General features: G+C 41.0%; 4 protein-coding genes across 4 annotated transcripts; 1 reads left to right on the top strand and 3 right to left on the bottom strand.

Annotated features, from left to right (window-relative positions):
- Nucleotides 1-13353: 13353 nt before the first annotated feature.
- On the bottom strand, nt 13354-14316 carry LOC122201232 (olfactory receptor 52B4-like). The gene has a single exon (XM_042907149.1). It carries the CDS (start codon nt 14314-14316, stop codon nt 13354-13356), a length of 963 nt encoding a protein of 320 aa, XP_042763083.1.
- Nucleotides 14317-28558: 14242 nt separating this feature from the next.
- Nucleotides 28559-43406, bottom strand: TRIM6 (tripartite motif containing 6). Its single transcript, XM_042907247.1, has 8 exons — nt 43331-43406; nt 35550-36038; nt 34982-35077; nt 34054-34284; nt 31546-31568; nt 30121-30221; nt 29807-29833; nt 28559-29584 (listed from the first exon to the last, which is right to left on the bottom strand). Exons 2-8 carry the CDS (start codon nt 35970-35972, stop codon nt 29022-29024), a joined length of 1464 nt encoding a protein of 487 aa, XP_042763181.1. The 5' UTR covers nt 35973-36038; nt 43331-43406; the 3' UTR covers nt 28559-29021.
- An 11156-nt stretch (nt 43407-54562) lies between these two features.
- LOC122200065 (olfactory receptor 52B6) lies at nt 54563-55748 on the bottom strand. Its single transcript, XM_042905484.1, has one exon. It carries the CDS (start codon nt 55722-55724, stop codon nt 54744-54746), a length of 981 nt encoding a protein of 326 aa, XP_042761418.1. The 5' UTR covers nt 55725-55748; the 3' UTR covers nt 54563-54743.
- Nucleotides 55749-66798: 11050 nt separating this feature from the next.
- LOC122200198 (olfactory receptor 52H1-like) lies at nt 66799-67749 on the top strand. The gene has a single exon (XM_042905675.1). It carries the CDS (start codon nt 66802-66804, stop codon nt 67747-67749), a length of 948 nt encoding a protein of 315 aa, XP_042761609.1. The 5' UTR covers nt 66799-66801.
- The last annotated feature ends 2681 nt before the right edge of the window (nt 67750-70430 follow it).

The following is a 70430-nucleotide window of genomic DNA, read 5'->3' as shown; positions in this document are numbered from 1 at the left end:
AAAGCTTATTAGTATAGAATTATGTTTTTTTTTTTACTATTTTTAATTATCTGTAATGAACTACTTTCATCCACAATTTCATTAGTTTGGGCTACCTTTTGCCTTGTTAGTTTGTGTAAAATGATCACCTAATTCTTTCTACTGAAATTTAGTTTCATATATTTTATATGTTAATATACTCTTTCAAAAGCAAATTTCCCTGGGTGAGGGAAAAATGATCACCTAATTCTTTCTACTGAAATTTAGTTTCATATATTTTATATGTTAATATACTCTTTCAAAAGCAAATTTCCCTGGGTGAGGGAAGATGGAGGTTTGCAGACAGGAAGGGGCTGGGCAGCTCTCTAAAACTGGAACCCTCGGGGCGCCTTCGTGACTCAGTCAGTTAAGCGGCTGACTTCAGCTCAGGTCATGATCTCTCGGTTTATGAGTTCGAGCCCTGCGTCAGGCTCTGTGCTGACAGCTCCGATCCTGGAGCCTGCTTCGGATTCTGTGTCTCCCTCTTTCTTTCCCCCTCCCCAACTCGTGCTCTGTCTCTCTGTCTCTCTGTCTCTCTCTCTCTCTCTCTCTCTCTCTTTTTCTCTCTCAAAAGTAAATAAACGTTAAAAAAAAAGCTTTTTAAAACTGGAATCCTTGACCCAGCTTTACAGAACACCCTGTGCTGTTGCATTTGCCTCCAGTTGTGGTCCTTTGAGAGCGAATGATTCAGAAGGGAAGGGGCAGGAGATAGGACACTGCTGATACCAACCAGCACAGCACAGTGCAGACTCACAGACTCCTGGGCCCCAGCTCCACGGACGCAGCTCCAGCCCATCTCCAGAAGACATTTCAGAACATTTGTATTCATCAGTGCCAAGTGGCACATTCACCGAATGAAGAGTAAAATCCGAGGTCTCTGAGAATATGTGAGGGACCACAGATACCACCTGCAAAATGTGATGTTTGCTTCAGCTTTCTTACAACACAATAGAAAGGTATTCAGGGGTGACTGACAGCTCAGAGCCTGGAGCCTGCTTCAGATTCTGTGTCTCCATCTCTCTCTGCCCCTCCCCTGCTGGCACTGTATCAAACTCTCTCTCAAAAATAAATCAACATTAAAAAAAAGGTACTCGTATCCCACATTAAATAGAAATATTCTAAAATTGTCTGAGTGTGTTCAAGATGACCACGTGACACAATAGCATTTCTGGTAGAAAGATAATTAACACTTATTTATGTACTATGAGGTGTCCCCCCACCCCCCAACCAAACAACTTGAAGACAATTATGACCATGCTTCTTAAGTCTCCAATATTCTCAAGAATAACTTAAAACATTTAGGAGATAGTACCTCACCTGTAGGGTCTCAGCTACAAAGCAACCCTGAGGAGAAAAACAATTCCTCTTTCCTACCCGAGGGGGACTAGATGAGTCACTTGCACCGGGTGGTGCACAGCCTGAGAGAGGCACTGCAGAGGGGGGAAGGTTGAAGGTGCTGAGATTAACAAAAACAAAATAGATCTGGGGTGCAGTCAGGATCAAGAGATTGCCCAGCATCATCTTCAGATGAAATGGAAAATCTCTAGAATCTCACACAATTGAGTGCAGATCCTATGTTTATTCCAGTGAGGGTCTCAGTTTCCCAGGGTTGAAAAACTTCTGATCGCCATTTGGTGATGGCTCTGTATACTGCTGCTTGCTCCTTGTCCATGAACAGTCTTGCAAACTGAAGGTTCCTTATGCCCTGAGATTCTCCTGAGCCCACTCAAACTTTCCATGGTGGATACCACATCCCTAATTATGACCCAGCATAGTCCTAAGGCCCCAGAAATAAAAGATGGCCTTATAACCACATATACTTTCAGAGATGATGGGAAAGAGAAAGCCGTAGGATGGATTCCTGGATGGTGAGAATCCACACTTGATGCCCACTGGATTGTGTATTTTGAATTCAGATTGCTTCTCTGGTCTTTTCTTCAAAATGGAAATTTTAGAAGCAGCTCACAGCAGAGGGCGCCATTTCTTGGGCCAGGATGCTCTGTGAAAAGATCATGGCCCTTAGCCTGGAGATTTCTTTGTTGGGGTTTGCTAACAAGCCCCCCCCTTCCCCCCCCCCCCCCAACCACTTTCTCATCTTGAACTCGGGACTAGGAATTTCAGAGGATGAAAGACCTGAATATCCCTGGAGAGTTGCCTGTCAATAATTCAAGAGAGTGTAGGATGTCCCTAGTGAGCCAGAGCCTCATTGTTGCAATATACTGACTGGTATGCAGGGGTCTAACAGAAATAGACAGAAGCTGATTTCTGCCAGTTTCCATGGATGAGTGCTGGAGATAAGGGTGTGTGTCCACACCCAGAAAGGCTGGATATATCTGATTTGATATCCCTTCCCTCATCAAAGGTCACCAGGAGATGGAGGGGTTGAAGACTCCCTGGCAAAGAAGGGACCAGAGCAGAAACTGCTTGGCCAAACAGCCCATTAATTCTATTTGTCTCATTTTAGGTGTCGGTAAAAGGATAGTTGTCAATGAAAATGCCCAAGACCTGGGGATATTACCAAGTATGGCAACACCATTTGACCTTCTCTGTCACTGGAGACTCAGAACAGGCCTTTCTTCATTCCTGACAGGAAAGAGTGAGGCTCATCAGGAGAGGAGAAACACTGACCCACTTACACCACTGCTGAGGGCACCCGTGCGTCCCAGCACTCCGGAGTCTTCCTCTGTCACTGTAAGTCCTAATGTGAACAAGCCAACTGAAAAATGGAGACTTGGCTGGGCAAAGAAAGGAACAAGTTTCTAGTGAAACATAATTACTGAGAATTAGAAAAGAATATCGGACACTTGCAGTTTTAGTTCCAACATGTAAAGAATTTAAAAGCCATTACTTCCAACTTTACAGTAAGAAAAAAACCAAACAGAATGACTAAAATCCAAAAGACAAGAAATAACAAGTGTTGGTGAGGATGTGGAGAAAAAGGAACCCTCGTGTACTGTTGGTGGGAATGCAAAGAGGTACAGCCACTGTGGAAAATAGTATGGTGGTTCCTCAAAAATTTTTTTAAAAAAGGGGGTGCCTGGATGGTTCAGTCAGTTAGGCATCCAACTCTTGATCTCAGAGTTGTGAGTTCAAGCCCTATGTTGGGTTCTGCACTGACTGCGAAGCCTACTTAAAAAAGTAATAATAAAACTAGGACTACCATATGATATAATAATTCCAGTACTGGGTATTTACTCAAACAATATGAAAACACTAATTCAAAAAAAAATGTATGTACCTCTGTGTTTTTCGTAGCATTATTTACAATAGCCAAGATATCGAAGCAACCTAAGTATTCATCAATAAGTAAATGAATAAGAAAATGCCATTTGCAACAAAATGGATGGACTTAGAGTGTATTATGCTAAGTGAAGTAAGTCAGACTGAGGAAGACAAATACCATGATTTCATTCACATGTGGAATCTAAAAGAGCAAAATAAAACAAAACAAATGAACAAACAAAAAGCAGAATCAGACCTATAAATAGAATAAGCTGGTGGTGACCAGAGAGAAGGGGGGAGGGATGATGAAGGGGAGGGGGAGATACAGTTCTCCCGATATGGAATGAATAAGTCATGGGAATAAAAGGCACATCACAGGGAATATGGTCAATGATGTTATAATAAGTTTGTATGGTGACACATGGTAGCTGTACTTGTGAGCATAGCATATACCATATAGAGAAGTTGAATCACTATGTTGTACAGCGGGCACTAAAGAAACATTGGGTGTCAACTATACTAAAAAAAAAAGAAGAAGAAGAAGAAGAAAAAGGAAGGAAGAGAAAGAAAGAAGAAAAAGAAAAAGAAAGAAGAAAGAAAGAAAGAAAGAAAGAAAGAAAGAAAGAAAGAAAGAAAAAAGCTGAACAAACAACATCAATGTCTTTTCCTGGGTGCCACAGAGAACTGAGGCCATAGGATAAACCACCACCCTCGAATCTAGAGTCAGAAGATAGGTAAATGCAGACAATAACAGCCTCCATCTACTTACCTAGAGAAGTTGCATGAGTCATCAACTAATAGGTGCATTAAAATGGTAATTTTATTTTTTAGTAATTTTTTTCGTTTATTTATTTAGAAAGAGACAGAGACAGCATGAGTGGAAGAGGGGCAGAGAGAGAGAGAGAGAAGGTCAGCACAAGAACCCAATGTGGGGCTCGAACTTGGAACCATGAGATCATGACCTGAGCCGAAACTGAGAGTGGGACACTTACCAACTGAGCCACCCAGGTGCCCCTAAAATGGTAATTTTAATGAATTGCTAGAGGCCAAGCCTGGATAGCTTGAGAGTGAGAAATTCCTGGGAGAAACCAAGTTAGGGGACTACCTCACACAGTCTGGGAATTTATTTCCAAGAAAACCAAATCAGGTCCACTAATGAAGAGCCAAGGGGGAAAAAGAAAATCTTGTCTTTTCTCTGGCAAAGGGAAGGTGAAAGAACCATTATGAAATATGTCTAAAGAATTCCCCACAATAAAATGAAATGCAAGGGAAAAAGGAATGAAAAGGGGGGAGAAAAGAAAATATCCAAAGAATTGTGGGTCAATTTCCTAATATGTAATATATGTTTAACTGGAATACCAAGAGAAAAAAAAGAGAATGGACCAGGATCACAAAAAGTATTCAAAGTAAAAATGGCTAAGAATTTTCCAAAAAAAACCCCAAAAAACAAAAAAACAGCCACATCAAATAAGAGATCTAAGAAGCTGAGATAACGTCAAATAGGACAATTTTGTGTTAATTCTACACCTAGAAAATGAATATCACATCATTTTTTAACTATTATGTTCAGTTTGCTTAAAAAGGCAGCAAGAAATAAGATATAAGGAAGTTTTTGTTTGAGAATAAAGTTTGTTTGTTTAGTTTTTTTTTACAATGATGAATTCTTTTATAATCAGATCAAATTTTAAAATTATCTATGATTAGGGCACCTGGGTGGCTCAGTCAGTTAAGTGGCTGACTTCGGCTCCGGTCATGATCTCACAGTTTTTGAGTTTGAGCCCCGTGTAGGGCTCTGTGCTGACAGCTCAGAGCCTGGAGCCTGCTTCAGATTCTGTGTCTCCCTCTCTCACTGCCCCTCCCCGACTCACACTCTGTCTCTCTCTCTCAAAAATAAATAAACATTAAAAATTTTTTTTCATTATCTGTGATTTTCTAATCAACTTACTCTATTTCTTGAAATAAAGCCAAGGTAACAATGTTTAAAATAAACCAAACTGCATTCTAAAAAGGATTCATTTCAAAGCATAAAGAAAGGAAGCCAGGATAAAATCAATCAACAGCTATAGATTTAGATAAATAGATCACCTCAGTTATGAGCTATGTTTCACACTGCAACATGCCTTTTTTCACACCCACGTGACAAATACCCCTCTCACAAACTGCATAGCCAGGAGGACTGTACTGTAAGCCTAGATTTAAGGTCAGTTCAGAGATTCCAGAAGAGATAGGATTAATAATGAATGTGGGTACTGTGGGCAGGCTGGAGAGGCAAGACAGTGAAGGAGACATGCATGGTCTCAGTCATGTCTGGGCACTGCTCTCCCTCCACTGGGGCCCCTCACACAAACCCACACAAATACAAGAAACCACCCACCCTCCACATGCCATCAGAAGATATATATCTAAAACTCCATCTACTTTTTTTCGTTCTCATTCTAACACTATTTTCCACACTGGCATCACCTCTTTTCTGCCCTATGGCCTCCTGATGATTTTCCTGATTAACACACTCTACATACCCAACATACATTCTTTACAGAACAACCAAAATTATCTTCTGCAATGGAAATATGATCACGCCATGTTTGAAAACAAAACATTTCCTTGGGTGTCCGTTGCTTTTAGGTTTACAATTTAATTCAATTTTTTTAATATTTATTTTTGAGAGAGAGAGAGAGAACACGCTCTTGTGCACACACATGGATGGGGGAGGAACAGAAAGAGGGAGACCAAGGATCTGAAGCAGGCTCCACACTGTCAGCACAGAGGCTGATGTGGGGCTCCAACTCAGGAACCACGAGATCATGACCTGAGCCAAAGTCGGACGCTTAACCCACTGAGCCACCCTGGCGCCCCTTAAACTTAAGTTATTAACAATGTCTACCTGGCACTTAGTGAGGGGATCACAGAGAGTTTCTGGTCTTAGTTAAAGCCGATCATTGTATTCCATTCCTGCTGCCCTTCTTACAGTACCTCACCAGAGTCAAGCTCCTTCTCATGTCATGTGGTTTTGTCTCCTGAACTCTCTGCCCCTCCTAATTTACTTAACCAAGTCCAACTAATCCTTCATATCTGTCATTAAAGTCTCCTTCTTCAGGTAGGTATCTTTGACCATGGGACCCAACAAGGTCCATTATCACAAGTGTTATTCAAATGCTTATTTATATCTTTATTTGTAGTGTCTGTTTTCTCAAGTCAGCAAACTCTGAGTTTGCATATTCCTCTCATATCCTAAAAAATATGTGGAGATTGAAACGAAAAAGTACCATTTTCAAATACATCTAAAGAAAAAAGTGCTTACATATAAAGTTAGCAAAATATGCATTAGATCTGTATGCTGACCATTAGAAAATGCTGTAGAAATAAGCCAAAGAAGACGTAAATAAATGGAGAGGCATACTAGGTTCATGAATCAGAAGACTCAGCATAATAAAAAGATCATATATCAATCTTTCCAAATTTTATCTATATATCTAATGAAATTCCTATCAAAATCCCAGCAACATTTTTGGTAGTCATAGACCCACTTATTCTAAAATCTATAAGGAGAAGCAAAGGACCTGAAATATATAGAACAATTTTAAAGAAGAATGATGTGTGAGAAATCACTCTACTTGAAGTTAAAGCTAACTATTTAGCCATAATAATCAACAATAGTGTGTCAGTGGCAGAGGATAAATGCAGAGATCACTGGAACAGAATAGTAAACCCCAAAACAGGCCTACATAAATATGTCCACCGGATTTTGGACAATTAATTATACAGAAGTAATTTAATGGGGGAAGAACAGCTTTTGTCAACAAATGGTGCTGGAGCAATGAACAATCATAGGCCAAAAAGAAGGGAAGGGAAGGGGAGGGAAAGGAAAAGAAGGGAAGGGTAGGGAAGAAGGGAGGAAGGGAGGAAGAAAGAAAGAGGGAAAGAGAAAGAAAGAAAGAAAGAAAGAAAGAAAGAAAGAAAGAAAGAGAAAGAAAGAAAGAAAGAAAGAAAGAGAAAGAAAGAAAGAAAGAAAGAAAGAAAGAAAGAAACAAAGAAAGAAAGAAAGGAGGAAGAAAGGAAGGAAAGAAGAAAAATGGGGAGAGAAAGGGAGGGAGGAAGGAAGGAAGGAAAGAAAGTTAACTCAAAATTGATCATAGATTTAAATATAGAATGAATACTCATAAAACATTTGGAAGAAACAGAAGAAAATCTCTCCAAAATCTGGAGCAAGATGAAGAGTTTTAAGATGACACCAAAAGCACAACCTGTAAAAGGAAAAAATCAATAAACTGGGCTTATCAACTTAAAAACTTTAAAAAGTTTTAAAAATTAAAACTTTTTACTCGGAGAAAGTCCCATTAAGAGAATGAAGACAAGCTATGGGCTGGGAAAATTTATTTGCAAACCACACATCTGCCAAAGGCCTTACGTTTACAATATGTAAAGAATCCTTAAAACTTAGCGGTAAAAACACAACGAATTCAACTAGGAAACAGGCAAATTACACAAACTTATATTTCATTGAGAAATATGTCACAGGAGAAATGTGACAAACAAGCACATGGAAAATGCACATCATTAGCAATTAGAGAAATGCACATTAAAACCACAATGGCATAGCTATCAGAGTGACTGAAATAAAAAATACCGATGACAAAAAAAAAAAAAAAAAAAACTAGGACACCAAATGTTGGTGAGGATACAAAGAAACTAGATCACTCACGTGTACCGGTAGAGCCACTCAGGAATACAGACTTCTGGCTTCTTATGAAATTAAATATTCATTTAGCGTGCAACCCAGAATTGCACACTGAAGCATTAATCTCAGAGAAATGAAAACTTACATCTACACAAACACCTATGCATGAGTGTTCATAGCAGCTTAATTCATAGCCCCAAACTGGAAACAACTGAATCGTCATTTAACATATGAATGTTTAAAAACACTATGGTACATCCCTTGTACATCCATGGTAGAATAACAGGGAATTCTACACAATAAAAAGAAATAAACTATTGATACACAGAACTATGTGGATGAATACCAAGCAAATTATGTTGAGTGAAATAAACCCAGTCTCTAAAGGTTATGGGCTGTATGATTCCATTTACGTATCATTCATAACAAAATTTTAGAGATGAACACCCAATTAGTGATTGCCAGGGGCTAGGTATGGAAGGAGAGGGATGTGGATAAGGCAACAAAAGGTATCATAAGTGGTGATGAATAATTCTGTATCATAACTATGGTGGAGGTTCTGTGAATCTAACGTCATAGAATTATTTACAACTACAGGCATATATGCTCACACACACTCACACACACACAAAGAACTATACACACACAAGCACACATACAAATCGTACACATAAAACTGATAAAGTCTATTAAGTTCTGTGGTTTGTACCAATGTCAACCTTACAGTTCTGATATTGTGTTAACTAACATGGGGTGTTACCATTTGGGAAAACAGGTTGATAGAGAGAAACATGAACTTCCAGTACATAGTTATTATGCAACTTTCTGTGAATATATAATTATTTTTAATTTTTTTTAATGTTTATTTATTTTTGAGAAAGAAAGAAAGAGCATGAGCGAGAGAGGGGCAAAGAGAGAGGGAGGCACAGAATCCAAAGCAGTTTTCAGACTCTCAGCTGTCAGTACAGAGCCTGTCGAGGGCCTGAAACCCATGAACCATGAGATCATAACCTGAGCCAAAGTCTGATGCCCAACCGACTGAGCCACCCCGGTGTCCCTAATTAATTCAAAATTAACAGATGTTTTGTAGGGGCACCTGGGTGGCTCAGTTGGCTAAGTGTTCAATTCTTGATTTCAGCTCAGGTAATGATCCCAGGGTTGTGGGATGGAGCCCTGCATTGGGCTCCATGCTAAGCATGGAGCTTGCTTGGGATTCTCTCTCTCTCCCTCTGCCCTTCTCCTCTGCTTGCATGCACTCTCTCTCTCTCTCAAATTAAATTAATTAATTAGCTAATTTAAAAAAGATGTTTTGCAGTTGTTAAATGTGAAAAAAGGTATCTTAAGATGAATGAAAATAAAAAGCAATAATTATAATAGCAAATATACATAAGTATATGTTTAACGACATTCTAAGCATATTACATATAGTAACTCATTTAATCCTCATAAGAACTCTATAATGTTTATAAAGTAATGCTAATTTAGAGATGAGAAAATGAAAGTAATGAAATTAATATGAATAATACTCAAATCCTTGCTTATAGTCAATTTTCTATGATTAAGCAATGTAACAAGACAGAAAAGATATACATATAGCTATTAATGTATTTAAATGTTAAATATTTAAATCAGTTTATAAAAACAATAAAAATAAAAATTTATCTAGACATATTGGATAAATACTTAAAAATGAGACTGAAAACATGTATTGTTATAATACAATTTAAAATTAATGAAAAGAGATAAGGAGAACCCAGAGTTTTGAGAGTTAAATGGCAAAACCAAAAATAACTAAAATCATCTGGGGGATTTAGTAGTCAAGAGCACAACCTGACAAATAAAAATAAAATGGATTTGTCTTTGCCTCTGACATTTTCCTTGGTAGAGTTTCTGTTTCCCCATCTGTAATACCTATTTTATGAAGTGCAAGTGAAGGTGATGTGAAGTAATGTATATAAAATGTTTTGCATGGGACCTGTAAAGTAAGTACACAAATGATTGTTACTATTACTTTATAAGATGAAATATGGTCATCTAATATATGTTTAACCTCAATGTCAATTAAAAATATAAGTAAAAATTGCAATATACAGCAACTTCTTACTCAACATGTCTCCAGAGGCAAGGGAAAAAAAGCAAAAATGAACTACGGGACCTCATCAAAATAAAAAGCTTCTGCACAGCTAACGAAACAATTAGCAAAACTAAAAGGCAACTGACAGAATCGGAGAAGATATTTGCAAATGACATATCAGATAAGGGGTTAGTGTCCAAAATCTATAAAGAATGTATCAACCTCAACATCCAAAAAACAAATAATCCAGTGAAGAAATGGGAAAAAGACATGAATAGACACTTCTCCAAGAAAGACATCCAGATGGCCAACCGACACATGAAAAAATGCTCCACATCACTCTTCATCAGGGAAATACAAATCAAAACCACAATGAAATACCACCTTACACCTATCGGAATGGCTAACATTAACCATCGGGCAACAACAGATGTTGGTGAGGATGCAGAGAAAGAGGAACTCTTTTGCATTGTTGGTGGGAATGCAAGCTGGTGCAGCCACTCTGGAAAACAGTATGGAGGTTCCTCACAAAACTAAAAATAGAACTACTCTACGACCCAGCAATTGCACTTCTAGGCATTTATTTACGGGATACAGGTGTGCTGTTTCGAAGGGACACATGCACCCCATGTTTATAGCAGCACTATCAACAATAGCCAAAGTATGGAAAGAACCCAAATGTCCATCCATGGATGAATGGGTAAAGAAGATGTGGTATATATATACATACATATATGTATACACAATACACAATGGAGTATTCCCTGGCAATCAAAAAGAATGAAATCTTGCCATTTGCAACTTCGTGGATGGAACTGGAGGGTATTGTGCTAAGTGAAATTAGTCAGAGAAAGACAAAAATCATATGACTTCACTCATATGAGGACTTTAAGAGACAAAACAGATGAACATAAGGGAAGGGAAACAATAATATAAAAACAGGAAGGGGGACAAAACAGAAGAGACTCATAAATATGGAGAACAAACTGAGGGTTACAGGATGGGTTGTGGGAGGGGGGATGGGCTAAATGGGTAAGGGGAACTAAGGAATCTACTCCTGAAATCATTGTTGCACTATATGCTAACTAATTTGGATGTAAATTTAAAAAAAAAAATAAAACAAGCTAAAATAAAAAAAATTGCAGTATAATATTTTTGTCCTTTTAAATGGCAAAAAAAAAAAAATAAGGAAAACTGTGCAACTCCATTATTAGTGCAGAGATAAATTATCCTCATCCTTTCTGAGGACATTTTTATAAGATTCATTAAAAAAATCTATAAAATCTGCAATAGCATATCTAGGACTCCATCCTGAAAATAAAAAATTGAAATACCCAGAGTAAGATGTATGTTCAGGGAAGTCTTATTTATATAGTTAAAAATGGAAAGCTCCAAATGTCCAATAATATTTAAAATGTATGAAAATATATATGCAAAGAACAACGAAGGTAAAGCAATACACCAAACTGTTACCAGTGGTTTCCTCCTGACTAGGGATTTTCTTTATATTTTTGTTGTTTTCCAATTGTCTTACATTGAGTATTTACATCTTATATTAAAAGACAATATGTAAAACTTTGATTTGTGAGCATAACTCGTTCTGGAAACATGCTTGTAATCCAAAGCACTTGTATACCAAGGCAAATTTCAAGAACCCTTGGCTCCGTTGTGATCATGTGACATTGGGCGTCACGTACTACTCCAATTGCAAGACATTGCTCATTTATCCAGTTAAAATTTATTAGAAATGTTTACTCGTCTTGCAGAACACTCGTAGAACAAGTTACTCGCAATCCAAGGTTTTACTGTTACTTACAAATAATTTATCTAAACATATCTGGTCTGTAAACTTAAGTGGCAAATAGAAGTGAGCCTTAAATTTGTAAATATATAGTCATAATGCTATGCAAAAAGGGCTTAAAATAATAATGCTTCATTAAATATAGTAACACTCTGCAGTAAACTACTTCATAGGCATAGTAATTGATTGTATAAATGCATATGTATTAGAAACGATGCCAACAAGTACTGCCAGAAAACTAGTTATACATAGTGGAAAAGAAACATATATAGTACAATCAATATTCTGTTTATGTATCGTATGATACTATTTTCCAGGTAGATAAAGGAGTAGATCAAGCTTTAGATACAGATGGAGATAAAATACAAACACAGACTCAGATACAGGAGTACATGCAGATATAGAAGTATATAGATATGGATAGATAGCCATAGAAGACAAATTTTTAACAATAAAATTATTCAGGGGCTGTAAAGTTTATGGGTTTATGAGTTCCATTTCATGTTTGTCTTTTTTCTTAATTTCTAATATTTTCTACAAGAAACATAGATTTTTAAAAAGATACATATTTTAAAATGAAATATGGACAACACACTATCTTGCTCAGGAAGGAAGTATCAATTAAAGAGCATACTGGGCAGGAGATGTGGTTGGAGAAAGGACCACAGAAGAGAAGAGATGAGAGGTGGGCATGGAAGGAGGAATAGGAGTTTCCCACAAGCTGATGGAGGTTATCCCAAGGCAGATCAGGGACATGGAGAGCATGGCATGATCTGGGGAAGGTGAGGCATTAATGGCCCAGTGTGTCTGATGCTCGGGTTGCTTGGAGGTGACATGGCAGTGCTGCTATAAAGGAAGTCAGAAATCAGGTCATTAAAGGCCTTGAATGCCCTGCTGAGGAGGGGATCATTGAAGAACATAGCCTGACGTTGAGATAGGAGGGTCCCTGTTCCCAGCACACACCACCCCCCAGAAACTACAGGAGAGACCATTTTCAATCCCCTCAGTCTCCTCAGGGGTTTTTCTGCCAAATACAAAACACAATTCATTTATTTTCTCTTATTACAGACATGCATGCTGATCGGATATAAATTATAATGTAATAGGAATAACTGCAAAACACAGGGATCACTGATTCCAAGAATATCATTAGCCAGAATGAAGGCCATTAAGGAGTAGAGGTTTGTATGTGATTGTCTATAAACATCAGGAGATGTCTCAGAGCTTGAGAAACTCAGTGAGAAATAGCTGAGCAAAATCCCAGGCCAGAGCACGGCTCTCACTTCATCCATTTCTAAAGATCATCCTAGAGTCATTAAGGACATATGACTTCTGAAAATCAATGCATCCTGTCCCAGGGTCTTTGCAGGAGTGGGCTTGCTCAGTCCAACATGGTGCTGAGCTCAGTTGTTTTGACAATGAAGGAGTGAGTCCTCCAACCTCCCTGGTGGTCTTGCTCCATAGACAGAACCCACTGAGCTTTCTCCTGGTGTTTCAGCTTATCTCTCCCACCCACCACTTCCACAGACCACTTCACATATGGCTAGAGATTCCGAAAACTCAGTTCTTCAACCAAAGTGATTTCTGCTTTGTAAACAACATGTGAACCACCTGCTCTCTGATTTGCTTGGTCTTAATCCCGTAAATGATGGGATTCAGCATAGGTGGGGCAAGCATGCAGATGTTGGCCAACAAGATGTGGGTATGAGGAGGAATGTGGCGTCCAAACCGCTGAGTAAGTGTTGTGAAGATCGCGGGGCTGTAAAAGAGGACAATGATGCAGACATGGGAGCCACATGTGTTAAGAGCTTTGTGGTGAGCATCTCGGGAAGGGATGTGGAAGACAGCACGGAGAATCAGCACATAGGAAACAAAAATTAGCACCACATCTAAAACCACTGTTAACATTAGGATGGAAAATCCATACCAGATGTTCACACGAATGTCATTACAAGCATATTTGGCCAAGCCAATGTGTTCACAAAAGGTGTGTGGAACAATATTATTTTGGCAGAAAGTCAATCTTTTCAAAAGAAATACTATGGGGAAAAGTGTACAGAAACTTCTCAGAATTATAGTCACGCCAATTTTTCCAATCAGTGCACGTGTAAGAATCGTGGTGTATCTCAGTGGGTAGCATATGGCAATGTAGCGGTCAAACGCCATCACCAGCAAGATCCCTGACTCAGACATGAAAGTGCAGTGGATGATGAAGAACTGAGTGATGCAGCGATCCAGGGATATCTCCCCAGCACGGAACCAGAAGATGGCCAAGGCCTGAGGTACTGTGCACGTGGAGAGGACAACATCTGCTCCGGCCAGCATGCAGAGGAAGAGGTACATGGGTTCATGGAGGCTACGCTTTGTGAGGATAATGCAGGTGAGCAGGCTGTTCCCAAGGAGGGTGATGACATAGGAAACGAAGAAGGGGATGGAAATCCACACATGCTGGTCCTCTAGCCCGGGGATGCCCAGCAAGCGGAAGATTGTATGGCTAACAGCAGTGTGGTTTATGGTTGTCATGCTTGGAGCAGATGACCTGGGATCTCACTTTCTGTTCACAAAGAGATGAAAGAATTATTCTAATATTCCTTGTGAATATTAAGACTTTTGTCATATCTCACACTCTTCATCTTCTCAGAACATGCAAATAGGAAATACGCAAGGATGAAGGATATGGTCTGCACCACAGTGAGTGACAGTCAATTATCCTTACCTCCAACTAACCAAAGTCAGAGACATTACTGTCTGTATTTCACTTTAAAAGAGGATTATGCATAAATAGAGAAACTCATTATTCATGACTGGGAAGAGTGTAAAAAGATACTTGAAACTGACTAATTTAGTAGACAAGAGGCAGCATAAGAAAAGGCGAGCATACCAATCAATGCACAGTATGTTCATGAAACACTTCCAGCGTAGGGTGACAGGTGCATAGGGACTTGCACAAGCAGTGAAGAACCTGATCACAACTTCATACTTAGACCTCACCCTTCACACAGGACACAGCCATCAGATGTCTTAAAGCTATTAGTGTTGAATGATAACCCGTGAAGGTTTATTGGAATAGTAATTGAAGAGAATGGATGCTAAAATGTAAGTTGGGTTCCAGGAATAGAATGGATCTGAATGTAATACAGCCACAGAGGAATTAAACTAATATTTATTAAGCATTGTTTTATGCCAGGAATTGCAGTATGCACATTATACGTGGCATTTTGTATGCTCTTCATGTAGGGAGCAGACATCCACTCTAGGGAGTGGATATTGTCTCCATTTCACACCTAAAGAGGGACTCAGAGAATATGAAATTCTTGTCCAATTTCCCAATCAATAATTGATAGAAATGAGTTTGAAATTTCTCCGACTTCAGTGCATACAGTTTGCTCATTTGTGAAGAGAATCAAGAGAACTTCAAGAGGTAACAGGGCTTGTGTGTCTCATGTTCATACCTTGGGGAGCTAAGCCTAGAAATGACTGAAAGTGGAAAAAGAAAGGCATTATTTCTGGGGATGGGGAGTCGTAGTACTTGACATTTCTAAGATTCTTCTGATAGAAACTAACATGTAATTTTACCATTTGTTTCCTAATACACCTTCCTTCATTCATTAGCTTAATCATTCAGCAAGCTTATTTGGAGCATGGGCTGTTTTTCAGACATCATGTCCTGTGCTTGAGTCCTAACTGGGCTTATAGATTGAGAGAATTGTGGGTAGGTAAGCAGATGAGAGCAGTAAAATGTTACAGGTGTAATGGGCTCAGAGGGCACCTCCTGAGAAGACAGCCATGTCTAATCCCGTTTTCACCAGAATGAAGAAGAAATGGAACCAATAATAAAATACCTTCATCCTGGGGTTTCTGAAAATGTTAAATGACAAGGTATCTTAAAATATCTAGCTCAGGGGCTAAGATAAATCTTATGCTCACTAACAGTATTTCTTCCACTCCAGCTCCCTCTTTTGGTGCTGCGATTTTTCTTTCTGGGGAGGAAAATCGGCTCCTGGTTTTTCACACCTGCCGAGATGCCCTGGCCCCTTTCCCAAAATTCCCTCCAACATCTGGCTTGGGGCAGGTGACCCGTCTGCTGCCATTCTCAAGGCTCTTTTCATGGTTTTCCAGTAGGGGTCCATAGTCTAAGTAAATGTGTTTTCTGTTTTCTCATCTCTCGTAGAACTATGAGGCACCTGCCATTAACTGGATTGCTTCTCCTGATTTGCCACCCTACAGGAACTTCCATCTGGCCCATACATTCTCAGCTACCCTCCCAGACCTCACTTTCCACAGCTGCTAGAACCAATCAGATTTGTGCTTCTGGTCTTTACCATTCTTTGTCCAGATGTATCAATAGCCTCCAAGAGGCCCGTCACCTCCGGCCTTTTGGGGACAGAACACCAGCCCAGTCCTTACGTGGATCTCGGAACCTCTCCACCCCCAGATGTCTAATTCACTCACCAGCCTTAGGCTGAGTCTCCAGGAACAGAGGCCATGAGATCCATAATAAAAATTGGCTGGTGGGTCAGGAGTTGGGCTGTTTATCCTCTCTTGTGGAACTCTGGAGGGAAGTATTTATACCAGGGCTCCGGGGACAGAGCAGGTCTCCACCAGCCTCACCTTCTTCCCAAATGGGCTGGGTCTCTAAAATCATTTCCCATTACCCTCCCTTCCCCCTGACCCTCTTACTCTCTTGCTTCTCTCAAGATGCTCTGATAAGAAAGCCTTTTCTACCTAATCTAGTCTTGCTAGAGGCTTATTTAATGAATGTTGACTCATTTTCAAAGGGAATATTAAATACTCACAATTACTATGTACCAATGATTTCTATTTGTAGTTTTTTTCCTCACAAAAAGACTTAGGTTGAAGTTATATTCATTCCCTGGATTTTAATAAGTTGGAAATTTTAGAATCATGAATAATGATGTTTAAGTATTGCCCAAGAGTATATGAGCATTTATAAACTGTTAACATGCTTAACAGTTAGTGGAAGAGGTGTGAGTCTTAATTACCTTAAACATTTGTATTTTATTTGCCTGCTCCCTTTGGCGGCTGTTAAGATTTTTCACTTTATCTCTTTTTTACTTTATCTCTTTAGTGTACACAGACACAGTTTATTGATTTGTATTCTCTTTGAGGGTCAATGAGCTTTTGTAATCTGTAAATTTATGACTTTCATATAATTTGGAAAATTCCAGTAATTATTACTTCCAAAATTATTTTCTACCTCAGTCTCTCATCTCAATTTTGGGATCCCAACTACATATGTTAGACCTTCTGGCATTGTTCCATCAGCACCTGAGGGGCTCTTCATTTTTTTTTTTTTTCTTTTCCTCTCACATCTTTAGTTGGAAAATTCTACTGATAAATCTTATGGTTAATTATGAGAAGTACAACTATCAAGGTCAAAGAATAAATGTATTCATAGATTTGTTAGGTATTAAAAGTTCCCTCATGGTGGTTGTACCATTGCCATCTGTCATTCTGATTGTTTATCAAGTGTGGCCATTTGCAAGAATGGCTGCCAATAATTCTTCCCTTGGCTGCACACACAAAGCAATTCCCCCAATCATGAGGTGTAGTCTATTCTCTGACCCATCGAATCTGGGATCACCTTATGACTTGCATTGGCCAATAAAATAGACTTGAAATGAGGTGTGCATTCCAAGGCATATGGACCTGGCAACTTCCATTTTGCCCTCTTGGAGGCCAGCAGCCATTTAAAAAGCTGAGGATAGACAAATGAATCAGAGAACATGTGGAGAGAGATCACACAGAGGACAAGAGAAGCATACCAGCTGACAACCATAAAGGTAAGGGTTTTGCTTTAAAAAAAAATTTGTTTTAATGTTTATTTATTTTTGAGAGAGTGAGAGCACAAGTCAGGGAGGGGAAGATAGAGAGGGAGTCAGAGACTCGAACTCAGAACTGGGAGATCATGATCTGAGCTGAAACCAAGAGTTGGACGCTTAACCAACTGAGCCACCCAGGTGCCCCTAGTTGCTTCTTTATAGCATAAACATGAACTGTTCTTGGCATACAGTAGGCACATGATAAATATTTATCGAATGAAATATGACAGAATGAATAAACTTTGAGCAATAGAAATACGTGACTTCAGTTGCTGGGTGTCATTTAAGGTGCTTGGATACCCTGAAATCTGGTGATTCCCCAATCAGGGAGAGTTTGGCAGAGTTTCAGAATGTTTTATGGGTGTTGGATGATGCCAGGGAATGGGATTTGGGAGCCTCTCACTATTCAATTCGTCGAGGAATTTATCAAGAATTCCCACCTCGGGGCGCCTGGGTGGCTCAGTCGGTTAAGCATCCGACTTCGGCTCAGGTCATGATCTCGCAGTTCGTGAGTTTGAGCCCCGCATCAGGCTCTGTGCTGACGGCTCAGAGCCTGGAGCCTGCTTCAGATTCTGTGTCTCCCTCTCTCTCTGCCCCTTCCCTGCTCATTCTCTGTCTCTCTCAGTCTCAAAAATAAATAAACATTAAAAAAAATTAAAAAAAAAATGAAAATTGCTTAAAAAAAAAAAAAAATTCCCACCTCAGCCTGGTACCTCAGGCGGTGAGGCATTTCACTGCAGGCTACATTTACAGCAATATTTCCCATTTCATTTTTTGTAACTGCTCCTCAGACACAGTGCATAATTCATCCTTCACCCCTCGTTTGTCATGCCATGCACTTCTACTACCTCTGCATCCTTACACTCATTGACTTTTTGCCAAAAATATCCGGTTTGATTTTTTTTGAGTCATATAAAATCATGAAATTTTTACTTTAATTTTTTTTAAGTTTATTCATTCATTTCTACAGAGACAGTGAGCGCGAGTGGGGAAGGAGCAGAGAAAAAGGGAGAGAGAAACCCAAGCAGACCCTGCACTCTCAGCACAGAGCCTGAGGCAGGGCTCAAACTTACAAAAACGTGAGATCGGGACCTGAGCCGAAACCAAAAGTCAAATGTTTAACCAAATGTTTAACCGACTGAGCCACCCAGGTGCCCCCTGAAACTGTCACTTTAAAATAATAGTAATGAAATGCAAAAAAAAGGACAACTGTTGCTAGTGAGGTTTAATTTACTTTTTCTTTGCTCTTTTATATATATCTTTTTACATTCATAACCATACTATATCTTTTATAGAGATTTATAATAGTTATTATATTTCAAACATACGATTTTATGGATGCAAAAGACATCAATTTATGACAGAATCATATTTTACCCATCCATTTCATAACTGTTTTTAAATTTTTAATAAATTTTCATTGTGATAAATGTATATAACATAAAGGTTACCATCTTGATCATTTTTAAATGTACTGTTCAGTAGTATTAAGCATGTTCACACTGTTGTGCAATCGATCTCCAGAACTTTCCATCTGCAAAACTGAAACTCTATAGTCATTAAACAACTACTCATTCCCTGCTTCCCCCCAGCCACTGGCAAACATAATTCTTTTTGTCTCTATCAGTTTGAGTACTCTCAATATCTCATATAAGTGGGATCATACACTATCTGTCTTATGACTGGCTTATTTTATTTGTCAAAACGTCCTCAGGTTTCATCCATTTTGTAGCATGTGTCAGAATTTCCTTCCTTTTGAAGGCTGAATAATCTATTATATGTAGAAACAACTCATTTACAGGTTCTCAGACCCAATTCCAACATGGGGGAGGTCCTCCACAGAACACAAAGCAATTCTAGGCAACGACCAGGGTGTCCAAGAATTAACTTCATTCTGACACCACCTTCCCAGAGATAGCATCAGATTCCGCAGATTACGTGTTCAGTCCTACAAGACTACCTACCCCTGCCCCCATCTGAGACACCAGGTGCAAGTCCCAGGCAGTTACCTGGGCTTCTGACTTGTACAACCACAACCTCCTCCTTAGGTTCTTTTAAACTCAGGAAAACATTTACATTTGTCAGCTGAAGGATGGAATCAGCATCCTCATGGAAGAGATGCGTAGGATGAGGTATGGAGAAAAAGCGAGGAAATTCCAAGCTCTCTGAGTGCACCACTTTGCCCCAAACACCTGCTGTTCACCCAGTCTTTTTGGGTTTTTATAGAAGCTTCATTCAAAGTCATGATTGACTAAGTCATCGGCTATTGGCTGATTCAACCTCTAGCCCCTCAGGATGTCAGGGGTGGGACTGAAAGTTCCTACCCTCTAATCACAAGTTAGTCTTCCTGGCTACCAGCTTCTTGGGTGGTGTCCAAAAGTCACCTTCATTAACATAACTAAAGACACCTTTATTACACTTAATCACAGGAAATTCCAAGGGTTTTAGGAGCTGTGAGTCAGGAACCTGGAAAGAAGACCAAATACATATGAGGAATATATTTTGGTTGTCTGGATGACCAAATACATACGTTTCTAATAAATCACAATATTGCAACCACATCACGTTTGTCCATTCATCCATTGGTTACTATTTAAGTTGCTTCCACCTTTCGCCCATTACCCACAATGCTGCTATGAACACAGTTATACAAATATCTCTTTGAGACCCTACTTTTAATTCTTTCGGATATATACCCAGAGTGGATTTGCTGGATCATGTGGTAATTCTATTGTTAATTTTTTTTTAAAGAACCACCATACTGTTTTTCATAACACCTGCACCTACCAGCACTGCACAAGGGTTACATTTTGTCCAACACTTAAAATTTCCTGTGGAGATATTTTGTTGTTTTTTTTGTTTGTTTGTTTATTTTGTTTTTTTTTTTTTAATAGCAGACAACCTAGTAACCCTGACTCACAAAGGTAATGTAAACAGATTAAGAAAAAATGTAAATCTTCCCACATAAATATTAAAGCGTTATCAAAAATGCCAAAGTTTAAATGACTTGCTCACTAAGGCATGTATTTAAGTTCAAGTTTTTTCTAAATTATGAAGGAATGTATTTTTTTAGAGTTAGTGTTTTAAACATATACGGATTTTCAAATTATTTGTGCTGATTTAAAACGGGATGAATCTTTACTAACTACCATTCAAATGGAAACAAGACTATTTGGTGCGCTAATGCTAACAATGCTAACATGTGTAAACCTGATTTGGGGATGGTATTGTGGAGGAGGGGATGCGCAGGCTTGGAAAGCCATAAATATCTGACCTATAGATGTGGGTCAGAGGGAGAGATACTAAAAGGCGGCTCTGCTTCTGGGCTCCCTGGGGTGATACCTGTCCTTGAGACCTTGAGGCAAATATATAAACTCACCCATCACTCTAATAATTCCTGTGGTGATTCATGCCATCCTAACCCACAGGAACTCCACTTGAAGCAAATAGGTGATATTTTCTTTCTGTGGAGTATAATTTCAGGGTGGAAGACCCTAGCCAGACTGTATGTTATTGGATCTAAGGCAGGTGGTTAGCAATATTAGGACTGTCGTCGACAGTGAAGTTGACAGAGTTGGAAAGACTTGAGCAGTTGTATGCTAGCGCCATAGTCACTGGCTGGCAAAGTCAACTGTGTGCAGGTCTCTCAAACGCACCATTCTGTGACATTACGCTGACAATGCGAAATTGGCCATAGTAGGAGAATAGGCACCGTGAAAACTGGCAAATACTACAAATTAGGGCCCTGTTTCTATTCATTTTTTTAATGTATTTGTTTATTCATTTTTTTATTTTTCTATTTGTTTGTTTATTGGTGAGCTGGTTTACCAACATACCACGACACTAGACTCACAAATAAGGGCTGTCCAAGTAGAGTGGAAAGTATTATCTGGGGGGCAGTATGAATATTCTGGGCATGAGGACCCTCTTTAGCTCTCAGGGTGCCAAAGATCTCTGAGCCCCTCCAATGACGTTCCACGGTGGCCTCCGATCCTTTTTATTATAAACATCCAAGGATTTAAAGGGGCTTATTTATTATTTCCTTGTCCTGATCCTTCATTACACTCATCCAATATTTGCCACTTGGTTGTTTTGTTAAACATTTTGAAGACTTACACCGTGCTTCAGCATACTGGGTTCTGGAAACACACAGAGAAAAAGGATAATTTTGTGAGCCCTCACAAAATTCACTATTAATCAGAGGAACATGGCCAAGTAGTCAGATATACTCCTATCTGAGAAAGGGCTACTGACTGACCAAACTCCTTGTGAAAACAAGGGAAAAGAAATGGTTTACGGGGAGATGTATCAGTAAGCACATTCCTGACATACTGGGCAAATGATAAGAACTTCCCTGAAAAAAGGCCTTTTTCTCAGCAAGACAAAGCAGGGAGCTAGAGGTGCATTGTCCAGGATTGTGAAAGTACCTGGATCAAGGCTAATGAAGGATTCATGAGGCATCTGAGAAATTATCTTCAGTGACCCTGAGCTAAACAATCAACCACTTTAGTACATGCAACTTCAGCTGTACAACAGACCCCAATTCTGGGCCTCTTAGCCTCTATATTCTTCCTCACAGTAGAAAAACTCTCTTTGCTCCCCCCAAAGTATCCAATGAATACCACTGTTTGTAATCTCTTCAGGCTCTTATTCTGCTTCAGATTCATCTCCTTTTCCTGCTATTTTTTCACGAGCGTTGCATGAACAGCCGGCCACCAACCTCAATAGTATTATCATGTCTATTTTCAATCCTTCCATCTCCTCCAGCAGGATAGCTTTCCTCAGGGATGTGTGTTCTCAAAGCGGTTGTGTGGCCACTGAATGACCTGGTGGTAGTTGTCCTCAGCAGGCAGGTCCTCACAAGCCTCTACTGGAAATTCTTTCACATGATTTATTTTCAGTGGTTTCACCGTTACCGAGAGTTATAGGGACAGAAACAGGAGGGGATTTTCCTACTGCAGAAATAAAATGCAGAGATGAGGAGAGTAGAACCCAGAGAGGGAGACAACTATGTTGACACGTACTCACTGTGTGCTAATATTTGAGTCACACACTAAGTCAATGCAGAGATGATGATGGTTGTTTATCTGTGAACTTCACCATAGCTCAGTTCAGATCCTGAACTTCTCACTATCTGAGTTCAGCACCAAGCTCCTCTCCTGAGAGCGGAGATAGGGATGTCAGGTTCAACACACAGTCAGAGAGGGCATGGAAGTGAAGCCCTAGAGTGTGGCCTGGATAATATTGGTGGGATTTCAGACAAGTAATTTCCAAACCCATATTCTATTACCCCTACTCTTCATTCTATAGCAGAAAGGTTAGGACATGGCTACCTGCCCAGGGAATGCCTTTGTTCTGCTCTTTCTCCGACCCCCTAATCATAGTCAGAAAAACCTTCTCAATTTCATTCAGTTCAGAAAGGTCTTTTGCCCCTTAATCCACTCACAGAAGATGAAAGAATGTGTAGTAAGTTACAAAAAAAATCTTCCATTCCCAGCTATATTCCATGGAGCTGTGACAATGTTCTTGAACCTCGAAGTCCTATTTGGGAAAATTGGTGATGACAATATCTATTGCCTTGTACTATTACAAGCCATTACAGATGCCATGGGCAGTATTTTTATATCAGTGCCTATCACTGAGATACAAAGGATCACTTTCCAGATCTTATCTATTTCACTGGGCTAGTAATCCTTCGGTTTATATTACTAATGTAAACACTTCAGTGTCCAGATATTCTAGTCTTTGTTAGCTTTCCCCCTTCTAATCTATCCTCAACTCAGCTGCTAGATTAATATATCCAATTAATGTTTTCCAGTTTCTTTTTTTTTTTACATTTTATTTACTTTTGAGAGAAAGAGAGACAGAGCATGAGTGGGGGAGGGGCAGAAAGAGAGGGAGACACAGAATTGGAAGCAGGCTCCAGGCTCCGAGCTGTCAGCACAGAGCCCGATGTGGGGCTCGAACCCACGAACCATGAGATCATGACCCGAGCCGAAGTCAGTTGCTCAACTGAGCCACCCAGGCGCCCCAATGTTTTCCAGTTTCTTAACTCATCATGGCTGACCATTTACTCACAGATTAAATCCAAGATCTTGAATTTATACTCTGGGCAAATATGCTTTGGCCACCATCTTCCCAAATTTACACTGCCACCACCACACGGAGCTGAAAGCTGTTTTGTTTTCCCCAGAGTTCAACCCATTCAATGTTATCCATAACTAAGGCCCAAGAGTCAAAATAATCTTATATTTGTCTCCATTGTTTTATAACCATGTCATATGTCAATAGCCATATACAATGTATACGGTTCATCGTACTAGGCTGATTTTCTCACTTCTTCTTTTACTTTAAAGTTCCAATTGACATCCCCGACTGTGGTGTCAAAATATGCATATGGAAATATTTTACTTTCTTTCCCAACATAAGCTTTCAACTTAAATTTTTTATCATTACCTTAGTCAACACAAACTACAATTCAACTTTCGTATTTCTTAGTATCATTTTTAGGTAAGGTAGCTATTGAAGTCTTTTCCTACATTTTGAGTATTATGAATTTCTTTTGACTCTTTTGTAATACCATTTACATTTCAAATGGTTCCCTGACTTGTCTTGGAATGTCCATTATTGGTCCAAACTAAAAGAGGATAGTCTCTAGGTACTGTGATTGACAGGATCAAATAGTTGGTGGCCATTAATAAAGTATAATTTTCAAAGACTATACATGCTCCTTAGCAGATCCAAAAGCTCACAGATTGTTTTGTGCTGTCAGCGCATGGCCACTGGCACACATTCCAATTACCATCTTCCAATGTGTCTTTGACATGGAAGTCACAGGGATTTGGATTTATTCCATGATCCTAAGGACAGAGCCATCTGAACATTCTGTTGTAGCACAAGGATGCCCTTGTTGCTCTAGAAGCCACTGAAATTAAGCACAAGATATATAAGAGAAGGTGATATCATTGATATGCTGCATGGAATGTAACCCAATAGTGCTACTATTGAAATGCCATCATAAAATGAAATACAGAAAAGGGAAGTCTATTAGACATTTATGTAGTAGATTAAAATAACAAACAAGAGGCTCCAAGTAACCCTGGAGTAAGACTGTAAACTTACACTGTGTATGAAGACAAATTGGCTTTATTGATACGAATAATAACAATAACAACAGCAACAAAACAGTCAAACATACCAACCCCTTTTGTTTTGTGATATCAACAAATCTTCAAACATGCAGTATGACTGGTCCTAATTTGTTCTCTATCCAATGAACTATTTTGTTAATTCTTCTTAGTCCATTGACAAAATTTAGAACCTCTTCAATGGTTATTAAAGATGATATAATGACTCAAGTCTCTCTAGCCCTTAAGTTATTGTGTAGTTTCCTCCAATACACTGTAGTAATCTTTTTTTTCTGTATGACTCATTTTGGCTTTGATAACATTAGCAGGTCAGTGTGCAAATGTCCTATAGTAATAAGCATAGAACAATTATTGCAATTACCTTATTTAGAAGCTGACATTAACTTTGTTAGAGAAGTACATCAATCCAAGACTATAGGAGAAAACCAATGACCATAATATTTAAATCGTATGGGTATAGCTTTTCTTTAGCAGGATTTATCAACAAAACGTGCTATTACATTTTAATCTCAAGAACATCTCTTGATACTATCTTCTACAATGGTACTTTTACTAATGTTGTAACATTGTCTTCCTATCAAGCGTTATATTATGATTGGTGAATAGAGGTTCTACTTCTTCTTGTGATATGGAATTATCATAATAAAGGAAGGCAGAGGAAGCCTGCCCTCTCATTTTCTTTCCATAATCGTCTCAGTAGTTTATTGATATTCAGCTCCTTGTAATTATTTACCATCTATTTTTCCCCCTTTAACTTCATTGTTCAGTAACTAAATGAACATCTCTTTTTTTCCTTGAGCGAGTGCACAGGAGTTGAGGCGGGGCAGAGAGGGAGACAGAGTATCCGAAGCAGGCTCTGCACTATCTGCTAGCAGAGAGCCATTATGCAGGGCTCAAACTCTCGAACCGTGGGATCATGACCTGAGCTGAAACTGGAGGCTTAACCGACTGAGCCACTCAGCCACCTCTGAACATCTATTTATTTAAGTAGGTAACTTTGTCCATCCATATTTTTTCCTCTAGTTCTTTTTGAATTATTTCGTGTCTTTATGTATGTCCATAGGCCCAACCCCCTCAGCTCTCATTAGTACTTCATCTCTGCAGATGTCTTCCTGGCAGTGACAAGATAAGAGACTGAACAGAACCCACTTACAATCTGTACAGGAGTTCATCCAATCAGATCAGAGTATACATTCCAGATCTGGTTGTCTCCAACCTCCTGAAAATCCTGATAATACTCTCTACCAGTTCTATTTCTCTTATTCTATCTCCTTTAACTTTGATCGTAGCTTGGCCTTTAATTTAAAAAGATGGTTTTTACTTAGCTTATGCCTATGCGTATGACAACAAAACATCTCATCTCTTCCCCTTTTCTTTATGAGTTTTAGGCTACAAGATGGAATAAACATGGTTCCAGAAAAAAAGCTAAGATCCTGAGTCTTTTGTAATGAGGAAGAGGAATTGCCTTAGGTTCCAGGCACTCCTGACTGTCCCACCTAACAGACCACTAGGTCTCTGCAAAAATCTGCACTCTCCTTCCCTTGAAATTTGATTGTACACGATTGCATGTGGCTAGACATTTTTACATTTTTCCTTGCAGTTAGGTATGGCCAGATGGCTATTCTCAGCAACAGAAAGTGAGCAGAAATTACGAATCCCGTATATAACTGAAAAATTTAAGAAGCAAACTGCCTGTCCAGGCTTTTTTACCCTTCTGCTGGCTTGATGCTTATGACAATACTGTCCTTGGGGATGGCAGAGACTCAGGAGGAAGAAAGCTTGGTGCATGAAACTCACATGAAACAGTGCCACACAGCACTAATTACACTCGTGTTTGATTTTTATAAGAAATAAATGTCTTTAGTGTTTGATCCTAAGTTACGTGTTTGGATTTACTTTTCACAGCAGGTTTGTCCTGCTGTGCCCAAAATGTCAAGGCCAGTAGGCCTCTGCCCAGATTTCCCCAGGAGTCAGGGCTGCAAACTCATTCCTCCAAATCTCAAATTGGACAACCTTCCCCAGACCTCACCGACACAATCCCAGCTAGTACTATGTGTTTCCTTATTGTCTACGGTCATTCATGGAACACTTCTGCTGGCAGACGGCAGCTGGGCTAACTCCTTTTTCCTGAAATTTATTTCCTGGGAAACTAAGTGAGAAGGGAGCAATTACTCAGGCCGATTCCTTTTTATCATTTGTCATCCGTGAACACCCACCAGCTCTGTGGACAACCATTTGCCGGCTCTATCTCCTTTCACATTTCTTCCAAGTGAAATGGAAATCAGGATGAAGAGTGTGCACTTGGCCTCTGGTCTCCCGCAAATTTCATCTCTCAAGTAAAACCCTGCCCTACAGCAAGCCATTATTGAGCTCTGATTATATCCTGTACTTCATCTCCCCCCAGACACCAGAGCTGAGCCTGAGGATGAACTTGTTAGGATTTCCTCAAACCATGAAAGAACTACAAAAGTCCAGCAGACTGATGGCTAAAGACAGGGACCAGACTAGGCAGTCATATTCTCTGGCCATGATCCCTTGCTACGATTTCCCACATTGTAAATATCTAGATATGTTGAGATCTTCTCTCTGCCATTACCTTCTTCTACAAAAATGCCTCAGAGGGGCAGGAGGTCTGTGTAGAGATGAACATATCTGCCTACACAAGGCCCCCATAGGGATAGAAATTGCATTACAATAAGATCTATTCAATAGAAAAGCTACGTGAGCCACATATGTAACTTTAAATTTTCTAGCATTTACATCAAAAAAGTGGAATGAAACCGGTGTAGTTAACATATACTTATTTAATCCCGTATATGCAAAATATTATCATTGCAATCTACAATAGAAAAGTTGTAAGATACCTTACATTTTTTTAAAACTAAGTCATTGGGGCACATGGGTGGCTCAACCAGGTAAGCATCCGACTCTTGATTTCGGCTCAGGTCATGATCTCGCAGTTCATGAGATTGAGCCCCATGTGAGGCTCTGAGCTGAAAGCACAGAGCCTGGCTAGGATTCTCTTTCTGACTCTCACCTACTCTCTGTCTCTCTAAATAAATGAATATAAAAAAATAAACTAAGTCCTCAAAACCAGGTGTGCATTTTACATGTACAGCAGACTTCAATTCAGAATAGTAATACTTGAAGTGCTCAATAGCCACTGGTAGCTCTTGGCTACCATACTGGACAGCTCTAGCTAACTTCTGTTTCCACTCTCACATCCACCTCATAATTTCTTGTACAGCTGGCTCAAAAGCATATAGCACCTCTGCCAAAGTCATAGCAGCTCATTCACAAAGCTGTTCACATTTGAGCATAAAGAAAGGGGGTAAAGCTGGAAAAAATCATTCTCTTCCTTAAAATTCTTTAGATTATTTTCTTTGTATGTTTCCTCCCATTCTGGGAGAAAAACTTGTTTTGGATTTATCATTTTCTTCTCTCCTTTTTCTACTTCAATGAATTTGGGAGATTTGTTTTAAATTTTCAAACACTACGTTTAAAATTTTAAATCCATGAAGGTTGTAGTAAAAACTGAAGTTAAAATTTCTTTCTTTGAATTTAAATCCATCAAAATTAACATTATAATGGTTTTTAGCACTCAATCCTATATATACTTACACAAAAATACAATACTTTGTTCATTTGTTGCATTTTATAAAACCTGACAATGATGTTATAAGAATGTAACATTACAGGTCAATTTCTTTCATAAACAGAGATGGGAATGTAACCTAAACAATGTATTAGCAAAAATAAATCCAGTATCGCATGTGAAGAATAATAGTGATTTATTTCAGGACTTTGTGTTGCATTTAAAAATGGAAACAAATCAGTGTACTCCAATAACAGAATAAAAATGACACAAGAAATCTCCATCTTATAGACAGTATCTGTTGAAATTCAATTTTCCATTCAATATTTAAAAAATATAGAAAATAGAACAGAACTTCCTAAAAATTTGATCCCATGAATCAACAACAACAAAAAGAACTCCATCAAATATCATGCTTAATGGTAACATGTTGACAGCTACCCCCCACCCATCCAAAGGTCTGTAATTAACTAGTCAGGGATGTTCACTATCACCTCTGGTTATAGTCTAGCATTGAGTACATGTTCAAAGTGAAAGGCGTGAGAGTGCAGGAATACAGAAGTTCAGAAAAGAGAGACTGAGGTACAGATGGACCTCAGACTAGAGGGTACTGCTCAGGTGTGAGTGGAGATGGCAGAATGTTCAAGAGCTTGGGCGGCGCAGGGTCATCGGGACCACACAGTTGCAGGGATTAAAATATGGAGAAAGGGTGCTAGGAAAGTAATATTTAGAGAAGGTGTAGATGGGAAAGCCATGGTTCGTGACATTATAAAAGGAGACAGTGCCAGCCTCGTAGTCTAAGAAAATCCCAACCCGGCGAGGGGGCACCATCATAGAGAGGAGCAGGGAAGTGGAAGATTCTTCATAGGCTCTATATTCATGTTTATGATGTAGCCCAATCACCCAGTATCCACTTTGAGGTTGATATCTGGAGTAAACATTTCGATTATTCGTAAACTGGTTGAAACAGTACGTGGGTTCCGCTGAATTACTGCACACCCCCAGGATCCAGTCAGTCTTCTTGGCCACATCTACCTCCCAGTAGTGTTTCCCAGAGGAGAAATGTTGGGAGCCCAGGATACCACAGTCATAATGCTCTTCCAGGTAAGACCCAGGCAGCGTGGCACCCACAAATCTCACTTGTCTCCGGTTTTTAGACATGACAAGATTTAAGTTAGCCGTGTGTGGATTCAGAGTCACGTCCACTGTGGGAAAAGATACAACATCAGCAGGGAAGGATAGGTACGTGGGTCTTAAGACACTGAGAAGAGGAAACACAGAAGTGGAGGAATTGGAACTACATGGGGGTATGGAGGGATGGTATTAACACTTCGTGCCTTAGAGTATGTGGGTATGTCAGAGTAGGGGGGGAGCATGTGAAAGAGAATAAGGACATGTTGCTCAAAGATGCCATGCTGGCTACTTACCCCAGTAGCTCTGGACATCCGTCAGTTCTGTAATGATAATCAGAGTCAATCATGTTGCACAGAACGGACAGTCTCAGGTCTGCTGTCTCCCCATCATGGATTGATGGGGGAGGCAGGGACTTCTGTAAGGATGCAAGTTGGCCATCTCATTCCTCCTTAAATATGAACAGTTATCTTTTGCAGCATGCTATGTCCCTCCCTCTCTGACCTCTCTTTGCACCACTCTCCCCAAATATCAACTCTTCGCTCTATTCTATTTATTGCTTGGGCTACAATAATTCCACATCCAAAAGCTGTCCCCTGAATCTCCTCACCTCTAAACACTCGCAGCATCCTTTTCAGATCTGGGACTCGAAACATACTCTTCAGCTTGGTGGGCAGAGCTTCTGGCTTCTTTAGGGTCCAGAACTCACTTCTAGAGAGAAGAGACCTTATGAATCTCCTGCACTGCTGCCCTTGGGTTCTTCCAACACCCGTCTCCCTCATCTCCCAGGTCCTTGGGAGAACTTCAACATTCTTTCTTGAAGAAAATTAGCATAATTCAGCAAAGAGCCCTAGCACTGGAACCAAAGACCTGGACTAGAAACTAGCTTCTCAGCATCTGTGTAAACTGTGATAAGATCTAACCCTTCAAAGCCTCATTTTTGTTGGTTTTGTTGTTTTTGTAAAATACAATCATTTTCCCTTCTCTCTCTACATCTTAAGATTATATAAAATTAAATAAAATAGTGACTGGGAAATCTTTTGCTTCCTCTAAACAAGATACAAAATGCTTACAAGTGCCACCTAGAGGGTCTACTACAAGGGGCTGTGTTGAAGGGAGACTGCCAGGAACCTGCTGCCAGGGCTCTGAGAGTATTGAGTAAAGGGCTTCTTCTGAAGACTGAGTTTAGGCCTTAGGGTCTCCCAGAGGCCTAGGGAGAAAGGCCTTCAAAAAGAGGCCTGTCTCTAGGAATATTGCGCCAGTTGGAGAAAGGAGACATCTTCTCCAAACTGAGAGTGAAGACTTCAGAAAGGACAACAGTCTCCGTATTTCATGTGTCTGTGAGGAGCGTAAAGGTACCAGGTGTGTGGACAAACTTAGCCGTCATCTTGACGGATGAAATTCTAGAGTATGTGATAGAGAAGAGAACAGCTTTTGTTCCAGGCCTAAAACAACTCTTCTCAAGATTTCACATCTATGTTTTTATTGGAATTGAGAAAAATGGAAGTCTGAGGAGAAATAGGTAGCAAGGCAGGACTGTTCTAAAGCTAAGGGAGAAAGGGAAATTGAAGGCAGATGCTCCAAGAACTGATTCTTGGACCTTGGGAAACACAGATGGGAAATTTCCCTCTGATAAAAGACATGGACAAAGAAAATCCCTGTGTAGATTGAGGTAGCTATAAACTACTGGAATCAGGGCTGGAAGCAGGTAGAGCTTTGTGGCAAAAAGGTTCCATCATAGGATACTAGAAGAGTAAATGATACTGTAACCTTTTATTCTTAAGAACCACTGTCCCCAATTTGTGACATCCATCCCCGCCCCATCACTCAAATTCTCCTACCATAGAAACCAGGTCATTCCCTTTAGTTCAGGGAACCCAAAAATCCTCATGATGAGCAGCTCAGGACATCATAGTCCTAAATCTCCCGTCTTGTGATTTGTCTTCTTTCCTTTTCCATTGACCACAAGATAATGCTATGGGTATCGGAACCTTTGTCAATCCAAGGGAACCACCCTGTATTCTCCTACACATACCTTTTCATGACATCACTCACATCCTAGGAAGGAAAGAGAAATTGTTAAGGCAAGGAGTTATAGGTCTTGTCCTCTAACACAGCCTCATCCATTCCTTATCCCATCCCCACAACCCCATGATATCATGAAAATAGAGATGGACCCAATATGGAGGCCACAAAGTGGAGATAAGAACTCAAAGTAGACTGTCCCTGAGCCCCTATGTAGGAATGTTGGGAGATGATTCAACTCATCAATAGCACCTTTATTTTGACAATAGTGTGTGTGTGTGTGTGTGTGCGTGCGTGTAATGTTATACATGCACATCACCTATTAGCACTAGAGAATCTCACATGATTAAGTCATAATTTCTGTCCTTGAGATGCTTACATTCTAGTTGCTAAGGATACAAGAGTCTTAACTATGGTTATTTTTCAAACTTTGCCTCTTCTAGCCCTCTAAGCTATCCTTGCTGACTTCTTCCAGTTTTCTTGATTTTGACACACACGTGTTGATGATTCCCAAATCGGAACTTCTGCTCAGATCACTCTCATCTGCACCAGCAAATGAGCCACTGACACCACAAACTCAAAATGTTTAAAGGAAAACTTACTTTTTCTGCAACCATGAGGTCTCGTATCTTCCATCTTCCTCAGTGTTACCAGCATCCATTTAGACAAAGTATCATCCTAAAAACTACCTTACGTTCACCCTGACGTCCCATCTTAGGCCAAGCCAGTCCATTTCATGCTCGCAACTTCTTTTAGCCACCTGGTCTTCACTGTCATCACTGCCACCTCCTGCCTCACTTGAGCAGAAATGCCTCATAGCCTCCCACTTGGTCTCCCTAACTTCTGCCTCGTTACCACAATGACTGAAAAAAAGGCCAACGGTTTCATCTATTTTCTCTGTGTCGGGGCTATCTTTAAACTGGCCTGCATGTGGGAAGCAGTGGAGGTGGTGGATACATGTCAACTTACACCAAATACCCAAGGTTGTGCGGGCCTTAAGGCATGGCTGTACTGAGGAACCCAAATGGGCAAATCAGGGTGCCACTTCATGGCTCTTTTTCTTTTGTTAGTGTTATTCTCAGGGGTCATATTTTGAAACTTGAAAGCTGTGGGCTTGCAGCAGCTATCAAATCTTACTGCGCAGCAATGCCCCATAGATACAGAAAAGAGAAGAGGAATGTGTTTGTGCTGGACAAGCTCTAGAAAAACTGACTGTGAGACAGCACTCAAGTTAAGATGCCCCCTGGGCAAGTCATGCTAATGGGTGTGAGAGTATACACAGGTGCCTGGGCGAGCGACATACACTGATGATCCCTTTGCATGTACGGAGCAATTTTTACATCTTGAGGGGTCTGTGGAGAGGCAAGAATGGGAGCATGGAGAAGGTCAGGGTAACCCAATGTCAAAGACGAAGCAAAAGGGCAAGAAGAATAAAATGAAGATGGAAAATCAGGAGGAGTGCATAAGAATGTCATAGTGACATTCTAGTAATGACCCCAGTAGTAGGGTGCAAGAATAGGCAATGATTATTCTACCACCAAAGGGAGAAGAGGAAAGCAAGTAGGCAAACAGAAAGTAAGGAACAGCCTGAAGTTTCCAGAAGGTTACAAAGTACATCCTGTCTCCACTTCATAGTCACCCTATTCACACTATGTAGAAAATACCTGCTCAGATTTCAACTTCAATTCAAGCTGCTGCACGAAACCTCTCCAGATTTGACACCTGGCACCCTCCCAATACACACATACGCTCACGCACACACACCCCAGAGTCCAGTCTTCTCTGTGCCTTAAAAGGACCTGTTCGAACTTCTATCACAACACATTAAATGATTCTGCCCTAAGAAGACAGTAAAGCAAAGAAGGGTTGGTGATTACATACAGAACCTCTAAGTACTTGATTGAGCTTTGTAGGTGTTTGCCGGGGACTAAGCTGGGTGAAAAGTACCTGACAAATCCCAAGTCAGCATCAGAGACAACAGGTGCCGAATGCCTGCCTCTTCTCAACAGGAGAAGAGGCATTATGTGCCCCACAAGGGATATTTGGCAATATCTGGAGGATTTCTGGTTGTCAGAGCGGACAGGGGTGGGGGGTGGGGGGTGGAGCTACTGGCATCTAGTGGGTGGAGGCCAGGGATCCTGCTAAACATGTTACAATGCACAGAGCAGCCCCTCCCAGCAAAGAATTCCCAGCTCAAAATATCAATAGTGCCGAGATTCAGAAGTGCTGCTGTAGAACATCAATGGATATAACAGATCTTCTCCACTGTATCAAATAAAGTTTTGGACCTCAGTTTATACATAATAAGTAAAAATGAGACATTCCCCTAGCATTTGTACTTTAATTATTCCATTCTTTATCCATGACCTCTACACAGTTTAACAGGTAAAAGGCCCAAGTGGGCCAAACGAATTGTTTTCTTGCCCCCACCAGGTCATCAGTCCCGTGTAAGAAGGGAAGGAGAGTTAGTCTCCCTTTGCCTGGACCGTCAGATCAGGGGCTCCTTCACAAGTCTCACCTGCAGCAGCTCCATTGCCGACCCCTGACACCGAAGTTCCAGGTCTGAGATGAGCTCCCTCAGTGACTGGCTCTGCTGGTCCAGCTCATCCTCAGCCTCTTCTAAAATACTCAGCCCCTTCCTCTCTTCCTCCTCCAGCTTTTTCAACTGTCGCTGCTCTTCTTTGTCCAGGATGCTTCTCAACTTATTAAACTGTGTCTGGATCCTGTGTCTCTCAGGTTCCATCTGATTCTTTAGGAACATGCAAGAGGAAGAGGCTGCTAGTCTGTTGAGCTGAGGGTCTCTTCTCTGGAGCGGGGATGCGGGGCAGGGGGGGGGGGGGCGGGTGTCAGGCTCAGGACTGCTCTTGGGGCCAGGTCTCACCAGGAGAGGGTAAATGGGGGAGGAAGTCCTGCAGAACCTGTTCTTCCCTTCTGTTCTCTTTTCAGCTCTTCCCAGACCATGAGCCCCAGGCTACCTTATCTAGGCCTCCTAGATATAGACTATGGCTCCTGGGTGAGGTCTAGATTCCAAGCTGCCTCCATGGCCTCCCATGCATCTGCATTGGCCTCTCCTTCCAATTCGGAGTACCAAGGTGGGAATGATCGGCCTGTGTGAGACCTGTCTTTCCAGCAGCTTTCAGAGCTTAGAACCATAGAACAAGGTCTGGAATCAGGAATTGGGGGCCACCAATGGCCTTTCCTCTCCTATGTAACTATCTTCAAAAACCTGAATTCCTTTCTGATGTATTCATTCTCTGACTCCTCCTTCCCCAACTCCACAGCAAGAACAATACCCTTGTTTGTAAGGGTCACAGTGAGGATGGGGCAAAGGGAAGTTCTTCCAGTCAAATGAGGGAACAGACAGGACCAGGGCTCCTTTGCCCTCGGTTCCTATGCCCTGCCCTGATTCCTGTCCCAGGACACCTTCAGGAAGAAATCTCTCTTACCTTCCAGGATGTCCTCTTCCCTATGATAACAGCTTTTAGTCTCTCGGCTTCCTGCTGCTCTTGCCTCAGCTTCCTCAGAGACTCCTGGAACTTCTCCTTAAAGAAACATCAGGTCAAGCAGGGTCAAGCGCTAGCTTGTCTCTGTGCCCAGAACAGAGTAAATGGGGAAGTGATTATGCTGACCTCAGAAGCCTATCCTGCTGGGGCTGAAGAACTGAGAAGGCCTGAGGATCTTTTATGTAGAGTGGATGCAGGCTGATTGTCTCTCCTCCCAGGGAAAAAACCTGCCCAAAGGACTTTCCTCTCATTGCTGCCATATTCCTCACACTTGATCCACCAAGGCCCCTAGCTGCGTCCCCCCTCCCCCCACATCATCCTCTGTTCATGCAGAGCAGGTCTTGAGCAAGAAAGAGATAAAGTTACCCTTGGGCAGTGAGGGCCTTTTCTAGGTTCATCCTCTAGGTAAACAGGAAAACTATAAAGAAATTAGGTTGCAGCATGAAGAAAAGTTACAATCTCCTGCCAAGGCCCCCTGCTCCTCCTGCCTTCCTGCCATGTGGGCTCCCACCTGGTACTCATGGGCAACCTCCTCCATGAGGACTGTGTGGTGACCACGGTGCTCCTGAGACCGCTCACAAAGCCAGCAGATGAGCTTCCCATCTTCCTTGCAGAAGAGCTGGAGTTTCTCTCCATGGTGTGCACAGAGACTCGCCTTCAGCTGCATCCCGGGGCCCAACACCACCTCTCTGAGTCTCTCTGCGATGTTGGCCAGGTGCCGATTCGGCCGCAGGTCCCCGGGCCGGTAGCCGGTCTGGCACACAGGACAGCTGCTTTCCCCTTCTTGGCCTATCACCCATTCTGTGCTGTTCCCCGTGATGCAGGCCTGACAGAAGCTGTGGCCACAGTCTATGCTCAGGGGTTCTGTCAGGAGCTCCAGGCAGATGGGGCAGGTCACCTCCTCTTGTATGTCCACCAGGACTGCTGAGGTCATTGTAGCTATTCTCCTGGCTCCCGCCCGCCTAGCTGAGATTTCTAAGACACCTCCTGCTCACAGATCCTGGGTAGATGGGCAAACAAAAAAGGGTCAGAGTAAGAAATGAGGGTGAATACTGGGTGGCCCAGTCAGCCAAGTGTCCAACTTGGGCTCAGGTCGCGATCTCACAGTTCATGAATTCGAGCCCCAAGTTGGGCTCTGTGCTGACAGCTCAGAGCCTGGAGTCTGCTTCGGATTCTGTATCTCCTTCTCTCTCTGCTCCTTACCCACTCATGCTCTGTCTCGCTCTCAAGTAGAAATAAACTTACAAAAAAGAAAGAAAGAAAGAAAGAAAGAAAGAAAGAAAGAAAGAAAGAAAGAAAGAAAGAAAGAAGGGTGATTAAAAGGATGTTGGGTATTCTGAACAAAGAGATCAGATACCTGGGGCAACAAGGGCTTCTTATCCTGGCTTCAGACATGTTATTTACCCCAACTCATACCAGACGTCAATTTGTGCTCTCAGTAGAGCAAGAATTATAATTTCCCTTTACTCCTACTGGATGGAGGGACCAACTGTGGCCCATGAGAAGTGGCCTTGTGTGAGCCACCATCTGTTTGTTCTCATCCACCAAAACATACCCTCGGTACTAAAAGCACCAAACAGGGGCTCCTGAGTGGCTCAGTTGGTTAAAAGCACCAAACACGCGGCTGCCTCGGGATGTGTGCACTTGCTGTTACTGCTTCACAGAAGACCGTTCACCCTGATATCCGCCTGACTCAGGGACTTCATTCCACACTCTGCTTTCATGCTCTCTTATCAGAAAAGTTGGCTCTGTCTACCAACTGAAGCACGGCCACTCTTATAAAAATCACTCTTCACATACTAACCTGCTTCATTGTTCTTTTTATCACCACTTAAATGTACATCTTTAATTGCCTGAATCCTCCCACTAGAATATAAGTGCTAGAGATCGGAGACTGTTTTTGTTCATTACTGTAGCTCAGAAATAGCAGTGCCTACACATAGATCCTCAACTTTATTTTTACATTTTAATTCCAGTATAGTTAACATACAGTGATATATTGGTTTCAAGTGTAAGGTCCTCAACTTTTGATGAATAAAAATCCAGAACCTCCTTTTTTCATGAGCTTTCTTGTGAGATTCATTTATTGCGAAGACACTTCCACCTTCTTACAGCTCTGTTCCATACAGAGCCCTTTCATCCCTCATGGTCACCTTCCCAGAAAAAACAAAAACACCAGCAATGACCACAATAACATGACGTAATATTTTTATAAAACTTTTATACCTAGCTGTGATTTAGAAATCACATTCCCCTGACTTCTTTAACCCTCATAGAAAAAACCCTGAATAAATAAGTATTTTTGGCTCTTTGATAAAACAATAGAGACAGACACTAAGTGACATAATAAAATCAAACAGCTTATAAGTCATAGAGTTGGCAGAACTTAACATGTCCATAATCCTAGTCCAAGGCTCTGTCCTCAAAGTCAGAACTTTAAACAGATGTTCGGTGGTGAAGGTGGTAAAAATCAGACACAGACCCGGGGCTTTAGGGATGTGGAAATGAGAAAGGTCCTGCTTGATGAAGAAATTTCACCAGGGCCTGTCATAAATTTTGACAGGAGACTTAAGGGATGCATGTGTTGAGAGAGGAGAGGGGAAAGGTGGGGCTGTTGAGACCACGTGCCCTTCTAGTGTAGGACTAGTCCCCAGAGAAAGACCTAAGGAAGATGTATGAAGGGACAAAGAGGTCTTATGGCATTTCAGGCAAGCACTGAATCACTAATGGGATAGAAGTGTGTAAAAGTGGGAGGAAGGCAGGAATGAAGTCCTGATACATGCTGCAGCGTGAATGCCCTTGACAACATCAGGCCAGGTGAACGAAGCCACACACAAAAGATCACATATTATAGAATCCCATTTACACAAAAGGTCCAGAGTAGGTGAATCTTAGGCAGGGAAAATAGATTAGTTGCTGAGGGAGAAAGAATGGGGAGTTACTGCTCAGAGGTTTAGGGTTTCTTTATGAGGTGATGAAAATTCTGGAATTAGATAGTGGTGCTTATTGAATACATTTGTGACTATACCAAAAAATATGCCTTAAAAGGCTGAAATTCATGATATGAGAATTATATCTTAATAAACAAAGTGCATGAGAGGAAGAAAGAAGAGGAGGGGGCTTACCCATGACCTCCAGTGCAGAGTTCTCCCCGCCTCTCAGCTTGTATAAAAGGCATGTGATGGGAGAGTACTGGAAAGTCAAGCATGGTTCTATAGCTGCTGTGGGGAGATAATGATGAATGAAACAAATACTCCCCAAGGGCACATACTATTTAGACTCCCAGCAGGAAACAAATCTACTCTCGAAGACACAAAGATAGATAACCGTGATTAATGCAGACAAGTGTATATGAAATGTGTATGAAGGAAATAATCATCAATACCATTTTCTGATCACTTCTATGTGCTAGGCAATGGCTGAACTCTTTACAGATATTATATAAGCAATCCCCACAATAATCCTATCAGCCAATTAATTGACTCTATAGAGCCAATTAATAACATCTATTTTCTGAATGTGAAAAGTGAATTTCTTAAAAAGGTGTTTAACTACCAAAAGTCTCAGAGTGAATAAGTGACAAAGTAAAGATAACAATCCAGTTTTATGCAGCTTCAAATCTCAGGTTATTAATCAGAGACCCGCCTGGTCCTTCAAGGGAGAGAATGTTTTCTTCATGCTACCCACATCACCTGCAAGGGCACTCCGGTCATGAAGTGGCTCAGCTTGCTTCTGTCCATATCCTGACCAGCGCTGGTCTCACTTTTTGGCCACACTGCTTCAGGATGGAATCCCAGTTCTTCCTAGCATTTAAAAGCATCCAACAGGGGCGCCTGGGTGGCTCAGTCAGTTACGCGTCTGACTTCAGCTCAGGTCATGATCTCACGGTGCATGGGTTTGAGCCCTGCACTGGGCTTTGGGCTGACAGCTCAGAGCTTGGAACCTGCTTCCGATTCTGTGTCTCCCTCCCTCTCTGCCCCTCCCCCACTCATGCTCTGTCTCTGTCTCAAAAATCAACAAATGTTAAAAAATAAATTAAAAAAAAAAGCATCCAACAGCTCTTTCTAAATTATCTACAGGCTCCTTCCCCAGCCCAACTCTGCTTCATTCCTGGCATTACATCTTGCAGACTCAGGCTGCCTCCTTTTCCCTGGCAGTATAGGGCAGAAAAGAAGGCATTGGTACTAGAGTAACATGGACCCAGGTCTAAATCCTGAATTTATCAGTGTCTAGTTTTGGAACACTGGAATAATTCCTGATCTGAGATGTGGCTTCATCTTTCGTGCACTGCTGAAATCATTCCTCCCTTAGGAGTACAGTTGTGATAATTGTCTGAGCCAATGCAAAAACTAGTTATGGTTACACCTAAGCTGGCACTGCTCTCTGATCTTCTGGTGCTCTTACCTCTCACCACAAGGAAAAGGGCCTCTGGATATTTTTACTGGGGACAGAGCAAAGTCTGGTAGATAGATAGCCCTAAATAAGTATCTGTTACAAGAATTCATGAGGCACTTTCTTACCACTTGTCATATCTTCTTACTTCTTTTGGACCTACGATGAAAATCCACTATTGCCATTCATAACAAGATTTAATGAGATGGCATTTAAGGACAACATGAGAAAGCTCAGCCTGAGCCAGTTGCCTCTGTGTGCCTGGGGTAAGGGTCAGTTAAAAAAGCTAGAAGCTTCTCTAACTAGACAGCTAGAAATGCTAGAATTTACTCTAATTTTATTTCTTGCCTGTGCTGAATTAAGACAGATGTCCTTCTCATTGAAAAACACTATTTTATTCTCATTATTAGAAGTTTTCAGTTGTTATATTACTATTGTCTTAAATCACAAAGAGAATTTTTTAAAGACATCTTTCTTCTGCATGTATGTATGTATGTATGTATGTATGTATGTATAGAGTGAGTGTGTGTGTTCTGGCATTTAATCACTTTCCTTGGAAGCCATTTGTCTGCTTGCCTAGCTGGAGCCTTGTCTGGGACATGAAAGAGCCAGTTCACAAATGCACTGCCTCGCTGAAAGCACACTAGCCCTGGGCTCCCAAATGTGACCTTCATGTACAGGATAGGCCACGGGGCATTTCTGCCTCCTGAAAGCAATGTAATGCAATAATAGCCAAGTCCTGGAAATAATCCATAAAACCATTAACTGGTAAATTAACACATTTTGGTATATCCATACAATGGCATATTACCAAACAATAAAATGGAATGGATACTTAACCGCAAGATATACTTCAAAAGCATTATATAAAGGGAAAGAAGCCAGATACCAAAGGTAAGTTTCTATATGATTCCATTTATATGAAATCTTAGAAAAAACAAAACTACAGTATACAAGTTGAAAACTGACTAGTGGATGCCAATGTCCAGGGGTGTAAGAAGGGGATTACTTGCAACGGGACACAAAAACTTTTGGGGGTGATGGAAATGCCCTTTATATAGGATTATGTTGGTGATTACCAATTGTCTACATATCAAAGCTCATAGAATTGTGTGCTTAAAGTTAACTTGATAGATGTAAATTAGAACTCATTAGAGCTGACAAAAACAGAAAGAAGAAATGTATTGAGAAAAATTGAAGGCGTGGCTTTCTATCTTTAAGCATAAATTAGAACTGAGCTGTCAAATATGGTAGCCACTTGAAGTGTGGCTAGTCAAAAATGAGATCTTTTAAATTTAAAATACACACCAGATTTCAAAGATTTTGTTAGAAAAAATAATCTAAAATGCAACATTAACTGTTTTTATATTGATTACTCATCCTAAAAATTGACACATTGAGTTAAATAAAATATATTAAAAAATCCGTTTCACCTGTTTCTTTTTAATGAGGCCACCAGAAAATTTAAAATTATACATGTGGTCCCATATTTCTATAGTTATTGTTCACCTAATGCAGTACTATAGATATTCAAGACAAAGATTTTTGAGCAGAAAAGATGATGTAAGAGTTGATGTCGCTTCTCAACGTGTATAAAGTTGAGGCTGCAGAAAAGAAGAAATTGTGAAGGAGGGGAGCACAGAGCTAGCATGTTTGAGTAACCCTTGCCCACATCCCTGCAGGCCTTTGACCACCCGCAGCAGCGGAGCGCAGCCCAGAGAGGACATAACAGGTCAATTCAGCCTCCCTTGGAGGCCGGTCTCAAGAGCAGTGTGGCCAGGCTGAGATGACAGCCCGGCCGTGTGAGTGCAGATCCCAGAGCCTGAGGTGCCTGAGTTCAGTGGGTCAAATTTGCAAATGAAAGAGGCCAAATTCATGACCAGGCAGAACTATTAAATCAGAAGCAGATGCCTGAAAAAGAAGGTCAGGTGGTCGGCTAACTATCAGCATTGGCATCCAATGGAACTCTTTATGCAGAATCTCAGCCTCACCCTGGCCAATTCAGTTTCTGCAATTCAATAAAGATCCCCAGGTGATGCCTATACACAGACAGGAAGGCTTCAGAAGCACTGTTTTAGATAAGGGCGCTTCCTCCACAGGCAGATGCAACACAGGGGGCAAAGTGGCTAGAAAAGGGTGGGGAGAGGAAGAATCAGAGAAGGGCTGATATTTAGATCTGAAACATCGGAAAGAATGGAAGCTCACAATTCAGTATCAAAATGGCTGCAGAAAAAAAAAGCCAGTGACTGGGCAGGGAATAGTAAAGGTTAGCGCAGGCTGGGGGCTCACAATAAATTAGAAATAAGATGGTCAGGGCTGCCCACCCCCCCACTCCAGCTGGTAGGTCTACTGAAAAAGCAGCAAAAACCCAATCGGGTGGAAACTGCTTTCATAAGTGAGTTTAGTTTCTCATGCTTAGGGAATAACGGTATTTTTTTTTAACCTTTGTGTAGGGTTATTCTACTTTAACCTGTTATCTGGAATGGATTATCTAACAGGTGGCACTTGATAAATATTTGAATTGGAATATTATCTGCTTCACTTTTTTTTTAAATTTACATCGAAAGAATCTCTATCCCATGCGTTTCAGAAACTTGTAATAACTTTGCAAATTCTTAAAATATTGTCCTGCACAGGTTTTCTTCTTCTCCCTGAGTTTTAGATAATCCATTAACTGAGGGGTTTTTTTCTAAAGAATAGTTCATAAAATCCTTATTTTCCCCTTGCATTTGTGAATCCCACTTGAAATCCCAACTTTTAAAAACTCTTAAATTTTTAACTTTAGATGTTAGCCATATCCTTCTTTATTATTGTGCATTTTAACATATTGTGTTCCCCACTCTATTTATTCTTGCAAAAATCGTTTTAATTGTGGATTTTAGAATCTCAGCATTGAGTTTGTCAAGAATAATGACTTGATAATTTACTATTTGTAGTCGCCTATGTGTTTAAACCCTCAATAGTCACCCAAACTGTAGGGTACAAATATTTCTCTGTCCATTTTATAGATGGATGAAACCTAAACTCAAAAAGGTCAGGGTCGGAGGCAGAATTTGGACACAGGGGGTTCTCAAGCACACATTTCTGCCTCGATTAACTAATCAACGTTGTCACTAATTTGAATTCACTGAGTTGGGGTGAGGATGAAAAGAAATAACGATCAAGTCATCTATATCATGAGCTCGGAAAAGGAAGGGACTTCATGTCTTATACTGACTGCCCTGTCACCTCGGCCAGAAGTGACAGTAAGTGGCGCGTCACAGAAAGACAGACATCTCCCGGTGGCCGGCACGTCGAGAGAATGAGAAGCCGGAGAGGATCTGGCTGTGAGCAGCCACGGGTGGTCAAGACTCTCCAAGTAGTTTTAAGGAGATTGGAGGGCCAGAGGGTGCGGGGCCTGCTCGGTTCCTCGACAGGCAGGGCTCCAGGGCCAGCCCCGCCTCCGAACGGACCCGCAGGTCTGGCGAGGGCGGAAGGCTCACCACCCCCCCAACCCCCTGGCGAGAGGTCAAGGCCTCCCGGGTGGAGGATGAGCGGTGTCACTTCCTGGGGCAGAGCGGCCGAGACGGGGGAGGGGGTGCTGACCTCAGAATCCACGCCGTCCCACGGTTTGCGCCCATTCCCGAACCCAAAACTTCCAGGGCTGCACCCCCCTTCCCCCGCATCCTTACCGCCCCCTAACACCACCCTTTACACAGACTACTCCCGGCTCCCAAGCCAGGGGTCGCCGGGCCTTCCGCGCTCCCTTGCCAAACTCGAGTCAACTCGAAACCGCAGAGGTCTCCGTCGCTCTGGTCCACCCGCGAAGTCCCCCCCGCACCCCAGCCTGCAGGGCGGGCGGGGCTCCCAGCGCCAGCAGGGACAGCGGTGGCTGGCCAGAAAGAGGACTTGCTGACTAACCTGGACTCTGGGTCTGGATCGGAGCCGAGGACTCGCAGGAGTGGCAGCCTCCACCCACCCCCGCCCAGAGACTCCGAGCCCAGAGGCGGGGCGAGGCGAGGGCCAGAGGTTGCTGATAGGGCCGGCGCGTCGGCCCGCAATCCAGGGGTGTGGTGGCCGGGGCCCCAGCTGCCAGAGGGGGCGCTGTTCCGCTCACCTGGGAGCCGCGAGTCTGGGGCCTGGGAGAACACCTGAGCGCCAGAGAGGGCATTTGTGCATCGTCTTCACTTTACCGGAGTCTTCCGATCTCACGTCAGTGTTGAGTAACACTGATAATACACCCGTACGCTCTATTAATTAAATTGTCTGAATAAAAGAATCCAAACGTATACGTGTAGGTAAAGATAACCGCCTCGCACCATAATGGTATGCTTTGCAAAGACATCATTAAAAGGTATTAACTTAAAAACTGTATCTGCAATTTTAACCTATGTGACCCATGTACACTATGAGAGACGATGGATACGTGTATTTAGGTCCTTGTGAATACATGCAAAGCTTACGAAGACTGAGAGCTGTAGCTGTAAGGTTTCAATGGCACAGCAACTCTTAAGAAGAAAAGGAAGGGCAAACTTTTTGCCCCAAGAGAACTGAGGAGAGGAACCTGACTCGGTCTGGGAAAGAGGGTTGGGGGATGGGAGCCTGCAAGGAGGAGGGTGTCCAGATGGAAGTCAGGACAGGGGATTGGGCAACATGGCTTTTTTTCACTTGGCATACTACTTCTAATGTTCATTCATGTTGTGCCATGTATGAGTACTTATTCCTTTGAGGGCTGAATAGTATTCCATGGCATGGATTTTCCACATTTTGTTTATCCATTCATCAGTGTTTAATTTTTTTCTTAAATGTCCATTTATTTTTTGAGAGAGAGACAGAGAGACAGACACAGAGGGTGAGTGGGGGAAGGGCAGAGAGAGAGAGGGAGACAGAATCCAAGCAGGCTTCAGACTCTGAGCTGTCAGCACAGAGCCCAACCCAGGCTCAAACTAAGGAGCAGTGAGATCATGACCTCAGCTGAAATCTAGAGTCAGATGCTGAACCAACTGAGCCACCCAGGCGCCCCAGTTCTTAGACATTTTAGACTGTTTCTATTATTTGGCTTTCATGAATAATGTGACTATGAATTTTCTTGTACAATTTTTTTTTTAACTTAGGCCTTTTGTTTTTCTTGGGTATATACCTAAGAATAGAATTGCCAGATCATGCATTTACTGTTTTGAGAAACTTCCAGATTGTTTGTCAGCACCATTTTACATTCCCACCAGCAGTGTAAGAGGATTCTAATTTCTCCATATCCTTGCCAGTATTTCTTATACTCATCTTAGTCTTTTATAGTCATCTTAGTGGGTGTGCAGTGGTATCTCATTGGTATTTTAGTTTGCATTTCCCTAAGGATTAATGGTGGTAAGCATTTTTTCATACACTTTACTATCATTGGCATATCTTCTTTGGAGAAGTGTCTATTCAGATCCTTGGCCTATTTTTTTTTAATGGGTTGTCATTTTATTATTAAGAGTTCTTTATATATTCTAGATTCAAGTCCTTTATGAATTCTGATTCGTAAGTATTATTTCCCATGCTAAGGATTGTCTTTTCATTTTCTTGATTGCATTCTTTAGAAAAACAAGTTTTGAATTTTGATGAAACTCCTTTTTTGTCACTTATACTTTTATTGTCATTCCTGTGAAGGCATTACCTAATCCAAGGTCATGAAAAATTATTCCTATATATTTTTTAAAAACTTTTATAATTTAGGGGTGCCTGAGTGGCTCAGTTGGTTAAGCATCCAACTTCAGCTCAGGTCTCGTGAGTTGGAGCCCTGCGTTGGATTCTGTGCAGACAGCTCAGAGCCTGAAGCCTGCTTCATATTCTATTTCCATCTCTCTGCCCCTCCCCTGCTTGCACTCTGTCTCTCTCAAATATAGAATAAAAAAAATTTAAAAATTTAAAAATTTTTGTAATTTAGCTCTTATATTTAGGTTTACAATCTATTTTGAGTTAATTTTTATTGTGTGAGATAGAGGTCCAATTTTATTCTTTTGCATGTAGATATCCAGTTGTCCCAGGACCATATTCTTTCCCCACTGAATTATCTTAACATTGTTGGCAAGCCACTAAAGAGTTTTAATAAGGTGTGTGTGTGTGTGTGTGTGTGTGTGTGTGTGTGTGAGTGATGGTATGGGGCAGGTAGGGAATGACATGTTCTGAATTTGTAAATGTCATGTAAGAAAAGATCACCTGGCTGCAGTGAGCAGGGTAAAGATGTCTGGAGGTGACAAATTCCTCTGTTCCTTTAGTACAGAGGAAAACATGCTTAACTAGATGCTGTTGAGTTTGGATGAAAGAGAATGGATCTGGGAAATAATTGGTTGTCTCTCCATGTGAGCTGATGATAATGTGTAGGTGGGGATTAAGGATAAGTAACTCTAGGTGCATATCCAGATTTCTTACTCTCACATCCTAATGAAGGACATGAAGAAGAAGAGGTGAGCTAAGAGAAGAATGCAAGTAAGAAGAAGAGAAATGTGAAGTGATATTCAAGGGAGCACACTGAAAGAACATCTTTCCAGGGAAAGCACCCTGAAGAAACAGAGCAAAGGGCCAAGGAAAAAGCTCAAGGGAGCCCTGATGTTAAAGAAGGCCTGGGGTAGGACAAAATAGATAAAGGGAATTAAGAGGTATACATACTTCCAATTATAAAATAAATGTCACAGGGATGAGAAAGTACAGTATAGCGAATATTGTCAATAATATGTAATAACTTGGTATGATGACAGATGGTGACTACGCTTACTGTGGTGAGCACCGAGTAATGGATAGAATTGTCAACTACGCTGTACATCTCAAACTAATATGACACTGTATGTCAACTATACTTCAATAATCAAAAAAAATTTTCTTAGGTTTATTTATTTATTTTGAGAGAGAGCAAGAGTGCACATGCAAGTGGGGGAGGGACAGAGAGAGAGGGAAAGAGAGGTGCAAGCAGGCTCTACACCATCAGCACAGACCCCAGTGTGGGACCCAAACCCATAAACTGCGAGATCATGACTTGAGCAGAAAACAGACGCTTAACCATCTGAGCCACCCGGAAATAAAACAATTTTTTAAAGGAAAAGTCTGAGCTCTAAGTCTGGAAAAGATGCAAAGGAAGGATGGTATCTAGCATAGGAATTAGCTCAAAACTCATTTCATCAAAGGCTTTTTAAAACAGGAGGATAAATCAGTAAATCAAATAGTAGATAATTGATCCCATTCAATACAACTTGCATTTCTTCTCTGACTTTTGTTTTTCCTGAGATTAGCCACTCTGAAATTCCAAGCCAAGTGGCACACTGTTGTGCTGTTTTTAAAATGTCTTTTTATCTTTCAAATCAGTTCAAGTTCTCTTACCAAGGTTTTCTTGATCTCTCTTATTTCATTGACTCTTATTTCCCTGCAATGTTGAAACCCTACTTCATGCAAGCCCAATCCACCACCCTCGCTCTTTACAGGCCTTTAAAAACTCAGTTTTTGCTCCTGAAATTCAGCTTATCACAGAAAAGACAGTGAAAGATGGAAATCCGCTTTACAAAGAAACTCTGAGAAACTCAACTTACGTATGTTTGCGTAAAGTTAACTGGCATATTAGGTACTGAGTAGGTGTTGTCCTGTAATGTGTCTGCTAGTTTACTTTCCATTCAATAAGTATCTTCTATGGGGTTTGATTTTTATCATCTTATAGGCAGTGGAAAGTGCAATTATTTGTATTTTGGGTAGATCTTTTGGGTGTCTGGGTAGGTGGCAGCTAGGAGGTACACAATGCTGAAATCAGGGAGATCAACTCCCAGATGATTGAACTGGTCCAGATAAAACTAAATTAAGGCAATATATTGAGATATGAAAGAACTGATAATACAAGCTGCTGAGCTGGAAAGATTAGGCTTTGTGACAGCAACATATTTGAAGGAGGAGAAGGAGGAATCTGAGGTAGATTTTTACATTAAGCAATTGGGAGGATGGTGAGACTCTACACCAAGGTGGGGAATGATGGAGATTAAGCAATTTGCTGGGGGAAAAATGCATGTTTGTTTTTGCTTTAAATCAAGTGTGCATTATGTGGATATCATTCAGATGAGATTAATACGTTCTCATTTCCAAGTGTCTAGCCATTAGACTCAGTATAGATTTGTGAGCCAACATAATATGTGGGCGTTAAAGTCAGAGGATTCACTGAGATCTCTGAGGCATATGTAAGAATGATAGGAAACAAGGGCTGAAGAAAAATACACTGAACTCTAAGATAAGGGGAAATTTCTGCATTCTTATGTGTATATCTAGGGTGTCGAACAATGTACAGAACATATTAATTATTCAGAGTTGGCTTGTGGAAGGAAGGTAGAAAGGAAGAAGGAGGGAAGAAAAGAAAGGCATGACTCCTTTTTGCTTCCCACAAGTATCTCAGGCTCTAGACACTAGAGATCACATTTTGCATTTTTCATGTACCCTGGTGGGTTTCCAGAATAGTCTGCCTGGGTCTTGCTTTTCTGACCTCAATTTTAACCCTTTCTAAAAGAGGGTGTGTTCTGTGATTTCTGGACTTAACCGGTCTTTCTTTGCTCTCACAGGAGGAAGTGCAAAGTGTCCGAGAAAGGAATACATGGACAGGGTTGGGGTAGAGACTGTTAGTCACTTTGACTTGTGAAGTCTGGTATGAGCCCTTGTGAGAATCACAGGGCAAAGAAGATGGGATATTGAGCACTTAGCAGATACAGGTCACTGATCTGGCTACCAAGGAGTCACGATCAGCAGGAATGGACAGATGTCTGTGGTAGGAGAATTTGTCAAGATCTCAAAGTCAGTGGGGGAATGTAGAGTAAAAGGAGTCTCAGGATTAGTAATTCTCCCAGATTCCTGTGTCCTTACATTATTTTTATCACTGCAGACTTGGTTATTGGTCTGAGCCATACTTTACCTGTTGATCTCATCGTTGGGTGCTCATTTGCCTCTTCAAATTCTGAATCGCTTCTGGGACTTGTAGCATTGTAACTTGTGCTTTCCATCATTGTGGAGGGAAGAACCCGTCTGGCCCTCAGACCATACAATACCCATACCCTAGATGCTGGAATTTCTAGCGTTTTTCCATGTTTAGTTTCCATGCTTACTGTAAAAGCCTCTCCTGTGGGGTTGAGGTCACTTGAGTTAAAAGATCCTTCTCTGACTGCTTTTAGCTCTTTCCATACTCACTTGAATTGCCAGGCAATTTGTCCTCTATGAAGCTTTGGCTTTAGTTCAGGAGCCAAAGATTCTATGTTCCTCTGGACTATGGGAAAGACCCAGGACAACTTGAACTGTAGAACACACTGCTGCATTCCATGTCAGCAAGATGTTCTACACTTGTATCCAGAGACTTTAAGAAGCAAAATGAGGACAGACTTATATAATGGTCTTCTAGTAGAGTCTATCAGTTATCTCTGTGTCTGACATAGGGAGAGAGTGGAGAAAGAGGTATCTCCTTTTAGGTAGGGAAGAGGCTGGGAGCCAGAGCTGTCTTCTTTCTTGGGCAATCAACCATGACCTCTCCTGTAGTCCCTTAGCATCCTACACAGGGACCTAGAAATTTACTTGAACAAGCACAGGAATATGGTGATTTCTATACCACAGTTCTACACCACACTGAGTATGCCTAGAATACTGCTTTTGCTGTACAAATATCTGGTCTCATCTAGCTGGAAAGGCCACTTTTGTGAGCAAAATCTCATCATTTTTCTTCCTCCATGTTTGTATCATACATTTTATTTTACCAAATACTTTTAAGCCATTATTCAACATTCATGACAACTTGGGGAAATACAATGGGCAAGAGATTATAATCTTGTTTAAGAGATGAGGACGGAAGCATGGCTCCCAGAAAACTAGAACATAAGTCTAAGTATAAGGCATCTACTATCCTAAATGAATTGGATTCACTTTAACATATTTTATTCATTAATCTTTCTAACATTGTAGTCCCATTCCCAGGAGTATAGATGAAAACTAGCTGGGGACTTATAAGAAACAGGGCTTACCACCATTAGCCATTAGGGACATACAATTCAGAGCCACAATAAGATACTATTTCACACCACTTAGAGGGCTAGAGTTGAAAAGACAAATAACAAGTTTTGTCGATTCTGTGAAGAAATTGGGACCATCATACACTGCAAGAGGAAATGTAATATGGCATAGTCACTTGGAAAGCAGGCTGACAGTTCCTCAAAAGGATAAATATAGCTACCGTATGACTCAGCAATTCTTTTAGGTATATACCTAAGATAATGAAAACATAATTCCACACAAACACGTGTATCTGAATGTTCATAGCAGCATTATTCATAACAACCAAAAAGTTGAGACAACCCAAACACCCATTAATTTATAAATTGGTAAACAAATGTAGTATATTCATACAATGGCATGGTATTCAGCTATCAAAAGGCATGAAGTACTGATACATGCAACAACATGGAGGAACTTTGGAAACAGTCTGCTAAGGGAAAGAAACCATAGAAAGGATCACATATTGTATGATTCAGTATGTGAAAAGTCCAGAATTGATAAATCTATAAAAAAAGAAAGTAGTTTAGTGGTTGCCTAGGGCCAGGAGGTGGGATGGAAGAAAAAGAGACACTGGTTTTGTTGGGGGAGGAGGGGAAATGGGGATGTTCTAAAATCGGTTGTGGTGACAATGGCACGGTTTTATGAATACAATAGGAGATACTGAATTATACACTCCAAATAAATGAATTGTGTGGTATGCGAATTATATTTCAGTAAAGCTCTTACTTATATTGGAAGAAAGAAAAGAAGGAAGGAAGCAAGAGAGGAAGGAAAGTAGGAAGGAGGGAGGGAGTGAGGAGGGAAGGGAGGAAGGAAGGAAGGAAAGAAGGAAGGAAGGAAGAAACTGGACTTATTTCTTGGAGCAGAAAAAGAAAGAGAAGTGTGGGCCACGGGCCTTTCAATATTTCTTATCTGGTGGCTCCATGCCTTTATTCAGGGCTTCAAGCCTGCCTCTTCCATTCCATTTAGTTTTCTGTATCAGGGTGTGCTGGACAACAGCCTTTACACAGCTACTTCATGGCCCAAGGTCAGCTTTTCTGCGCTCTGTCACCAAGCTTGGATCACATCGTAAACTTGCAAAATTTCTACAATTCTCCACTCGACACAGTCCACTGCTGAAGTCTGACAGAGAGGCGAAACTTTCTGTAGGAAGGTTGAAGGACACCTGGCTTCACCCACTTATATTTGCATATACAGATCAGGACCAGAAGCTAGGGAAAGTTCTGGGGATGGGGGAGGGGTAAAAGAGAAAAGAATGGAATGGGGCAGTGTCTTAAAGCGATGGGAGGAGCAGGAAAAGCCTGCTATAGGGAGGAATTCAAAGTACATCCAGTCGTTCTCAGTCTGTGGTTTTCTCAGGAATGTTGCAATACCAATCAGAAAATTGAAAGAGGAAGGAATGTGTATCCCAAGCAAGGAAGAGCTGTGATAGGACCTTGAACAGCAAATACAAAGGGCTTGGATATTGCTAGAGGCCAGTAGATGGTGATGTTGAGGCCTCGGCCTCAGGGATGTTTATTCTTCCTTCCTGATTTAACACAAAGAAAAACATCTTAAAAACTTAGATCAATCTGAGGGTTGATGGGGGGTGGGAGGGAGGGGAGGGTGGGTGATGGGTACTGAGGAGGACACCTGTTGGGATGAGCACTGGGTGTTGTATGGAAACCAATTTGACAATAAATTTCATATTAAAATAAAAAAATAAAAAATAAAGAAAAACATGCCCACATCCCATATGTTCAAAATAATTAACTAGGAGAGTCGAATTGAAGCATAACAGCATGGTTAATAGTCAAGTATTGATTAAGTTTGGTTTTACAGCTTAACCTTCCCCCATATCACAGAGTCAATACATCCAATTGTTTTTAGGATCCAAATATTTTTTTTAAACGTTTATTTATTTTTGAGACAGAGAGAGACAGAGCATGAACAGGGGAGGGTCAGAGAGAGAGAGGGAGACACAGAATCGCAAACAGGCTCCAGGCTCTGAGCTGTCAGCACAGAGCCCGACGCGGGGCTTGAACTCACGCACCGCGAGATCATGACCTGAGCGGAAGTCGGACGCTTAACCGACTGAGCCATCCAGGCGCCCCAGGATCCAAATATTTTTGTAAGCATCTAGGAAGTCCCAGAGTCCATCATTATGCATTTAAGACACAAAGGAGCCTGGGAGAACTCGACTGGCTTGTGGAGAATAGCTGAAGCCCATTTTGTCCAAAAGGGGCGTAGAATGTTGGAGTGATGCCCCAGAATCAAGTGAGCGACCCTCTGCTTCAGAGAAGGCCAGCCCTTCCCCCACCGAAAAGACAACAATTAGTTTTCCATCATACCTCCATCCTCAGGATGCTCACCACCACTCACTGCTTTGAGACCTTCACAAACAATGTCACTATGCATTTTATCTCTGTTTTGTCACATACAAGAAGCTCATGATTCGAAGTCATTGCTCAGACTCTCATCTCCATAAGGCCCTGGATATCCCTAGTTTTGATTCCACATACCACCCCTGTCCAAATTTTGAAATTCTTCACTGGACATTCTGGGACTTATAGTCAGCTGTCAGAAAAACTCAATTTCTTGGAATATTTTCTTTCCTTTCTTGGTCTTGCTCCTGACTCTTTGTTTCTGTCTCTGTCTCTGCCCCCCCATAATTCTCTTATCATGATTCTTGATATTTCAAGACCTAGGGGTGTCTAGGTGGCTCAGTTGGTTAGGCATCCGACTTTGGCTAAGGTCATGATCTCACGATTCCTGAGTTCGAGCCCCACAGCAGGCTCTGTGCTGACAGCTCAGAGCCTGGAGCCTGCTTTGGATTCTGTCTGTCTGTCTGTCTCTCTCTCTCTCTGTCCTTCCCTCACTCACACTGTCTCTCTCTGTCTCTCAAAAAATGAATAAATGTTAAAAATATATAGTTTTTAATTCAAGACCTAAGCTGAAGTTGGACGCTTAACCAACTGAGTCACCCAGGTGCTCTGTCAGCACAGAGCCCACTTTGGAACTTCTGTCCTTCTCTCTCTACCTTCCCCCCCACTCAAAAAATAAACATTAAAAAATTTATAATAGTGACAAATTTGGTAGCAACAAAATATCCATTAAAACACCATTTATTTTGTTTTGTCAGGCTAATCTCTTAAATAATCAAAACAACTCTGCAGTAGGTGTTGCTACTTTTTTACAGAGAAGGAAAAGAAATTTAAAGAGGTTCCATATTGCCTAGTGACAAACGGCTGGTATGTACTGAATATGGTGACTTTCTCTAAGTCAAGTCTGAGTGGCTTTAAAGCCTTTGTGGAACTTGGGGAAGTTTCCACTCCTAGTAAGCATATGGGTATGGCATTGGGGCTCAGGGATTCAGACTTCATTCAAGTTTTTCAAATACATTAGTTTGTATAATACTATGGCAATTGTACTTGCCATAATTACTAAACTTGTGCACATGTTGTTTTGTATCTGTGAAGGTAAGTCTGGAAAGCAATTTCCTTTGTGGTTGCTGGATCAAAGGAGAAATGCATGAGAATTAGGTTGAGGTATTTCCAAATTCCACAAAAATTCTGTTGTATTTTATATTCATGAGTAATGTATGAAAGAGCTTGTTTTCTTAATTGTTTGCCAACATGATGTTGATCCTTTTCATTATTGCCAATCTGATAGGTGAGGAATGGTAACTAGGCTATAGCCTTAATTTCATTTCACTTATTAATAGTTAAGCATATTCCAACTGACTTTGTCATCTTTCGTCAGACTCTTGATCATTTTTTCCCCCTACGCTTTATGGGCTCCTTGTGTATTAGGAAAAATTAACCATTCATCTGTAATATAATTTGAAAATACTTCTTCCCAGTTTGACATTGGCTTTTGACTTTCCTTATGGTGATTTTTTTGGTTTTGGTTTTTTTTTTGCCATGAAAAAAAAAGGGGGGAAGGCATTTTTTATTGGAAGATCATAGTGATGTCTCTGTGGAAGAGACATATAAACAGAAAACTGAAGGAAAGGAGAGTAATGTAAAGATTAAGAAGAGAGTGGATCATCAGAGTGCTCAGTTGGTTAAGCCTTTGACTCCTGATTTTGGCCTTAGGTCATGAGCATGGAGCCTGCTAAAGATTCTCTCCCTCCCTCTCCCTATGCCCTTCCCCTACTTGTGCATGCACAGGTGCTCTCTCTCTCTCTCTGTCTCTGTCTCTCTGTCTCTCTGTCTCTCTCTCTCTTTCAAAAAATAAAAAAGATATAGGAAGAGGATGTTTCAGGCAACCAATTAACAGGTACCAGGGATTTGAGGAGGAGATGAATTTAGTGTATCTGCAAAACAGTGATTAAGTATATGTGTTTTGTAGTAGGTGTACTTGTTTATTTTTGTTTTTATTTTAGAGAGAGAGAGAGAGAGCGTGGGAGCATGCACACAAGTGGGGGAGAGGATGGGTGGAGAGAGAATTCAAGCAGTCTCCATGTGGAGCCTTGTGCAGGACTCAATCCCACAATCCTGAGATCATGACCTGAGCCAAAATCAAGAGTTGTGTGTTTAACTGACTGAGCCACCCAGGTGCCCCTGGAGCAGATGTAATTAAAGCAACATCTACAACAATTTCTAAAGGCATTTAATTTTGATATTTAAACATTATATTTGGTTGAATTCAGTTATTATAAAAATTAGATTTTTTTTAAATCTTGTTTTCCCTTTCCTATTCCTCTATGTAGAAATAAAATTCATGTATGATTATGCAATCTGCTTGGGTCTCGGGACAACTTTTTATTAATTATGAGATAATGAGCTATTAATTGAGTTGAATGAGCTATTAATTAATAATAATTAAAGCAAGAATACAAATAAAGCTATCATTTGTCAAGCATTTATTATATACCAAGCACTTTTATACTATATATATACATAATATATATTTATACATATTGTATGTATTATAAAATATATATTATAGAATATATAATACATATCTCTCATACACACATTAAGGAGAAAATGCAAGTGGATACTGAGAAAAGTCCTGTTTGGATGGGAAACTCCAAATAACTTATCACCCTTACCCTAACCAATTTCTCCTGAGACGGTGGAGGACCAGAAGATATTGAATAATAGGTAGAAGAAGGTGGGGTGGCTGTTACTGTAGATTTCTAAGAAAAGAAATCAAAGGTGGGTTTGAGTAGAGCATGTATGTGAATTAATTGGGACATAGATGATAATAGCATAGCGATAACTGGAAGACGTAGAGACGAGGTTAGGGTGAACATAGGATCAATTAATAGATACAGAAAGGGATTAAGTTAAGGTCAAGTTGAGAACACTTATTTAGATTCCTTGGCAAGATGTGAAAACATTTGTTTAGCCCCTTCCCAAATCTGCTTGGTCCTTGCTCCATAAATAATAGGATTGAGCATAGGCGGGATGACCACATAGAGGTTGGCCAGGAGGATATGGACATAGCGTGGGATGCGTCTCCCACCGAACCTGTAGGCAAAGACAGAGAAAAGGTCAGGGATGTAGAAGAGTAAGATGACACAGACGTGGGAGCCACATGTGCTCAGGGCCTTGGACCGGGCATTTCGAGAAGGGAGGCGGAAGACAGCTCGGAGGATGTGAATGTAGGAAACAGCGATAAGGATGATGTCCAGGCCTGTGGAGAGTAGGGCAGCTGCCAACCCGTACCAGACATTGATGGAGATATCAGAACAAGAGAGACGGGCGATGCCCATGTGCTCACAAAAAGTGTGTGCAATGATGTTGATCCGGCAATAGCGCAGGCGCTTGAGAAGAAAGATGGATGGAAACATGATGATGAGGCTGCGGGTCAGGGTGGCAGCGACGATCTTCCCAATGACGGTGCTCGTGAGGACTGTGGTATATCGCAGAGGGGAGCAGATGGCCACAAAGCGGTCAAAGGCCATGGCCAGCAGGACTGCAGAGTCGGCCACAAAGAGGAAGTGGATGAAGAACATTTGGGTGAGGCAGCCATCAAAGGAAATGTGGCTGGAACCTAGCCAGAAGTTGGCCAGTGTTTTGGGCATCGTGGAAGTGGAGAGCAAGATATCTGCACTGGCCAGCATGGACAGGAATATGTACATGGGCTCGCGCAGGCTTGGCTGCGAGAGGACGATACCAATTAAAATGCCGTTCCCTGCCAGGGCGGCTACATACATGGCGCAGAAGGGGATGGAGAGCCAGATGTGCAGGTGCTCCAGCCCAGGGATGCCAGTGAGGAGGCAGCCTGTCGTGCGAGTGTCAGAGTCGTTCACGGCAGCCGTGCTCCTGGCAGATGAAAGGGCCATGATTTTCTTCAGAGCCCTCGCCTGTGCCAGAGGGGAAACATAACTTCAGACTTTGTACACACTAGCAGAGTGAACAGTTGCAAACTCTTGCAAACAACCACAAGGTCTGTACACACAGGTCCTACAACCACTATGGGGTGGGCACAGGCATATTCTCTGTAGACAATTACACACGGGCTCTGCACGATGTGCACGGTTATAGACCCTGCCCACAGAAAGGCTCTGTGTTCTTATTCAGAGGTTTTTGACATAGTTCTAAGAGCTTTGTGGGGCTCGAAAACCTTGCCAGACTCAGTACAGTGTCACAGGTTCTGAAAAGAACAGGAATAGCTAGAACACCAAAACAATCTCTATAATCTCTCCAGGTATGTGAACTGTAATGAACTCTGCAAAAGCTCAGGCTCTGCACAGAAGGGCCACAGTCTGCCACCAAGCAACAGTTACCTCTTCTTATCAGACCATGTGGAAGAGTAGGATTGGGGGCTGTGGGCACTGCAGACACTATATCTCTTTCCCCCATCACTGATGCTCTGACAAGTATGGAGGCGGTGAAGGCAGCTGTGGCATTTAGAAAGAACACTAGACATTATGTGCAAAAAAACAAAAAAAAAATCCTGGGTCAGAGATCTGCTCTGTCAATTACACTGTGTAATTTTGGACACTTCACTGTGGTTTCTAAGAAACAATTTTCTAATCTTTTAAATGAGCATGATTGTTGTCCTATTGGCATATCACATGAGATTTTGTCTTTGGAAGCCTTATTAAACTGTGTGGTGCCTCCTTAATCACCCATCTGGCTCTGAAGTGTGATGCAGTCACCAGGAACAAGAAGGAAGGTGTGGTGTGATGCTTCAGAAGGTGAGGTCCTCTGATCAGCATCACCAGCATCATTAGGGAACTTGCAGATTCTTGAACCCTACCACAAATCTCATGAGTCAGAACCTGGGCTTCGAGGCAGCAATCTACTTTTTAGCGAGGCCACCAGGTGACTCTGACTCATGCTAAAGTTTCCGAGCCACTGATACAAGACTTTTTCCCTTTCCTCCGTGTCTGGTCCAGATGCCCATCCCATCTTCCGGGATCAATAGCTTCTCAGTTCCGACTGGTTTTGCAGCATTCTCCCTGGAAATGCCTAGACTTCTGCTGCATCTAACCAGTGTGATCCTCAGCTCACATGGTCAGGATGTGGAGAAAATGACAGGACCATACAGTCGGTACTACGAATTAAGCCACTTGACCCCTCAGCCCTCTCCAACGTTCTCACAACGAACGTTCCTTGGGCAGAAGGAACCCCACTGCCCAAATTCCTATTCTTCTATCAACTGAACTTTCCTCCTGTATAACCCAGACCTCAACTTTGTCGGGAGCCAACTCCTCATACAATTATTCCACTCTGTTTACAGACTTATCTCTGCACCCATTCTCCTCTCATTTCCTCCAGTTTTAGAGAAAGCCGTGTGACTGTTTTTCCTGTGCTTCAACGATTCCTTTGTTAGAGCTGGAATACATTTTACTTCACTTAGGTATAAAAAAGCCCCTTCAAGTTATTTTACTGATTTATTTAGAGATAATATAAATCAATTGTGACTTTCTATGCTGGCAGCAAACAACTGGAAAATTAAATTTTAAAAGTTCCATTACAATATAAACATAAAAGCATACAAAATGTATGTTAACAAACCACATACTTAAAAATAAATGTAACTGAAGTTTGCAAAGCCCCTACACTGAGAGCTGCAAACTACTGCTGAGATTTTTTAGAACATAAAAAGATGGAGATGTACACCATGTATACAAGTCAGAGGACCCAAGTGATTGTTAAGACATCAGCTTTCTCAAAATAAATCTATAGTTTGCTTTTTAAATTTTAACTTATTTGAATAATAGGCAAGTAAAAATTGTATATATTCAAAGTGTACATTGTCAAATTATTGCCACAATCAAGTTAATTAACTTATTATCCAGCACCTCCCATAGTTACTTTTTGTGTGTGTGGTCTTAAATTATTTTTAAAACCAGATGGATAAATACACACACCTGTATACTTGTACATGTGCATATATACATATGTGCATATGCGTGTAACTGTGTATGTATGTCTAAAAGGATAATTTCCCCATCTATCCTCTGAATCCCCTCTTTCCTACCTCCTCAGGGACTTTGTTCTGCCAATGTATCCCCTCTCTTCTATATCTTCAGTTTCTCCTAAATTCTTGGATCTTCCTTCTTAGATCTTTTGCATTTATAAACATTCAAATCTTTATAACCTTGAAAACAAACAAAAAATAACAACAGCTGTCATAAAAATATCTTATTCTACTAATCTGTCCCACTACTTACTGTTGCGTCTTTCTTCCTTTTTTCCAAAGTCAGTCCTTCCAGCGACGCCTGGGTGGCTCAATCGGTTAAGCGTCTGACTTTGGCTCAGGTGTGAGTGTGAGTGGAAACCTTCCTATTCTCTCATTTTTGTTAGTATTCACTACATATCAACTCTATCCCAGACACCAGTGAATAAGACGCAGCAGTTCATGAGTTCGAGCCCCACGTTGGGCTCTGTGCTGACAGCTCAGAACCTGGAGCCTGCTTTGGATTCTGTGTTTCCCTTTCTCTCTGTCCCTCCCATACTCATGCTCTGTCTCTCTCTGTCTCTCAAAAATAAATATTCAAAGTCAGTCCTTCCATACACATCTCTTTGGGCTTTGACGTCTCTACCCTCCCCTGGTGCTTTTCCAGTCTCCTGATCTTCCTTTCCAGTCCATATTAAGGGTGATTCTGTCCCAGCAGGATTTGCTGTCAGGTATTTGCTATCAGGTGTCTCTAACCTCTCCTTACTGCCCGTTTCCCCTGGCTAATCTGGTCCACTGCCTTAGCTTCATTTAGCCCACCTATGCTAGTACTTTCCAAATCTATATCTGCCATCCATATTGTTTTCCAGGCTTCAGATCCACTTACCCCCATCCTCGCCCCAACTAGTCTGCAGTCCTTCCACTATCTAAGCCAGATTCTATGCATAAGTTATGTTTCCTACAGATAATTTTGAGCATGGTACTTACTTGATTACAGATACTAATTTCCTTCTGCCTGAATGATTCTCACAAATAACTTGCCCACTTGCTCTTCTAATATTGGATCAAATGCATGCCTCTGAGTTTACAATTTGCTTCCTCTATCTCCTTCCTCACTTTTATTTACCCAGTTTATATTTCTCATTCAGGAAGACTTTCTTCATCCCTCAAGGCTGGGCTATGTGCTTCTTCTGTGCACCTATGTTCCCCTGCAATTACCTCTCTCTCCACTTATCACATTGAAGTATTTTCAGCCCTAATATATTGTGAAGCTCCTTCAGGGTCGGGGCTGCGTCTTATCCACTGGTGTCTGGGATAGAGTTGACATGTAGTGAATGCTAACAAAAATGAGACAATAGGTAGGTTTCTACCCACACAGCCGTATAAGTTCACACTGTCAGGGACACACACTCATGCCATAAAAATCATGGGTTTGTAATCACAGATCCTCTGTTCTCACACTCTCTTCTTGTCCTGTGCCTTTTGCACTCATGCTTCCCACATCACTCACCACGTGCATCCTCCGCCACCTGCTCCCACCTCTGTGGGTCACATTGGCCCCTATGCAAACTTTGCTTCTCCAGTTCCGGTTCTCCTCCTAGATAGTCAGCCTCCAAGGCAGCCTTTGTTGACAGCACCTCCCTATCGCTAATCCATGGGACTTGTGTTTTCACTCCAGTTCAGGCACGCTTGATGTTCCTGCACCCCCAAACTGGGTAGCATCCCCAAAAGCCCCACTTTAGGTTTTTTCTCCGGCAGCTCCTGTTTTCAGACCCTCCGCTGCTTGTATGCCCAGTTCTCTTGCCCTCTCATTCTTGCTTCTCTGTGCTTTGGGGAAATCACCAAAAAACGTGTTCCTTCTATTCCAATGAATTTGTACTCCCACTTGTTTTTGAATCCTTTACCTGACTGTTCCATTCAGGAATGTTATCCTTTTTTTTTTAAATTTTTTTTAATGTTTATTTATTTTTGAGAGAGAGGGAGAGACAGAGAATGAGCAGGGGAGGGGCAGAGAGAGGGGGAGACACAGAATCTGTGCTGTGTGAGCTGTCAGCACAGAGCCTGATGCGGGGCTTGAACTCATGAACCACGAGATCGTGACCTGGGCTGAAATCTGATGCCCAACCAACTGAGCCACCCAGGCGCCCCGGAATGTTATCCTTTATAAATGCTCCCCCTCCCCCTACACCTGCAATAAAATAACATTTCCCCCATTGTTTCTCAATGTCTGAGGATAGAGTTGTGTGTCATTTATGATTCTTGCATCCTCCTTACCAGCCAAGGACTATTTGCTCATTAGTCTCACATCCTCACCTGTAAAGTGACCCTTCAAACTGCTCTTCCCCCATCTCACTCCACAGGAGAACAAAGTGACCTAGCCCATTCTTCCTCTTCACCCATCACTTCTCCTTGAACGTTGCTACAAAGCTGTCTACTTATCTTGTACCCATTTCCCATCCATTCCTCCATATTAGTCACCTCTTCTCCATCCTGAAAATGTGTGACCCACACTTACCTCCCTGAGGCCTCCTTCTCAGAATCACAGTTTCTCAAGTCAACATTTCATACACAGCTCAACTTCCTCCATATATAGAGTTGAATCTTGGGCCTTGCTCCATATGGTGTTTATTTCCTCTTCTCCTTTGGGAATGGGGATTCTCCTCCCTTGGTGTCCCCTTTCCTCCCTTAGTTTCAAATCCCTTCCCTGCCATCTGGGCCGATATGCTTCTGTTCAACACAAGGATCTAAGGCAGGCAAGGATATGCTCTGGCATAGAGCCAGAGAGAAGAAATCTATTGATAGACACTGAGCATCTTAGGGAGTGGGCAGTGGTGGTCAGCACCAACTCAGAGGCTCTTAGCATGAGAGTTTCCTTTGAACCTGTTTTTGCATTTCCTGCTTCAATACTCATTCTCCTCCATGCCTTCAACCCCCCTCTCTCTTCTCTCTTCCTCTCATCATTTTGTCTTCCCTAAGGCATTTTCCTCTTGGGCTTCTTTCATTCATTATCTGCCTAGTGCCTGTCTTCAAATCTCTGTGTCTTTTTAACCTTCACTCTCTTTTCACTCCTTCACTGCCCCTAAAAATCTATTGCACTCATATAGCATCAGGAAGGAAAGGATATATAGGAATCATTGTCCCTAGTCTTGCTCATTCAACAATTTGACAAGATTGATCCCTTTTTTGGTAAGCATTTCAGGTAAATAGGTAAGGGAATCATGTCCTCTTACCATGAGCGGGTACTAGTAATTACCATAAAGTAGTGATACAAAGTGCTATGGAATCCAGAGGCCAGAAGAATAATTCTGCCTGGTAAAGTTAGGGGAGGCTTCACAAAGTGTCAGATTGCAGCTGGGACTGAAATGGATGTGGTGTGCACACATGTGTGTGTCCATGTGTGTTTATGACTTTTTAAAGTGCCAACTGAGACAATGAATGTGAAAGAACTTTAGAAGTTTCCATTGATTGAATTGCCTATTCTTGTGCTAGCACCACATGTTCTTGATCACTATGGCTTTATAACAAGTTTTAAAGCCAGGAAGTATGAGGGGCGCCTGGGTGGCTCAGTCTGTTAAGCATCAGACTCCGGCTCAGGTCATGATCTCACAGTTTGAGAGTTCGAGCCCAGCGTGGGGCTCTGTGCTGACAGCTCAGAGCCTGGAGCCTGCTTCGCATTCTGTGTCTCCTTCTCTCTCTGCTCCTCCCCTGCTCATGCTCTATCTCTCTCTGTCTCAAAAATAAATGAAACATTAAAAAAAAATTAAAGTCAGGAAGTACAAGTCCTATTTTACTCTTTTAGAGTTGATTTGACTCTTCTGCATCCCTTGTGACTCCATATGGATTTTAGCATCAGTTTGTTAATTTTCTTTTTTTGTTTGTTTGTTTATTTATTTATTTTGAGAGAGAGAAAAAGTGCAAGCTGGGGAGGGGCAGAAAGATAGGGAGAGAGAATCCCAAGCAGGCTATGCACCGCCAGCAAGGAGCCCGATGTGGGGCTTAAATGCACAATCCGTGAGATCATGACCTGAGCTGAAGTCCGACGTCCAATTGATGAACCACCCAGGTGCCCCTAGTTTGCTAATTTCTGTGAAGAATTCTGCTGTGATTCTGGTAGGGATTGAGTTGAATCTGCAGATCAGTTTAGGAAGTATTGTCATCTTCACAGTGTTGAGTTTTCCATCCCTGAACATGGGAAATTTTCCCATTTATTTAGATCTCTTTTAATTTTTTTCAACAATATTTTCTATCTCTCAGAGTATAAAATTTATACTTCTTAAACTTCTTCCTAAGTATTTTATTCTTTATGATGTTCTTATAAATTGAATCATTTTTCTAATTTGTTATTAGATTGTTCATTACAAATGAATAGAAATATAAACAATTTTGTATATTGATCTTAAATATTGTATATTGACCTTCAACCTTGATAAACTCATTTGCTAGTTCTAATAATTATTTTTAGTGGATTCCTTAGGAATTTCTATATCAAGGTCAGGTCCTCTATAAATTGAGATAGTTTTACTTATTCTCTTCCAATCTAGATGCCTTTTATTTTTTATTTTTGCCTAATTTCCTTGGCTAAGACCTCCAGTACACTGTTGAATAAAAGTGGCAAAAGCCTGTATATACATATACGTATATGTACACACATGTATGTACATATGTGTACACGTATGTGTATGTACATATATGTATATGTATCCTGTATATACATACATATATATTCTTTATTATATACAAGAGCCAATAATAATAAACATTTTTTGAGCATTTACTACATGTTTTGTAAGTTCAGGAAGTAACTCATGTTTATTAGAAAGAGTTGTAACTCAAGGGGCACCTGGGTGGCCCAGTCAGTTGAGCATCAGACTCTTGGTTTTGGCTCAGGTCATGATCTCAGTGTTCATGAGTTTGAGTCCCGCATCAGGCTTGTGCCAACTGTGTGGAGCCTGCTTGGGATTCTCTCTCTCCCTCTCTCTCTGCCCCTCCCCTGCTCTTTCTCTCTCTCTCTCAAAATAAATAAATAAACATTTTTAAAAATAAAAAAAAAAGTAAGAGCTGTAACTCAACACTACTTATCATGATATAGCATTCTAGAATGGTATATATCTGCTCCATTTTCAACAAGTCATTTTATAATTACATTTGTTTGTTCCAAAGAATTATAATATTGATGGCTTAATAAAGAGGACAGACAATAGTAAAGATAGTTTTTATGTCTGTGAGTCACTGTTTCTTAGGGATATTTTGTTTACCTGTTTTTCCACTCAGAGTATATTTATTTTATATCCCAAATTGTCTGTGTCAAGAACTGTGAGGAGTATGAAATTTTCTTCTACTTGCAAACTAACAAGTTATTCATTTCATGGTGGCTGGTGGAAGACACAGGAATCCTAGGTCAGAGACAAAGGAGAATTTAGTACAAACAGCCATAGTAGATTTCTCTAGATTTAATTGATGTCCTTTTTCTGACCCAGAGTCCTGTCCAGGAAACCTCATTATATTGAGTTGTCATGTCTCCCTTAGGCTCTTCTTGGATACAGCAGTATAGTTTTAAAATGTTTCAATGTGTTACTATTTTACTTTGATTTTTTTAAATGGAGTTTTTATGTATACCATGTGTTTTTAATTTAAAATGTTAAATTTCTTTTTCTATATTGTTGGAATGAACCAGATTGGTGTCCCTGTGTGCTCAATTTGATTTTTTGCTACAGAATTTCCACTCTGACTGGTTGAGATGAGAGAAAGTCAATTTCATGTAAGTTGCTGAGAGATCTGCAAGAACTCGGGGACATAGCAGAGACAAAAGAGTATATCTTTAGGGAAGCAGGAAGTTACTTTACCCATTTTTCTGTGCCACAGTTGATACACCCAGCTTTACAACCTTTAATAGCTGGTCTATTTTCCCTGAAGGTATTCTGAACTTGTTATTTTTATCTGATTCAGTGAAATGGAGAGCTTAGTTAGCACCACAAAATTACAATGTAACTTCAGCTCTTTCTGTAGTATGCAAAGCTTGCTCTTCCCTATATGTTTATTATACTGTTACACAAGACAATTCAAATGTGAAAGGTGTAAGACACTAAGACTAGAAGTAGTTCTTTTTAGCGATGCATTTAATAGAATCAATAAAATGAAAGAAAACAAGGGAAGTGAGAGAAAGCTGTTTCAAGAAGAACTTTAAGGTTTCTGCCATAAGCCTCTGAACATTAATGATACATCTCCAGCCCTATGGTAAACATTGAATAGTCTGCAATGACCTGAGGAAGTGGTTTATGCAAAAGTTTAACTCTTCTTGCTCAGAAGTCAGAATTTCTTCAGTCTAAGAAGTACCTCGATGCAGTTACAACTAGAAACCGGAAAGCCCTATCCAATGGGCTAAAAGGTGATGTTTATATCTACAAGCATATGATCAGAACTTACCCACATCCCTAACCAGTCTACTGTCTTTTCTCCAAACATTCACATAAACATTTGGGATCCAGAATTTAAAGGGTTATTATCACACCATTCTCCCCAGTCAGAACCAGGAGCCTAGTTACTTTAATTTGTTTTTTCTTTCAAAAATTATTTTTTGATGATCTGTGAATGACTAGTCTACACAGGAATTCTAGCACTTCCTGGTTTCTCCTCTCTATCTAAAACTCTGAATCAAAGCATGTTTATATATGATGTCATTTCTAGATCAGGAAAATATTAATGTAAACATTTACGCACTAATCCTAATAGTATTCACTGTTGACTGGAGTCCCTGGAGTCTCCCTATATTTCAGAGCCCTCACTTTGAAGTCTTTCCATCCCCTGAGAAAAACAATGAGAAATAAAAAGTTATGCTGTGCAGGTGTGTCTGTCTTTCCTGGGTGGAATTAAATTTCTTTGTTCCCATCCCTCACCTCTCATCTAGGTATGCTTCTTTCTTTTTACATGTCCTCCCCAATGGTGTTACCTCCTGCACCTTTCTGTTCTCATCTTGAACTTATCCTCTTCAAGCCCTTTATTGGTTTTCTAACATCGGAATAAGGTGTCTGTGAGTATTATCTGAATGTGGTAATTGTGATAGGGGTCTTGGGGAGACAGATGGGGAAGATCCAGAAAAAGGTTATGGTAGCTAGATTAATGAATGGCCCTGCAAAGATATGCATACCCTAACCCCTAGAACCTGCTCGTAAGTTATTTATATGTCAAAGGAGATTTATGGTTGCTAATCACTTGACTTTAAAATAGGGATATTATACTGGATTATCTGAGTGAGTCTGATGTAATTGCAGTGGTCTTATAAGTAGAAGAGGGAGACAGAAAAGTTTGTAGAGAGAGACAGAGATGTGACTACAGAGGTTAGAATGAGATTTGAAAAAAAACACTCAATTCACTTTTATTGTCTTTGAAGATGGTGGAAGCAAAAATAAGCCAAGGATATTTGTGTGTGTGTGTGTGTGTGTGTGTGTGTGTGTGTACACAGATATATATATTCAATACTTTCTGGCCCAAAGAGGACACAGTGAAAAAATAAGTAAACAATGGAATAACAGTTTTATTCCTTAGATTGTATGAATGGTTATTCTATGTGAAATCTTGCCTTCTTTTACTCTGGAAGAGAAACATGAGAACAGAAAATTTGTCTTCGAGAGGGATTCCCAATCATTAACAGAAGATGCTCATATATCTAGGAAAGAGAATCCAGGAAAATCATGTAAAATTCAATACAGCCATCTGATTTTTTTTTTTGGTAAAATGATTAAGAGCTGTGATTTTAAGCAGGGGAATGGACTGCATGGTTTAGGATTACTGGAGAAGGTTTCCTGGAGACATTAGTGCTTGTAAGGATCAGGAGCAAGGAATAGAATTTACACATGTTGAGAGAAGACAATATTGCACTGATAGAAAAGGCAGCAATCCAAGCAATGAGATGTAGGAATGATGGAGAAATCTATGGAAGCCTATATGGATGCCTTGTAGGGAAGAATGAGAGACACATTCACATAGGTAGAACTAAAATATGAAAGGAAACTATTGCCTCCCAAGCAGGAGATAAAATATATTCTGTAGGTGTAATGGCAGTTACAAATTTTTAAATAAGGTTGTGAGTGTCTTAATAATTTCATATTTTAAGAGAGAAATCTGGCAGCATGAGATAAAGAAAAACGCTTGCAAGATACTGAAAGAATGGAATGGATGTCTTATTGCATGGCTCCAATAAGCGATTAATGATTAATGATTTGAAGCGATTAGGTGAGGAAGTGGAGAAGAAGTGGAGTAGGCAGATCAAACAGGGATTTTAAAGAGGATCAGAAGAGCTGGCAGATGAGACACAGGGACTGAAAGAGAAAGAAGAGCCCCAGTCAACCCTCAGATCACCATGCTCCAGTGGTGGGAGAATGATGTGATGAAAGAATAAGGTAGCTGGTCAGGAAGTTGGCAGGTGAAAAAATAATGAGTTGTGGAGAATTGTTGAATTGACCGAAGAATATTTAGGTGAAAATTTTCCTCCAGATATTGAAGAAGTGGGGCAAATAGGCAGTAGTAGGCTGGTTTTCCAGAGTCCTAATGATGCACTGGCAATAAGGAATGCAGATTTGCTAATTCGCACCTGACCCCTGTTATTTCTTTGAATGGATATCTCAGTAAGATGTTACTGAGACTTATGCCAGGTAGGATACTCAATACTTACAGCTTTGAGAAATTTCAGACTGAACTTGGAACTTTAGTTGACAACAAGGGGCCAGTAATGATCCCAGGTCATGGATCTGGTGGGACATAGTCCCAATATAGTAACAATACCGTTATGGTAATGTCTATAGATAGGGAATTATTGATTTAGTTGATGTCTCTTGGCAGCCTTTGGTAAATGCTACAGAGATTGTGACAAGAAGTAGGTTGTGTTTGCCTTAGTGTTTGTTATGTGTTGGGAATGAAAGGATTTTAGTTCTGGAAAAGACTTAAAGGGAATTTATGGCCACTCAGTTCTAGGAAAAAAAATTACATTTTGTCTTCAAGGAATTACAGTTACCACGATGGCCACATTGAATCTGACAAGTTTCAATCCAGGTTCTTTCATTTTGGTGGGGATCCCAGGGCTGGAGCAATTCCACATCTGGATTGGGATTCCTTTCTTCACTATCTATCTGGTGGCCCTTGCTGGTAATGGCATCCTTCTTTACCTCATCACTGTGGACCACAGCCTCCACGAACCCCTGTTCTTCTTTCTCTCCATGTTGGCCTCTGCAGACCTCGTATTGTGCACCACGTGTGTCCCCAAAACACTTGGCATATTCTGGTTGAAAGCTCAGAAAATCACTTTTCCTGGTTGCCTTACCCAGTTGTTCTTTCTTCACTTCAGCTTTTTTCTGGACTCCGCCATTTTGTTGGGCATGGCATTTGACCGTTACATGGCCATTTGCTGCCCTTTGAGATACACAAGTGTTTTGACACCAAGGACAATTGTCAAGATCATGGTGGGCATTGTGGGTCGGAGCTTTGGTGTCATTTTGCCTGTTGTTTTCCTGGTGAAGCGTTTGCCCTTCTGCAAGTCACATATCATCCCTCACACATACTGTGAACATATAGGGGTTGCCCGACTCGCCTGTGCTGACATCTCCATCAACATCTGGTATGGTTTTGCTGTGCCTGTGATGACTATTATCTCAGACCTGGTCCTCATTGGTATTTCCTATGCTCTCATCCTTCATGCTGTTTTCCATCTTCCATCCAGAGATGCCTGCCAGAAAGCCCTCAGCACCTGCGGTTCCCATGTCTGTGTCATTCTCATATTCTACACACCAGCCATGTTCTCTGTCCTCACTCATCGCTTCGGACACAATATCTCTCGCACCTTTCACATCATGTTTGCCAACCTCTATGTGGCAATCCCTCCTGCACTCAATCCCATCATTTATGGTGTAAAAACCAAGCAGATCAGGGACAAGGTCATCCTCCTACTCTTTCCTAAAGGGATGAAGTGACTCTGGGCTGAGAACATGGAGAGAAAAAATTATGAAAAGTCAAGTAATCATATTGATTTAATAGAATTTCTTATGTAAATCAGTAGCAGGAAGCCCTCCAATACGGATTCAATTCCCATGAATTTCAAGACCTTAATTCTGTTGGAGAAAATCATTGGTAGAATTACAGTAAGAAAGGTAAGGATTTTTCAAGTCCCTAGAAAATGGCAGACATCAGATGGAAGTATCCTAATTTTCTATGATCAAAAGTATAAATGCAAGATAGGTTTACACTTCCTTTGGTCCTTTTATCCTGTTTCAATGTCCTCTTTAAATACATTTTGAAAAGGAAAGAAAAGAAAAAATAGTACTTTGTTCACAGGTTGTTTACCACTCAGTAAGCTCATAAATTCAATAACCATCTGCATTCTGAAAATTCCCACATCTAAAGCTCTACTCCCAATTCTCTATCCCACATAGCCAACTCTGTATTTGGTAGCTCCTCCTCGTTATCCAACTGAAACTTCACAATAAACATGAACCAAAATTCACTTATTATTGATTATGTTTTCTGAATATCCTTTAAATTCACTCACATGTTTCACATTAAAATACGATTACCTCTTTCTCTGTGTGTGTCCTGAATCTTTTCAACAGCCCCATTTGGAATTTGCTAACTACAAATTATTCTCTTTCCCATCCATTTTTTACTCAGAAACTAGAATGATCTTACTAAACCCCAATTAGATTATGTCAATCCTCTACTTAAAAATTATTCACGGGACACCTGGGTAACTCATTGGGTTAAGCAACCAACTCTTGGTTTTGGCTCAGGTCATGATCTCACAGATCAAGGCCCATGTCAGCACAGAGCCTGCTTGGGATTCTCTCTCTCTCCTTCTCTCTCTCTTTCTCCCCTCACGCCCCCCTCCACCCATGCTCTAGTGTGCATGCGCACGCTTTCTCTCTCTCTCTCTCAAAAAAAAAAATCATTCAGGTTGCCCATTTTTCTTGGAAGAAAACTCAGATGCCCTAATATATCTTCAAAGCCTTTTACAGCATTGTTGGTGCTAACCAGTTTTTGCATGGTGTTCGCTGACCACCTCTCCCCTTTCCTCTCCTCTTTCCTCTCCCCTTTCCTCCTTACATCCGCCTCATGCTATAATCACCCTGTGTGTCTTATGCTTTTTCAAACTCTATTCTTCCTTCTGGACTTCCACACATACTATTTCCTCTGGAATCTGAAGCTGAGCTTGAACTTGGGTAGGAAAGGGAGTGAAAGGAAATAATTTTTCAATTCCTTCTTATTGTTCTATTTCACACCCACCAGGATGACTGTAATTTCTTAAAAATGAGAAATAACATGTTGGTGAGGATGCGGAGAAATTGGAACCCTAATGCATTGCTAGTGAGAATGTAAAATGGTGTAGCCTCTGTAGAATACAGATTGGCAGTTCCTCAAAAAGATAAATGTAGAATTATCAAATGAACCATTCCTACTCTTCAGCATAAACCAAAAAGAATTGAAAACAGATGTTCAACCCAAAACTTGTAAATAAATGTTATAGTGGCATTATTTACATTAGCCCCCAAAATGGAAACAACTCATATCAAATGCATATCAACTGATGAATGGATAAAACAAATACATTCAATCTGAACAATGGGGCCTTTGTCAGTCATAAAAGGGAATGAAGTTGTGATACATAATATAACACAGATGAACCTTGAAAACACTATGCAAAGTGAAAGTAGCCAGACACAGAAGACTACTTCTGTATCATATGATTCCACTTATGTCAAAAGTCCAGAATAGCCAAATCCATAGAGACAGAAAGTCAGTTAGTAGTGGCGAGGTGACTGAGGGAAGGTGAAATAAAGAGGAACTTCTTAGTGAGAACGTGATTTCTGTTCAGGGTGATAAAAATGTTCTGGAATTAGATGGTGGTGATGCTTGCAAACATTGTAAATGCACTAAAAGTCACTAAATGACACACTGTAAATGGTTGAGATGGAGAATTTTATGTGATGTGAATCTTACCTTAATAAAAAAGTTAAATAATATGCTCAGCATCATATAAATAATAAATGAGTATAAAGCTAATAAATCTGTCTGATTTCTTAATTTTTTTAAATGTTTATTTATTTTTGAGAGACAGAGAGAGAGAAAGACAGAGACAGAGCTCAAGAGGGGAAGGGTCAGAGAGTGAGGGAGACACAGAATCTGAAGCAGGCTCCAGGCTCCAAGATGTCAGCACAGAGCCTGATGCGGGGTTGAACTCAGGAACCGCAAGATCATGACCTGAGCCAAAGTCAGATGCTCAACCAACTGAGCCACCCAGGCTACAGGAATAGAATGGGGAGGAGAGACAGGGACAGGGACAGGCACAGGGACAGCAGCCAGCCAAGACTTACATGGTTGATTACATGGTTGAGTATTGTGGAAGTAGAAGACCATTTATACTGGAAGTTTGGACTGAGCATGTGTGATTTTTTTTTTCATGTTTATTTATTTTTGAGAGAGAGAGAGAGAGAGACAGAGCATGAGCAGGGGAGGGGCAGAGAGAGAGGGAGACACAGAATCTGAAGCAGGCTCTCGGCTCTGAGCTGTCATCACAGAGCCTGACACAGGGCTTGAACCCATGAACTGTGAGATCATGACCTGAGCCAAAGTCTGACACTTAACTGACTGAGTCACCAGG

Source organism: Panthera leo, chromosome D1 (genome assembly GCF_018350215.1).
Source record: "Panthera leo isolate Ple1 chromosome D1, P.leo_Ple1_pat1.1, whole genome shotgun sequence".
Classification (NCBI taxonomy): Eukaryota; Metazoa; Chordata; class Mammalia; order Carnivora; family Felidae; genus Panthera; species Panthera leo.
Note: the sequence above shows the minus strand (reverse complement) of the source record. Positions and strands in the feature narration are given on the sequence as shown.

Bases quoted from the DNA above. Each gene is read 5' to 3' on its own strand.
- LOC122201232 (XM_042907149.1), bottom strand. From the start codon at position 14,316: ATGACAACCATAAACCACACTGCTGTTAGCCATACAATCTTCCGCTTG.
- TRIM6 (XM_042907247.1), bottom strand. From the start codon at position 35,972: ATGACCTCAGCAGTCCTGGTGGACATACAAGAGGAGGTGACCTGCCCC. The intron at 30,222-31,545 runs GTATGTGTAGGA...TCTTCTCTCTAG, and splicing joins GTGAGTGATGTCATGAAAAG to AAGTGAGTTCTGGACCCTAA. The intron at 29,834-30,120 runs GTGAGGAGATTC...TTATCATTACAG, and splicing joins GATGCTGCGAGTGTTTAGAG to AACTGACGGATGTCCAGAGC.
- LOC122200065 (XM_042905484.1), bottom strand. From the start codon at position 55,724: ATGGCCCTTTCATCTGCCAGGAGCACGGCTGCCGTGAACGACTCTGAC.
- LOC122200198 (XM_042905675.1), top strand. From the start codon at position 66,802: ATGGCCACATTGAATCTGACAAGTTTCAATCCAGGTTCTTTCATTTTG.